We start from the raw sequence: 72,089 nt of genomic DNA, 5'->3' as shown, positions 1-72,089 counted from the left end.
ATAGTTTAACTCTCCCTCAGGATATAAACCTCAAGCAGCATGTCTTAATTTAACTTTCCCTCATGATTTAAACCTCAAGCAGACATGTCTTAGTTAAACTGTCCCTCATGATTTAAACCTCTAGCAGCATGTCTTAATTTCAACTCTCCCTCATGATTAAAACCTCAAGCAGCATGTCTTAATTTAACCCTCCCTCATGATTTAATTCTCAAGCAGACATGTCTTAATTTTACTCTCCCTCATGATTTAAACCTCAAGCAGCATGTCTTAATTTAACTCTCCCTCATGATTTAAACCTCAAGCAGCATGTCTTAATTTAACTCTCCCTCATGATTTAAACCTCAAGCAGCATGTGTTAGTTAAACTGTCCAACATGATTTAAACCTCAAGCTGACATGTCTTAGTTTAACTGTCCCTCATGATTTAAACCTCAAGCAGCATGTCTTAATTTAACTCTCCCTCATGATTTTAACCAGAATCAGCATGGCCTAGATCAACTCTCCCTCATGATTTGAACTAGAATCAGCGTGTCTTAATTTAACTCTCCCTCATGATTTAAACTTCAATTTAACTACATAATTTATTGCAAGTGTGAATTATTGTAAGAAATGAAGTATTGCATGTAATGAAGAAGAATATTGTAAGTGATGAGGCAATGCAAGTGTAGACTGTTATAAGGGGTGAGGCACTGTAGGAAGAGGATATTACAATGGATGAAGCAATACTTGTAAAGGATGAGGCAATGCAAGTGTAGGATACTGTAAGGGATGAGGCACTGCTTGTAATGGATGAGGCACTGCTTGTTAATGATAAAACACTGCTTGTAAGTGACGAGGCACTGCTTGTAAGTGACAAGGCTCTGTTTTTAAGTCATTAGGCACAGTTTGTAAGTCATGAGGCACTGCAAGTGTAGAATATTATAAGAGATGAGGCTCTGCTTGTAAGAGATGAGGCATTGTTTGTAAGTTATGAGGCAATGCAAGTGCAGGATATTGTAAGGGATGAGGAACTGCAAGTGTAGGATATTGCAAGGGTTGAGGCACTGCAAGTGTAGGATATTGTAAGGGTTGAGGCACTACAAGTGTAGGATATTGCAAGGGTTGAGGCACTGCAAGTGCAGGATATTGTAAGGGATGAGGAACTGCAAGTGTAGGATATTGCAAGGGTTGAGGCACTGCAAGTGTAGGATATTGTAAGGGATGAGGCACTGCAAGTGTAGGATATTGCAAGGGTTGAGGCACTACAAGTGTAGGATATTGTAAGAGTTGAGGAACTGCAAGTGTAGGATATTGCAAGGGTTGAGGCACTGCAAGTGTAGGATATTGTAAGGGTTGAGGCACTACAAGTGTAGGATATTGTAAGGGTTGAGGCACTACAAGTGTAGGATATTGTAAGGGTTGAGGCACTACAAGTGTAGGATATTGTAAGGATTGAGGCACTACAAGTGTAGGATATTGTAAGGGTTGAGGCACTACAAGTGTAGGATATTGTAAGGGTTGAGGCACTGCAAGTGTAGAATATTGTAAGGGATGAGGCACTGCAAGTGTAGGATATTGTAAGGGATTGGGAACTGCAAGTGTAGGATATTGTAAGGGTTGAGGCACTGCAAGTGTAGGATATTGTAAGGGTTGAGGCACTGCAAGTGTAGGATATTGTAAGGGTTGAGGCACTACAAGTGTAGAATATTGTAAGGGATGAGGCACTACAAGTGTAGGATATTGTAAGGGTTGAGGCACTACAAGTGTAGAATATTGTAAGGGATGAGGCACTGCAAGTGTAGGATATTGTAAGGGATTGGGAACTGCAAGTGTAGGATATTGTAAGGGTTGAGGCACTGCAAGTGTAGGATATTGTAAGGGTTGAGGCACTGCAAGTGTAGGATATTGTAAGGGTTGAGGCACTACAAGTGTAGAATATTGTAAGGGATGAGGCACTGCAAGTGTAGGATATCATAAGGGATTGGGAACTGCAAGTGTAGGATATTGTAAGGGTTGAGGCACTGCAAGTGTAGGATATTGTTAGGGTTGAGGCACTGCAAGTGTAGGATATTGTAAGGGATGAGGAACTGCAAGTGTAGGATATTGTAAGGGTTGAGGCACTGCAAGTGTAGGATATTGTAAGGGTTGAGGCACTGCAAGTGTAGGATATTGTAAGGGATGAGGCACTGCAAGTGTAGGATATTGTAAGGGATGTGGCACTGCAAGTGTAGAATATTGTAAGGGTTGAGGCACTGCAAGTGTAGGATATTGTAAGGGATGGGGCACTGCAAATGTAGGATATATGCGTGCAATATGCGCAAGGACTTGAGCTACAGATCAATCCTGTAAAGTTTCATTAAAATTGCATTAGTGGTATAAGAGAAGTAGTCCGGACAAACTTTAAAAATAAAAATTATTAAAGGGCCATTACTCTTACAACAAGATTGCATTTGAGAAAAATGCTATGCCACCGCATTAATACAACACTAAATAGTAGTGTAGGAACAGATTTCTTTTGTTTCTATACAATTTTGAAGATTGTCATAAAGCATAGATCCCTGACCTATCTTATTCTTATTATCAGATTAGTGGTTAAATCTGTTGTTAACCCAATAAAAGATCAGAGTAGGAATATATCAATGCACTCGAGTCTAGTGAATTTGGTGGTGAAGGTCATATTTCACACAGCCTAAATTTCATGACTACATCAAAAGGACAACACAGTAAGACACTTTGTCAAAATCTAGGTCAGCTGAAATCAAATTTCACTTTAAATCATAATCTGAGCACATGGTTCAAATTTCATAGCTGTACATCAAAGGACAAGAAAGTAGGTCACATCAACAAAATCTAGGTCACCTGATTATCAAAGTTCAATTTTACAACTAAAACTGTGCACATGGTCAAAATTTCATTGCTGTACATCAAAGGACAAGAAAGTAGGTCACTGTCCCCTTGGGCAAGGCAAAATTTTGGACCAAAGGCTTTAATTCAAAACAATCTTGATACAGGTCCACCAAACAACATTTCAAGTCAAATATCTAAGCTGTAGCTTTCTCCCATTCAGAAAACATTTGTTTTATTTTCTGTTTTTACTATGTGTACATAATGAGAATCACTGCCCCCGGGCAGGGCCAATTTTGACACCAGTGGAAAAATTTGAACAACTTTACATATCCCTTAAGTTCATAGCATTGCTGATACAGAAATTGTGTGTTTAAAGTTGGGTTTTTTTCCCTTCTTTTTGCTTACACATGTATATTGTTGTTTAAGGTGTCATATAGATGGATGCTTTAATGCTTATAGAAATAAGATTTCATATACTATTACCTAGAGTATGCTTACTTGATTGTTAAAACTGTAAATTAAAGTTATAGTTTTTCTACTATTTTTTTTTTCTTCAATGAAAACAATAATAGTATTATACTTTGACAAGAAATTATACAAACACTAATAATTTTTTAAATCACTTGTAGAACATTATGGCATTTGGAATTTATGTTATTTTTTTCTTAAACGGCAGCAAATCTTTTGAGGAAAAAATGTCATTTTTTTAAAATAAGAGTTATATGTGTATGAAATGGTACAAATTATAAATTATAGAATGGTTATTCTTTGTTGTTTGGCACAATTCTAAAATTAATTGAGAAAAATCCTAAAAAGATTTTGATAAAACAACAGAATTGCATTCATAAATAGCTGTACACAAAATAAGGTTTTTCTAAAATTAAAATACATTTATAGTTTAAAATTAAGTTGTTAAGCTGCATTACCATATGTAATTGTACAAATTGTTTGACAGTTATGTTGTTACTTATTGTTTATACAGTTTATTTTCTGTTCATATTTTTGTTCATTCTTTTCATGTATAGCTTTGTAAACTATACTTTTCTTTTTTATAATATATTTCTCAGATTGTTTATTATGTTATACAGGTTTTTTACTTTTTTCTCTATGTCTACACTTGTTTGTTTGCTACTGAACCTTTCAGGGTGCTTTATGTCGTCTAACTGGGTTTATAAATCTATTTTAATCAGCTGTAGTTATAAAGGAAACTGGATAAATAACGAAAAATGTATTTTGGTTCTTAATTTCAATGTCTTATCTTAAAATTTTTTCTTACAATTGTCGTGGTTTGAATGATAGCATAAAGAGGCGTGATGTTTTCAATTTATTCAATACAAAAAAAGCTGATATACTTTGTCTACAAGAAACGCATTTTGTAAAAGATGTTGAAAAAAAAGTCTACTCTGAATGGAATGGTTTATGTTTTTTTAGCCATGGAAAATCTAATGCTAAGGGTGTTGCAGTTTTATTCAGAAAAAATTTAAATATCAAAATCAAGTCAATTAACACTGACAATTTTGGAAGTTTCATTATTTTACAAATGCTTTTTGAAACTAGATACTTAACGTTAGTTAATATATATGCTCCAAATACAGATAGTCCAAGCTTTTTTAAAAGTATTTTTGATACTGTAGACTCACTTGATGACAATAATTCCCTTATAATTTGTGGAGATTATAACCTGGTTCAAGACCCAGATCTAGATTATCATAATTATAAATCCAAAACTAATAATATAAAAGCCAGAAATTTTTTATTGGATATTATTAAAGATAAAGATCTTATTGACCCTTTTAGAGAATTACATGGCGAAATTAAAAAATTTACATGGAGGCGTACAAATCCTATACAACAGGGGAGATTAGATTTTTTTCTTTTATCAAATGTTTTGTATCAGTATGTAAGAAAATGTGATATTGATGTGAGTTATAAATCAGATCATTCAATAATATTTTTAGATATTTGTTTTTCTCATATTTGTCATGGTAAAGGTTTGTGGAAATTTAACAATGCTTTATTACATGATATTGAATATTTAAAAATTATAAATGAAAAAATTGATGAAATAAAACTTCAATATTGTATACCAGTTTATAATATAGACTATATAATAGATACAAAAAATAAAGACATTAACTTTACAATCAATGATGAACTATTTTTAGAAACACTTTTGATGGAAATAAGAGGTAAAACTATTTCATATAGCTCCTATAAGGTTAAAGAGAAAAATAATTATGAAAAACAAATAATGGAGGAAATATCACTCATAGAACAAAATTTGACAATTGATAATAAAGACAGACTCTTACATTTACAAAATGAATTAAATCAGATAAGACATAATAAAATAAAAGGTTCTATGATTAGGTCAAGGTCACAATGGATTGAATCTGGGGAAAAACCTTCTAATTTTTTTTTGAAATTAGAAAAAAAAATACTGTGCTGAAAAAAATATTCCTTTTTTAGAAATGGATAACGGAACATTTATTTATGATCAAAAAGATATACTCACACATACTTGTTGTTTTTATGAAAATCTATATAAAAAAGTGAACTTGACTGATGAATCTGTTATTGATAGAGAATTAGGAAATTGTGATATTACTACTCTGACTCATGATGAAATGTTAAAACTAGAAGGTGTTCTTACATATGATGAAGTTTCTTTTACATTGAAAAATATGAAGAATGATAAAAGCCCAGGTTGCGATGGATTTACGGCTAACTTCTTTAAAACCTTTTGGAATAGAATTGGTCATTTTGTTGTTAGAGCTATAAATTTTGCTTACAGAAATAATACTTTTGGTAGAAATCAAAAACTTGGTATAATAACATGTATTCCAAAAGAAAACAAACAGAAACATTTTTTGAAAAATTGGAGACCAATAACTTTATTAAATGTAGTCTACAAATTAGCATCAGGTAGTATAGCAAATAGATTAAAAGGTGTTCTAGATATTTTAGTTTCAAAGGATCAGACAGGATTTATAAAGAATAGATATATAGGAGAAAATACTAGATTATTATATGACATAATGAAATTTACAGAAGATAATAATATACCAGGTTTAGCAATGATGATAGATTTTGAAAAAGCATTTGATACTTTATCTTTTACATTTATTGAGAAATGTCTTTCATCTTTTCATTTTGGTCCTATGCTTAAAAAATGGATATCTTTGTTTCTATATGAAACTGAAACTTGTGTTATTTTAAACGGGTTTTTATCTTTTTTTATAGTTGAGCGAGGTTGTAGACAAGGCGATCCAATTCACCTAATATCTTCTCTTTATGTGCAGAAATACTAGCTATAAAATTAGGCAATGTAAAGATGTTAAAGTTATTATAGAACATGCTGAGGAATATAAAATTTCACAATTTGTAGATGATACATCACTTTTATTAGATGGTTTAGAAAAATGGAGATATGCCTCTTTTAAAACAATTAAATACATGTTCAGAGATTTCCAGATTAAAAAATAAATTTTGACAAAACCAAGGTTATCTGGATAGACTCCTTGAAATAAAATACTAGATCAATTAAGACAAGATGGAAACTTACATGGGGTGATACACAATTTAGGTTTAATATTTGATGTTGATAAAGAAAGAAAATACTTAAACTTAAACTAAAGTTAAAGAAAAATAGTTTTTTTCCACTTGAAAAAGAGAATGTTAACTCCAATTGAAACAACTGTTGTTAAGTCAATATTGCTTCCATTTTTTACCCATTGTATTACAAGTTTACCAACATCTAGTACTGATTATTTGAAGACACTAAATGACTTATTTCATGATTTTATATGGATGGGCAAGGCAAAAATCAAACAATCAGTCATTACTAAAACATGCAAAGAAGGTGGTTTAAATATGACTTACATTAATAGTTATATGCATTGTTTCAAGATAAATGGTTCAGAAGATGTGTTAGTAATAGCAGCAGTAAATGTTATATGCTAGTGAATACATTGTTTGATATTGGTAAAGTTTTTAACACAGGTAAAATGTTTTGTAAAGTAATTATCAGTAAGATTAAAAATGCTTTCTGGATTGATGTTTTAAAGGCTTATATGATGTTTATTGAAAAACTTTCTATAGATAATATAGAGCAAGTATTACATATGCCACTCTTTTACAATCATAATTTTTTATCTGGGAACAGATATATTTTCATTCAGATATTGTATGATAAAGGCATCAGATTTGTGAAAGATATTATTAATGAACAGGGTAATTTTGTAGATTTGAATTATTTAGAACAGGTAACATGTAAACAAGTGAATTTTTTACAATATCATAGTTTAAAACAGGCAATTAAATTTTATATGCAAACGCTAAATATGATGATTTGTAATAACTTGTTTAATGTTCAATACCCTATTATAAGTTGTTATATAAAACCTATTTTGTTCATGAATAGTAATAAGAAATATGTATATGAAACTTTAGTTAAGAATTCAGATTTACCAAACAAGTCAAGAAAAGTGGAACACATGCTTTATAGGTGATCACATTAACTGGCATTTAATTTATAGTTATGTTTTCCATTGTACAAAAGATTCATACATTCAGTGGTTCCAAACAAGAATTATTCATAGAATTATTGCTACAAATTCACTTCTGTTTAAAATGAAAATTGTGAACAATAAAATGTGTACTTTTTGTAATTGTTATGAAGAAACACTTTTGCATTTGTTTTGGGAATGTCACAAGATTCAAGGCCTTTTTCAATATCTGAAAGATAACTTAAATAATTTTGAAGAATGTTTCAACTGTAAATCAGTTATTTTAGGTTCAGAATCTAAAGATTTTAAATATGACATTTTGTTTTTAGAACTAAAAAGATATATTTATTTGTCAAAGAGAAAAAAGGTGCTACCCACATGTATTGGTTTTAAAAATAGTCTTAAATTAGCATGGAATATTTATAAAGATACAAACTTGACAGAAGATGAAAATAATAGATGGCAATTAGTAAGATCTTTAATTGAATAAACTACACTGACATACTGAATTAGATAAATAAATTTAACCTGATAATACCATTCTTAATTAATGTTCTTACATTGTACATATGGTTTTATTATAATGTACTTACTCGAAGGGTATAAAGCTATGTGTGTTGAAATATCTTTATTAAAATGTATAAAATTATACCGATTTCCTCCCATACATACACATTTGTAGTATATTGACAAAAATTCATGGTAACTTATACCTCTTCATATATATATATATATTATATATATATATTTATTTTTTTTTTCAATAACAGGCAGCAAAAATATAGCTTTATACTCAAATTTAGTAATTATTTTAATATTCTGATGTAATGAGGTACTATTATATCTATAAATATGTACTATTATATGTATAAATGTAAAAGAATTTGAAATAAATGGGGTTACCCAGTTGGGGCCTGAAAAAAAAAAAAAAAAAAAAAAAAACTTTAGTAGAGGACCTATAGATGATATTATATAGCAAACATCAAAGCTCTAGAGATGCCTTGTACCTTCAGACAAAAATATTTGTTTTTTTTTTATTACTATATGTACATAATGAAAATCAATGACCCCCTGGGCGGAACCAATTTTGACCCCAGGGCTATAATTTGAGCAATCTTGGTAAAGGTTCACTTGGCAAAGTCTCATGCCATATATTTAACCTCTAGCCTTTGTCAATTCAGAGAAGAAGATTTTTCAATTCTTTCAAGATTTTACTTTATACATATAAGGAAAAATATCGCCTCTGGGGCAAGGCAATTTTAACACTAGGGGCATAATTAAAACAACTTTAGTAGAGGACCCATAGATGATATTATATACCAAATATCAAAGCTCTAAGCCTTGTACTGTCAAACAAGAGGATTTTTTAATTTTTTTACTATATGTTCATAGTGAAAATCAATGACCCCTGTGGTTGGGGCCAATTTTGACCCCAGGGCTATATTTTGAACAATCTGGGTAGAGGTCTACCAGACAATGCCTTATGCAAAATATCTAAGCTCTAGGCCTTTTGGGTCTTTACAAGAAGGTATTTTAAGTTTTTACTATATGTACATAAATTAGTGAAAATCAATGACCCCCGGGGCCGGGCTATAATTTGAACAATCTTGGTAGAGGTCTACCAGACAATGCCTTATGCAAAATATCTAAGCTCTAGGCCTTTTGGGTCTTTACAAGAAGGTATTTTAAGTTTTTACTATATGTACATATTGTGAAAATCAATGACCCCCGGGGCGAGCCGATTTTGACCCCAGGGCTACAATTTGAACAATCTTGGTAGAGGTCTACCAGACAATGCCTTATGCAAAATATCTAAGCTCTAGGCCTTTTGGGTCTTTACAAGAAGATTTTTTAAATTTATTCTTTTAATTCCGTTTGGTTGCCATGGCAACCAGATTTCTGCATGGAATGAAATTCTTTGAACAACTTTGGAACCCCTTCACCCAAGGATCAATCCTGCCAAGTTTGGTTGAAATTGGACTAGTGGTTTTTCACAAGAAGATTTTTTAAGTTCACTATATAATCTATATAACACATACACACACACACACAAACAAACAAATACACACACACACACACACAGGTGAATCGCTATATGCCACCGCATCGCAGATGCTGCGGTGGCATAAAAATCACTGAACCGGAAAATGCTGACAATATGCACAACTAGACTTGGTATTGATCATTCCTGTAAAGTTTGGATGAAATTGCACCAGTATTTTATGAGGAGTAGTCTGGACAAGCTTTTGTGTATCTGGCAACACACAGAAAAAAACACCTTTTTATCAAAGGGCCATAACTCGGCCAAAAATCATTGAACCGGAAAACCCGTGCAATATGCGCAAGGACTTGAGCGACAGATCAATCCTGTAAATCTTCATTGATATTGCATTAGTGGTATAAGAGAAGTAGTCCGGACAAACTTTAAAAATAAAATTATTCAAGGGCCATAACTCTTACAAAAATCATTGAACCTGAAAATGCTGACAATATGCACAACTAGACTTGGTACTGATCATTCCTGTAAAGTTTGGATAAAATTGCACCAGTAGTTTATGAGGAGTAGTCCGGACAAATTTTGTGACGGACAGACGGACAGACAGACAGACGATGTAGAAGTGATCCCTATATGTCCCCACTACTCCGTAGAGGCGACACACAAAGGGATAAGGCATTGCATGTGAACAATATCAAACTGGGGGGTGGGGAAGTGAGGCACTACAAGTGCACAAGAAATTTGTTGTGTTTTTAATGAAAAAGAAACAACTATTTCACAGAACAAATTTATTTTAATAAAATACCCCAAGAAATGCAGAATTATTAATGTGCATAGATTTTTCTTGGAAAGAAATACATCAATAATTACCTCAAAAATATGTTACAACATAATTATTAAATTGTGTATACAATTGTATATACAAAATAAAGTGTACAAAGAAAAATACATGAGGGCTTGGAGAAAAATATAATCTTTTTTTGGAAGAAATTATTCCTGAATGTGCTCAGTAAAAACATTATCAAATTACTATTTACTACACATTAGTCTCATACATTTTTAAAGCAATATTTACAATATTGCAAACACTACAAGATGGATAATTTGAGATTGTTAAAACATTTCATTTTTTTAAAGGTTCCTTTAATTTGATATGAAATTTCTGCAAATGAAAAATAGCAAATTTTGGGATAAAAATTAAATCATTCATGTGAAAAAACAGAAGCATAAATATCTTTAAAGCTTAAGGCACTTTTTAAAGCAAAAAGATTTTTAAAAAAATAGAAACGATTATACATATTTACTTATAAGCCTTTTTCTTTCGATTTAGATGGTTATACTTTACACTTCATCTCAAGAGTACATGTGTATTACAATGTCCAGAGCACAGCACAAACATAAAATATAGCCCCCGACTTATAAGTGACCTGTCCTGTAGGCAAGTAAATATGGTAAAAGCAGTTATTATCTAAACACCAATGTATCACATATTTAATATGGCAAGAGATGCATGTTCAAAAGCCTTCAGATGTTTATAATCTTAACCTGTTGAATTTTAATAATGGATTTTTAACTTTAAATTCTGGAACAATCCATTCAAAGTTTAAGAATTTAAATAACAAAATACAAAAATTGAACTGTAATAATAAGCAGTAAAAAATCTACCAGTAATGTCTGACTACAATGAAGCACAAGCTTGCCTGGGTCTATACTTGTGAAGTCTAAAAGGCTATCAACATTGTTTGATTAAACTGAATTCAAAAATACACACACACAAACATGAACAGTTTAATTTTCAAACCTAAAAATATTTAAAAAATTGGATTTTTTTCCCTGTTGTTAACATAAATCACCTGATTACAAAGTCATGGCTCTTAGCCATACTGATTGTCTTGAAAAAATCTTTATTATTAATTTTTTCTTATCATCACAGTCAAAGATGAGCTTAAATAATCTCACATATTATGCATGTATCTAAGAAGACATAAGTATTCAGATTACATTATTCTTTGATGTTACATTTTAAAGCGACATGCCTCCAGATGAGCCAAAAATGATTAAAGAAATTAAACTTGAGAAAAATGTACTAAGATTTTAAGAAAAGTAAAAATATTCACAATTTAAGTTATGATTTACATGTTACAAGTATATGCAATGAATGACTGACTTTCCAGTATTAATCACCTTATTTCTCCTGCATGACTAACTCAAGTAAGGGCTTTTTAAAACATATCTTGACCTTTATTTAGTAATTTACTTGGACTGAACATACTTTTAACAATGTGTTAATTACTAGTCCATGAAAATTAGCATGAGTCTGGAGGCATGCTGCTTTAACATAAAAATATATGCTATTATGAATTCGAAAACTTAGCAAATAAAATGATAATGAAATTAACAACAAAATAAAATGCTTGTGGGACATGCATTTATTATACATACTTCTAAGTACATTTTTAAAGTAAAAATTTGAGCTGATTTTCGATGTTTGTATATAGCAATATGAATAATTTACCAACAACATTTAACATGTAGGATAATATAAACAGTCAAAGAAAACTCCACTGAGGTTTTCTGGCATGACAGACTGAAAGCATTTTTTTACGAGATTTAAATACCATTTAAAAACTTTATTTTTTCCTGAATGACCAATGTGAAAAAGAATTTAATGGCACATTATGCTTAAGAAAACTTTTTTTTAAATTCTTTGGAAATATGTCAAACATGTGTTTAATAATGTTTAAATAATGGATTAAGAGCATGTTAGATGCTTTACAACTGTAAAATGTAGTGCTGAACATGCAGTAATGTGTTGTAAAGGTAGCAAAATGTAAACAAAGCTTACCAACTCTATTACAAGTAGAGAAACTGATAGCGAACAGCATGGATCCTGATCAGACTGCACGGATGCGCAGGCTGGTCTGGATCCATGCTGGTCGCAAACGCACTATGTTGGTTTTGTTGTGACGCTGCTCAAATGACATTGCATTCCATCAGTACTTTATGTACTTTGATTATTGACATAAACATGGAATAAATAAATTTTTATCACATCAATAAAATAATGCATAGCAATTAGAACAATTTACCTGGAACAAAAATTAAATTACAAATTGTACACATTCACTTTTGAAATGTAACTTTAATGGATTTAAATATGCATAAATATGGCAGCCAACAATAAAAAGTTTTGCGAGACTGCACACAAATACAGACTAGTTTCCTTTATACCATTTGGTTATCACATCAGAAATTTAATTATGTCCAAAAATAATATGGCATCAATATTCCTAGTAATAAAATATCCTTTTTAATTGGAGGGGGGGGGATTACGTCGCACCAACACAGTTTAGGTCATATGGCCACTTTCTAGGTGACTAATATGTATAATATCTATCACACTAAAAATATGGCAAAATTTCTGTTTAGTAAGGGCCAGTTTCTGTTTCCTGGAAGAATACGAGTAACATACAAGTAAAAATTATGGAAAAGGTCCCCTTTCAGCAATGGAGCAGAACATTTTTATAGTGCAAATTGAAAATGGATATTGATGAATATATATATTTTTTATTCATACACATTAACAGATTTGTTAATGGATAAAAAAAACAAGAGCTGTCAGAAGGACAGCGCGCTCGACTTTTTTAGTGCTTGCCTATAAAACAAAACTTTGACAGTTAAGGGCACACAAGACTTTAACTAGGAATTTCTAAGTACAAATCAAGAAACATTTTCACAGAGTTATCTTCTCTTGCTTACAGATAGGTCTCATGATGGCACATAAGAACTCCAACTTCCAAAGTAATATCTCAAATGGTTAAGTCAACAAGTGGACAAGAATGAAAATTTTAACTGAGTTTCTAAGTCAAAAAGGGCCATAATTCAAATAAAATCCTTAACAGAATTACCTTCTCCTGCCCATGTTTTGGGACCATGATGGTAAACAAGTATTCCAACTTTCAATTTAATATCTCAACCAGTTCAGTCAAAAAGTTGACTGGTACAAAAAAGTTAACCAAGATTCTAAGTCGATAAAAGGCCTTAATTTTTAAAACAAATCCCTGACAGAGTTACCTTCTCTTGCGTACAGATGGGGGTAATGATGTGAAATAGCATTAAAAGTTTCAAAGCAATATCTCAAAGGGTTAAGGCAATAAGTGGATTTTACCCATATTCAATGTATTTTCTAAGTCAAAAAGGGGCATAATTCTGTCAAAAACCTTGACAGAGTTATGTCCTCTTGTTTGTTGATGAAGGTCGTGATGGTAAACAAGTATGGTCAGTTTCAAAGCAATACCTCCAATGGTTTTGAAATAAAGTGAGGTGGTACAAAAAACTTAACCAAGCTCAATACACTTTCTAAGTCAAAAAAGGGCCATAATTCTGTCAAAAACCTTGACAGAGTTATGTACTCCTGTCTGTAGATGGAGGTTATGATGGTGAACAAGTATGGTAAGTTTCAAAGCCATACTTGTAATACTTCTGAAATAAAGTGGGGTGGTACGAAAAACTTAACCAAGGTGTGACGCCAACGCCGACGCCGACGCCAACGCCGACGCCGACGCCGACGCCGGGGCGAGTAGGATAGCTCCCCTTTTCATAGAAAAGTCGAGCTAACAACAGTTATTAGACATTTTACATTGAAATTTAGTTTCTACAAATTAAAGAGAAATAAAATATGCAGTTGGCACCTTAAATACCCTTTACATACACTTTAAGTACACTTTACCAAATGTTCTGACCAGCTTCAAAATATAAAACTTTGTAAAGCTTTTGATTACATAAGAAAAAAAAAAAGTAATGATAAATTAGGAGAATAATAAATAGCCTGTTTATTTTTTTTAGTATTTGGAATGTCATCGACAAGAATAACAAGAGCTGTCCGTAAGACAGCGCGCTCGACTTTTTTATTGCTTGCCAATAAAAAAAGTTTTTGCAGTAAAAGGCAATACAAGAATCTCTGTATTTTTAAAGTGAACAATGGCCATAATTCAAATAAAATCTTTGACAGAATTACCTTCTCCTGGACATGTTTGGGAATCATGATTGTAAACAAGTATTCCAACTTTCAAATTAATATCTCAAACAGTTCAGTCAAAAAGTGGACTGGTACTAAAAACTTAACCAAGATTCTAAGTCGATAAAAGGCCTTAATTTTTAAAACAAATCCTTGACAGAGTTACCTTCTCTTGCGTACAGATGGGGGTAATGATGTGAAATAGCATTAAAAGTTTCAAAGCAATATCTCAAAGGGTTAAGGCAATAAGTGGATTTTACCCATATTCAATGTATTTTCTAAGTCAAAAAGGGGCATAATTCTGTCAAAAACCTTGACAGAGTTATGTCCTCTTGTCTGTTGATGAAGGTCGTGATGGTAAACAAGTATGGTCAGTTTCAAAGCAATACCTCCAATGGTTTTGAAATAAAGTGAGGTGGTAAAAAAAACTTAACCAAGCTCAATACACTTTCTAAGTCAAAAAAGGGCCATAATTCTGTCAAAAACCTTGACAGAGTTATGTACTCTTGTCTGTAGATGGAGGTTATGATGGTGAACAAGTATGGTAAGTTTCAAAGCCATACTTGTAATACTTCTGAAATAAAGTGGGGTGGTACGAAAAACTTAACCAAGGTGTGACGCCAACGCCGACGCCGACGCCGACGCCGGGGCGAGTAGGATAGCTCCCCTTTTCATAGAAAAGTCGAGCTAAAAATTAAAGTTGCATCATTAATTATGTCAAGATGTATTGTACATATTCCTGTGTTGTGTAATTGCATGTGTGTACAAGAGCAACTTCTATGTATGTTGTGTAATTGTATATTTGTGTATGTGTGTATATTAGCACTTGCTATGTTGCGTGTAATTGCATGTGTGTATAAGAGTACCTGCTACGAAGGTTGAGTAATTGTAAACAATTTTGGGGCCGACATTTTTTATTCTTTATTTTATTCTTTTTTCTTTTATTTGAGACCTGAGCCAGCCCAATTATTGTTTGATATTGTTGTGTGGAATGGTTAATTTTTGCCAGCAGACAACTCATAGTGACAATTAACCCAGTATAATTTGTTTTGTAATTTAACCTGTGTATGTATATCTGCACCCATATAATTATGTGTTGAACATAGTTCATGTTTACTGCTCTGTCTTGATGTGTGTGAAACGTAAGTGCATATGTGTATATGAGCACCTGAATTGTATCTGTTTGCATATTGTTTATATATGCGTGCATATGGAAATAAGCCTGAGTAAAAAATAGATAAACGGTCTGTTTGCATATTGTTTATATATGCATGCATACGAAAATAAGCCTGAGTAAGAAATAGATAAACGAAGGTCTTTACAAAACATTTAGACTTGGTGAATAGGTGGGTAGTAGAATTTGTATTTCTTTGAGCAGCTCGACTGTGGTGGACCATGGTAATGATGATGACTGCGTCGACCAATCAAATCATTCTTCACTCCCTTCCCAATTGAGGCCATGGTAGAGTTGTCTCCCTTGGAATGGTAGTATCCGAGAGGATAGACGGTGTTGTCCGAACACGATCGTGGGGAGAAGTCTTTATTCAGGCAAATCTGAATCTGATCAATCAGATGGTATTTTTCCCCATTTTGCTGAAATCATATAGAAATAAAATATTTACTTAATTTTCACACTTAACTTTTATGCTATACTAGGCTAGCTTTTTCGCTCTGAATTTGAAAAACCTATTGTTAGTTACAGGGTTTATAATAGGAAAAAAAGGGGAAAAAAGACCTAATTCACACTGATACCACTTACTGTTTTGTCTACATACTGCAGGTGTTTTGTCTACATACTGCAGGACTGTGTGATGATTTGACAAAAGTTAATCTATATGTCACCATCTAAAAGGTAAATATGGGACTTTGAGTACTATTTTTATTATTTTTATTTATACTGCCGAACATTTTGATAAAAAAAAAAGAACCATTTGCCCCCCCCCCCCCATTATTCTAAGTAGTGTTTTAATCATTTAGCAAAAATTTCATGCACCATTCGCTTTTTAAGTTAATACATGTGTTTAAGATACAAAAAAAATACATTTGTTTCTTTCTTTTTTTCAGAATTCAAACAAAAATTTTGTAAACTGCAACCAGCAGTAATACTGTAAGGAAACTGTAAATATTTCATCATCATGATCACACCAAACAGGAAAATATATCAATTTCATTTTTCTATTCATAAAAAAAATTATACAAGTAACAAAGGAAGGGAAAAACCCCATTACATTGTACTAAAGAAAGCCTTCCTAATATACCTCCTCAACTTGACAGAAATTTTCATAAGTATCATATAAACCATTTAATATCACACCAAAAAATAACACTTTATCTTTCAAATTTATCGCAAATACCATTTTAAATATCACACCAAAACAAACGCAATACTTTGTCACATTTCAAATATCACCTTTTACTAACAGGATCTCACTTTTACACCTAGGGAATAGTGGGTGTAAAAATTGATCATAAGAAACACAAAAGCTTAACATTACCTAAAAACATGTTTTCAAATGTAATGGTATACAGTATCAATAGTCTAGTTGATTTAAACACGTCAGCAAGACACTGTTTACCCAGAACATTTACCAGTGCTTTGACCTTATTGCACCAAACTGTTGGGGATTATTTTAGCCTAACAGATGTAACACCCTAGCACAACTAGTTATTTAATTTACTCATTGTTTTGGTCAGTTGTACTATGTTACTTCATTTCTGGTATTCTGAGTAATTTAACTGGCCATCGGTGATTGAAAAGTTTAAACCTGTGTGTGGCCCATCGTTGATATCGGTTATAGACAGGTTGTCAATCGGTAATTTGTAAAACTATTTTCACCGCTCCAAAATTTAAACCTGTTTATAAATCCCAATCAGTAATTTTTTACAGACTAAACTTATCTTTTATAAGTTGATAGGTGAAAAACAGGTGACCAATAGATAATTTAGGTGTTAAATATTTTGTCATCAGTCCACTTCATAGTTTGGCTAAAAAAAACTATCCACCAATCACTGATGGCTCTGAGGAACTGGAGTGTAACTATATATCTTTAACTATGGTGGCTCATTTGGAACGCCTTTGTCGCCCATTCTCAATAAAATAAAGCATTTGAGGTTGAAAAATATTAAAAATTTGATGTTGTCATTGTGTCATTTTTTATCGATGAAGTAAAAGTTTAGGGTATTTTGCAAGTTTGCCAGAAATATTTTGAACAAGAAACTATGATATAACAGGATGACATTTATTTCGGTAAGGACACTGTATTTCTTCGGTAACGTAGATTTCAGATCTAATAATGTAACATATTGGCTGCATATTAACAACAAATGTCTTTAAAATATATCAAAATCTGTAAATTTTCTATCTAGAGGGACTTTCTAACATAGGAAAATTCAATGAAGTTGGGTACCTTGCTAATTTTCAGTTAATTTCTTCAAAGTTAAATATTCGTAGAAAGCAAAAATAGTCAATTTTGGAAATGATTATTTTATGTCTTCATTCAAAGGATATATATCATATATAATTTATGAGAGGTCGAATGCATACACAAATGTTGTATTAGCATTTTTTTTCAAAACATTCAACTTTTCACTTTCTTAATATTTGGAAAATTTATTGCTAAGCAGTTATATATTTATCCCCATATAGGATGTCACGTATGTTTCATTTTATTCAAATGCAAGTAAAGGTTGAGAAAACAATTTTATTTTTTGTAAAATAATGTATATTTATGGATATTATTTTAACATTATTATATATAGAATGAAATACGGTCAGTAAGCTCTTTGCAGAAACGAATTAGTTGTTGCTGAGAACATCAATATCTGATAAAATATTTTTAACATTTCTGCTGGTACATCAACATACATATGTATTATTAACATATCTTTCCCTTGTAAAAATAATTTTGTATCTTCTTACATCTAATACAAGGTAACCGTTACTAACAGGCATGATAATCCCAACTTTATCTTTAATTTTCAAAAATTGTTGAATTGTAAGTTGGAGTAACGTATGTTTCACACTCGCTTATTTATGAACTTAATCACGGAATTGAAACTTACATGTAAAATCGACTTTTTTTATTTAGGAATCAAATGTACATCATTCTATTGTCATAAAAATGCGATTTTATGTTTTTATATATGCATGTGTAAACAATATAAAGTCTGTTTGATAAAAGTAACGTTTGTTTCACTGTGGTTACTTAAACAAGTTAAAACTCGACCAAAGTTATCAAAATTAACTTACTTATGTCAAATAGAAGTTAATGTTGCTGTTATACGTGCTTTCTGACTTCAATTTCCCTTTTGATAAACTAACTTTAAAAAGTTGATAACGTATGTTTCTGTAACGTATGTTTCATTTTTACATTGAAAGTGGGTTAAAAATGACGCAAGACCGTTTAACCCGCCATAATTTGTGGTTAATATATCAGAGTTACACACATGTTAATTTTCTTACTTGTTTGGATTCTTCTTTGAATGGATTGGCTCTTAAATAATGGTAACGTATGTTTCTTTTTAAAATGCTGTTGAAAAGATTTGAATAAAAAATGAAAATTTCCGAAAATATAATGATTTTTGAGAGGCTGCAAGCTTATTTTTACTTATAATTATATATATGCTGTATTATTAAGCATGCATCGATTCAATTATGTAATTTCGGTTCCACTTATTATTGTTTTAGGTTTGGCAATATTTATTTATATGCATTTGGCGACATTTGATCATTCATTATATCAATGAGATTTTAAGAGTCAAATGTAATTTTTACCAATAATCAAAGTTCATATACACACAGCAATGACTAATTGCACATGTTTCGTTTATTCTGGAACTTAGTTTTCTGAGACACAATTTCAAAGTTGAAAATTCTAGGTGGCGACAGTAACGTATGTTACATTTTAGGGCATTAATGGTACTTGTAAAAGAAAAATAACAGATAGAAAGGTAAAACTGAGAGTGTCCCTATTAGACAAAGTGGCAGCCACCTTTCTAACGACATTTTGACCTCAAGAAAAACCTTCGTATAAGAGCTACCCAGTGGAACATCAAATGCTGTGTCTTATTGAGAATGAGCGTTGTGCGTTGTGTTGGCGCCAGCTTAACAGGACAAAGCGCCAAACGGCGTGTTGTCGGACTTTCGTCTTGTCGTCATGTTGCTAACAATGTACGCCCAACGGTGCATTGTGGTGCAGCCTGTTGTAGCCATGTCAAATTGTCGCTCAGTTCAAATAAAAGAATTGGCTTATCAGCCAAGCGACAGCGGGACAATACGCCGTTTGGCGTGCTTTACTAGAGACAGGATGACAAGATGACAGCGCGGCAACGCGCCATTTGCCACTTTGTCACAAGTGACAAGACAAAAAAGCGATAATGATAAGATGCTTTGTCGCTATTGACAAACGCCAATGTACCAAATCAGCCACCATATCAAACCCTCACCATAATAAATATCTTAAATGCACTTGTCCATCATCAAATAAGGAAAAAATTTCAAATTATGTACTAACTGGATTGCAAACAGAAAATATGTATACAATACAACCTTTGCAGAGCAAAACCCTTTGGGAGACAAATATGTTAGTTGTTGCCGAGAGGAATTGCTCTATACAGGTTAATTTATTATGAAATTTATTGTAAAGTCTTCCTTTAGGAAGTAAATCCTACTGACGATATATACAATGGTATTTGCTCTTCAGACGGCTGCTATGTACAGGTTGATCTGAAGAATATAGTTCAGGACTATTCGTGAAACGGAAGGGAAAGAAGCTGAATATATGTATGAAATTCAATAAATATAAATTACCTCTGTGATTGTACACTGTAGCACAGGTGGAAATCCAGTCGCCTTCTGCACAGCATTCAGAAAGTCATCAAACTGTAATGGAAAGGAAAATATATTAAGACATTTACAGTTTTTTTTTTTTTTTTTTGTTCTTAAAACCTTCCTTTGTTGGAACCAAAATCGTTAAGGCTTTGCCAATTTTATAAAACCAGCCAATTGTATAAAACCAGGTAAGCCTATTCATTTCTACAGTCTGCCCTGGCTCGACATTGTTGGCCGTCTGATTTTTTTATTTTCAACATATTTATATCCCAAAAACTGAAAATGGACAGTCCCAAAAATGGAATCTCAAGGCAAGTCTATTTACAAATGATGCAGGTTTAAGGTTAATATATTTATAGAATCTATACTTATGTCATAATAAAATTTACTTAAATTGAAACCACAATTATTGCTATTGCATTGCATGAGATCAAGATAATCTTTAACTAGAAAATCTGCATTGAAAGACAACTGTAACTTTACTAGTCGTACTGCAAAAATATCAGGGGTATCAACATTTAAACTTCAAATAAAAGATTCTGATAAAGTTCTGCCGGCTTAGCTCAAAGTGAGAGAAATGGATTTGTAATCCAGGGGTCACCCAGATTTGATAATCAAGCAAGCTGAAATATTTCTGTGACAATAAATCTAGGTCATTGAACCTAAGGGTCACTTGTCTCCCACTACTGATTTAAAAGTCCTGTGAAATTAGTAGTCATTCACTTGCCAAGAAATTGGTGATTTAACTGGTTATAGTTATCAAGAAAAGCCAGCTTGGTTGACCCAACTCTGAGAAATGACAAAAAATGTGTTAAAATCAGCGTTATAAACAAAACAAAAAAACAATAATGTTTTTTGACACAGGAAATATTGGTGCCGAACAACGATTCATTTCAAACTTCAGACACTAAAGTAAAATATTAAGAACTTGTACTTACACTATACATGGTTGTCTTACTAGGTACCACATTGCTATCACTCAATATTCTGTAATAAAACAATAGGATACACTTCATTATAATGTTGTCATATTATCGAAATGTATGGCACACATGATTATAATTTAAATACAAAATAAGAGCTTTTAAAAGTACAGCGTGCTCGACCATTCTTAGTGCTTGATAGTAAAACAAGAGCCTGGATAATGTACAACTTTTCTAAGTTTAAAATGAGCCAAATTGCTTTTAAAATCCATGTTAGAGTTATAGGCCTTAGACAGTGACCTCCTATTGTGCTCTCAAATAAGTGAGTGAAGTTTCAACCAATTCTCTCCAATACTTTTTGAGATGACAAATTGCTGCAAAAAAAATCACCAAAGTGTCTATGTCGACGTGATTATATTTTTATAGCTCTCCCTATTCTTCGAATAATCAAACTAAAAATTAACTTAATACACAAAAGAAGACACACTTGATTAAACAAAGAATAACTTTGATATATTATTCATAATAATAATAATAATAGTAAAACAAACTTGATTATATACTGAATCAACTTGATTTATTACTTAACAAACTATTTTTAAATTTACAAGGTTAAAAACATTTCATCAAATGATAGGTATAATAAAAATTTCATGTTTTACAGAAGAACATCAAGACCAAATAGTATAGGTTTAATTAAATGAACATCTATACTACATGTATTAGATGTACTTAAATTACATGAACAGAGACAAAAGAAGAGATCAAAAAGGCTCATATACCAGCTGAAATAGAGCATTCAACCATTTTGTACATAGTTTTTTCATAGAAGAACAAAAATGCTATATTTTAACAAAGCTTTTAGACACTTAATGCTCATGTTCACTAAGCCATAAGAAAAAGATGAAGTTGTGAATAACAGAGGCATAGCTTGTAAGTTTATGTGGAAACTTCTATGGGGATTTGTGAGGTTTGACCGCCACTCCCCTCCCCCAACCCCAAAAAAAAATTTTTTCTCCATATTGTAATTCGCACCTCGCTTTTTGACTCTATTTACACTGAACATGTTTAGGGGATTATTTAAAATTATTTAAAGACAAATAAATCATTTCTTTCTTTCTTTTTTTTTTACTTTGGAGAAAGTGTAGGCCAGAGGGAAAGTCCAAATATTTAGACATTTGCTGCGGATTTGAACCTATTTTTTACATTGGTCAAATTCCACATTTTCCGATAAACAAAACTGTAAAACAAAGAAAATGCGATGTCTTTCAATGAAGGACTAGGCCAGGGCCTTTAAAGCCTAAAGAAAGCTATGCTTCTATAAATAAAGTAAGAAGAAGAGGACACTTTAAGATTAATGTATAAGTGGTGAAGTAAGCAATGCGGAAATAATTTGGCAAATTTCGTAAATTGAGGAAAATCACTAAAATTTCCTATAGCTCATATATCAAACAACCTGTCATTAACTTCTACCCTTGCATGATTCGCTAATATTTCTTCACACGAAATTTCTGGAATTTTAAATTTGCTAACTTTACGACACGCGAAAATATCCATTTATACAGTAAAATACATGACACAAATACATGTAAATTCTGTTTCATTCTGTGAGTTTGACACAATTTCATATACATGTATTCAAATGATCGTGGACCCTTATCATGATGAACCTTTTTTACTCCTTATCTGGACCAGTTCATTATCAATTCAAGGAGTGCAAAGATGATACTTAAAGTACTAGTAAGCTACCGGAAGTAAAGAACGTGGTCAGACTGCATGGTCGGCAGACTAGTCTGGCTCTATACCGGTGACAAAGGCTATGCATTGGTTGGGCATCATAATAAGAGTAGCGTACACGCTTTTCATTCATTATTCGTTAAAGTAACGACATTTGTAACGACATTTAGCCAAGAGCAGAGAATATTTAGTTTACAATAATGTGCAGCAAGAAAATGAGGACTCCAAGAGATGGAGACATAAAACATACATGATAACAAGAGAACCGCATGCAGTGTTAAAGCTCGTCTGTTAAAATAACCACTTTTGACAAAAAATTCCAAGTTAAACAGGGATATAACTCCAAAAATATTGCTTTCAAAATTATGCCCCTTGTCTTATAACTGCGCCTTGTCAAGATAAGCAAGTATTCAAAGTTTCATGTTGATAACTTTCTAAGTATTGTATAATAATGTGTTAAATTAAAGTTTCTGCAAGACAACAACGATGATGACATTGACACAGCCAGGGATCATAATGGTTTGCCATTATCTCCAAAACAGACAAGATAATAAGCTATTTTGCCTTCAAAGCATTATCAAAGAATTGGCACACATTATAATCAACCCATGAATTTGGGATTATCCATTCTTTGATATCAAAATCAACCCTAAATCTGGTGCTGAATTCTTGACTTTGCCCCACCTACAAATTCAAAACGGTCCATTCAAAGTTAAAGTTCAATATCAAAATACAAAAATATCGCTGCTCACAGTATGGAGAGCCTGGTCAGACTCCACGGAGAAACCGGCGGATCAGGCTCAATACTGGTGGCAAACATTATTCACATTCCGTTAAAGCAGATTAAGTGTTCAGCAGTAGATCACACTTAAAGCAGTCAATCACATAGAGCCTGGAGAAGTCTGACAAATCATTAATCTCAATGTCCAGAGAGTTTTAAGCATTATATAAAAAGCATTTTACATTTTTTGCGCATTTAACTATATTTCAAACTTACGCCCCCATGTCATATTTTCGAATCAGATCTAGCGACTTTTTGAAATATTTGTACTCATTAGATATGTCGGGTAAATTTGTGCCACATGTTCCGTGCTTTATCCATTCATACGCCCTACAGCATATCCAAACAAGTTTAAAATTCTAATTACAAATACAAAAAAACTTAAGAATTTCTTTGCTACTGGCCAAGTTCGATTCCATTTCCTTGACAATTTTTGTTATTCATGAGAATTGCTGAAAAAAACAAAGTTTAATTGAAGGAGAAAGGGGCAATGCTATGATTGTCATTTCAAAATAACTTCATTATCAGAGAATATTTTTATATCACACATTATAAAATGTAACAAATTATCTTCGCCAATAGAAATCATTATTGGATTCAATCTTTTCAATTTAAACTCAGGTTTTCCTTTCCAGAGTCCAGAAAATCTGTATCAAATGCATATTGTACTCCAGCTAGTCTTGTTTTCAATTTCCGAGTAAATATCAATATCAAATGCATATTGTACTCTCAACAAGCTTTGTTTTCATTCTTCGAGTCCAAAAGTTCCAAATCAAATCCATATTGTGAAGGTAGTAACTCTATCTTTAAGTACATATATAAATGATAGTACAAAATACTGTTGATTCTGATTTTAAAATGAAAATGAAAATTAATAAAAAGAACCAAATTGTTACAAAAAACATACAATTTACTTTTAAATAAACTCTGATAACATGTTTAGGAATGTCAAATAAAACTATTGCCCCTTTCTACTTTCCATTATTAAAATCAAGAACAGGAAATTCTGATATTGTGGAACATCTAAATAAAAGAAAGCATACAATATGGGAAGTTTCCAAACATACACGTATATACTCATGAACACTCAACCAGGACGAAAAATGTGCATTTCTATTACACTACATGTACAACACTGTATAATTGCAAAAAATCTGGAGAAAGAGTGATTCCTTGGAAGCATTTATCACAACAAAATTACAAGTAAATTGCAGACTCAGTTTGATTGAGTCTGTACATGAGGGATAATAAATGAAACAAAATGCACACTGAGGCTGTAACAAAATGCACACTTTTCTTGTATATTTCTGCACTACAAATAGGTTAATTGGCTATATCACTACTCTCAACTTACTGTTGAATATTATACTTTTGGTTAAGTGTAAGACCACTGGCGAAGTAATTATGTTCGCCTGACGTAGCAGCCAGGTCCGTGCAGCAGGTTCCATGCTTGGTCCACTCATGCTCCCTTAATTAAATACATGTAAGATTTATACACCAGTCAACCATAACCCAAACCTACCACCCCTGAACAGGGCAGGGAGTTAGTCTGGGTCCAACCATTCCTTAACAGGGCAGGGTTATAGTGTGGGTCCAAATCATCCCTAAACAGGGCAAGGAGTTAGCATGGTACCAACCACCTTGGAACAGTTGGAACAGGGCAGAGTGTTAGCGTGGTACAGAGTTTAAGTCTGTGACCACCCATCCCTGGACAGGGCAGAGAGTTAGCAAGGGTCCAATCACCTCTGAACAGGGCAACGAGTAAGTGTGGGTCTAGTCACACCTGAACAGGGCAGGGAGTAAGTGTGGGTCAAATACCCCGGGACAGGACAGGGAGTAAGCATGGGTCAAACAACCCCTGGATAGGACAGGGAGTTAGTCTGGGTCCAACCACCCCTGGAAAGGGCAGTGGGATAGAGTGGGTTCTATCACCCCTGGACAGGGCATTGAGTTTGTGTGTGCAACCACCTCTGGACAGGGCAGGGAGTTAGCATTTGTCCAAACACTCCTGGACCAGGCAGAGAAAAAAGTGTGGGTCCAACCACCCCTTAACAGAATACAAAATTAGCATGGGTCCAACGTTTGACACTTTGACAGTGCAGGTATTTACTTTTGGACCAACCACCCCTGGACAGGGCAGGGAGTTAGCATGGGTCTAACCACCCCTAGACAAGGCAAGGTATAAGAGAGGGTCCAACCACCCCTGGACAGAGTAGGAGTTAGTGTGGCACCAACCAACCCTGAAAAGGGCAGGGCGTTATTTTGGAGCCGACCAACCACCCTTGGACAGGACAGGGAGCTAGTATGGGACCGTTAAACCACTCCTGGACAGAGCAGGGAGTAAGTGTTGGGCCAACCACCCTTGGACAGGGCAGGGAGTTAGTGTGGGAACAACCAACCCTGGAGAGGGCAGGGAGATAGTGTGGGGATGACCAACCATCCTTATGCAGGGGGTTAATATGTGACCGACAAACAAATTCGGGACAGAGCAAGGAGTAAGTGTTGGACCATCCACCTTTGGACAGGGCAGGGATATTGTATGGGACCGGCCAAACACTACTTGACAGGGCAAGCAGTTAGTGTGGGTCCAACCACCTACACCAAGAAACTTTACATTCATTGCTTAGTACTGGTTGGTTCAAGAGACTCAACTATTCTTAAAGGAAGAGGGTTTGGGTTACAACTGACTGGTGCAAAAGTTATATTCATCATGACCTTTCAGGGTTATAAATAGATTCATTGATCTTTCACTTACTGACCTACTAACCTCAGTGTTCATTTGTCATTTCAGCCAAAAAAGCATTATTGCACTACAGATGAAAATAAAATGTATCTAACTTTTGATATTTTATAACAAATTGAATTTTGCTTTGAAAATTATAGAAAAGTGTCAAGGTCACAAACTTTTTGGAAAGGTCATACTGAATCTGAAGGTCATAAGCCTTAAGGAACAAAATTTCGTCATCAAAAAGGTCATGGTTAACCAATTTATAATCATCATCGTCACTTAAATGTTTATAAATGGTAATTTTAAATTTTAAAACATTTAATGTTTCAAAATGCTGATGACAAACATATCCTTTTACACAATATTATGTGTTGGGGATGGGGAAATAATTAACATTTCTCCTTGACATAATTATTATACATATATCCTGTGGTCCCTGTTGTTCTGGCATATCCATCGGCACCATGATTATCAGTAACAATTACAAATTTGATACTTGTGTCATCGTCAGATACCCACGGTTGATTAACAAGTAACATAACATGTAATCAATAATTATGAATCTGCCATGGGAATCCAACAATGTACATGTACCCATGTGTAATTCAATTAAAAGTAAAGATGCCACAATTAATACTAGCAAAATACATTAATGAAAGTAAATTTTTTCTACATATTACAATATACATGTATGTATACTATAAATTAGGTACCGCAGTACCAAGGGGACCTATTTGCATGACTGTTCTGACATATGTAAGGCTCCTGAGGAAAAAAATATATACATGTAAAAAGCAAATCTAATATGTCCAAGACAAATTGTCATTTTTATCTCCCACTTTTTTTTTCTTTCTTTTTTTATCACATAAATATATCATAGTCTGAGGATATATCATTACAATGTATACTATGTGACACAGGAAGCATGACTCAGCCAATCTTAGTTGACCTTTGACCTTTATGTACTAGGCTTGTCATGTGACACTTATTTTTTATTTTTTTTATCAACTAAGTTAGTGATCTTAGAGGTACAGCCCTTTTCATAACATTGTGAATTGCAATATACCTCTGTCAGAAATTCAAATATGATCATTGTTTAACAATCAATCTGTAAAGTTTACATGATACCAGATCTATTTTTTATATATATCCGACCAATCAAACATCAACAACCTTTTGATGTAAGACTGACATCTGACTTGTCTACAAGTGTTATCATAAAGATGTTATTACTTTAACAAGAGTTTATATCTGAAATAGAATAAAAAGTTTATTGTCATGGGTAACACCCTTTCCAAAATAGTTCTCAACAGCATTGTTTTTTTTTTGTGTTTTTTTTTTTTTTTTTTCAGAGTAACTGTGAAGATGGAAAACTGGCATTCCACCTTACAATATAAACAAAAAGCAATGATAAAAATTATGTTTTACATCTGAAGGTACCGAACCGAATAATTATCTATATCAATAAGATATAATTCATATTATACAATGTATAATTCATATTTGATATTTCACTGCTGGTAAAACCTTAAGCCATAAACAGGTGAAATAAAGATCTCAAATTACAGTCGAATCTGTGAACAAATCTAAGCAAAGGAATATAGGCAAGTGGTCATTATTTAATTGGAGGCTACTATGTTCATTTTAATCAAAAAAGGTTTTTCAAAGACTTGCCTTTATAAACAAGGATTTACATGACGGTCTTTATATGGAGGTGGTCTTAAACAAAGGTTTTCAGTGTCTATTCTAGGATTTAAAAAACAGGGGGGATTTTTATTTACAAGTGAGAATTTATTACATCTGGGTTTTTCTTCCCTTCTTTCTCTCTGTAAAATTTTCTCTGTCTGAAAAAATAGTGAGGAATTCTCAAAAATATGAGTGAATCCCCCCATCCCCCCTCCTAGAATAGACACTGAGGTTTTACTCAAAATTAACAATAAAGACTACCCGTTCTTAACAGTTAAATGATAGTGATAGTGTATTGATAAAATTATCCAGCTATACAAAACACTTTACTTGGAGACATTTCATACAATTTTTTTTTCACTGGCGAAATATATGTAATAAATTATTATATCTTTTGAATTCTACATATTTTTTTCCCCTCATAATTACTTAACATGGTGGATATAAAAAGTGGAGATAAAAAGTATACATACCAAAAGCTATCTTGGGTTGTGTCGTTGTACAAATTAGGCCAATAAGTCTTCAACTGTGACGCTAAACTCTGGCAAAATACATTAAAAAATACATGTAAACATATACATAACATAACAAGTTCTTTTATTGGTTGAGTTTTAGGTCACAACGAAACGGCATAGGTCATTTTAGCGACTTTCCAGCTGTTCTGGTGGAGGAAGACATCAGGTGCCCTTCAATGCAATTATTTCAGACACAAAAGGGCACCGGAGTAGAACCACTGATGTTAAGTAAGCTAACTGGATACTGCTTCTTCACATGAAAGAATCCAAAGTCCCTATCGGGACTCGAACCCACAGAGGTGACGGGCAAGTGGTTTAATGTCCGCAAAGTACAGACACAAGTCTGCTAAAATGTACCGCCATGCGCAAAAAATGAAAATGAAAACAAATGAAACATTTCTACACAAGTGTCAAAATTGGGTTCTGAGGCTATTTTTTTCATAATTTTTAAATATTTTTTTTTAAAGAATTATGTCATGATGTAATGAGACAACAATGTGCTCCATGATTTATTCATCTGCGCTTCTTTAAATGTTTATTGTATTTTGTTCCATTTGCATTATTTAATTAAAATTCTCAGAAATACATGTAGTCTGTACTAGATACACATGGCAACTGGTAATAAACAAACTCATAATAACACACTGGTAAATTTTTGTAGAGTTTTATTCCCATGAGCAGTTGTTTTTTTCTGCAGTCTCAAAAACTTAAATGACAACCTTTGTATATAAAATTATGTAAACCAAACTATTTTCTTTTTCTACTTTTTTTTTTAATTTACTTTCTTAAAACTCAATAAATCTTATCACAACTAACAATCTGCCACTAATTAATCTGTAACTAATAAAGTTACTAATAAAGATACAGATGCACTCATTTCTTCAATATCATAAAATGAATATACCTCACTATGCCTCGGAAATGATTTTTTCTCTTTCTAAGAAAGGGCAAACATGTGTTTAACAATGTTTGAGTAAATGAATATAAAGCATTTTAGATGCTTAATTACCATTACAAAATGAGAAGTATTGAATGTGGAATAATTTGTCATAAAGGTAGCAACATTTAAGGGAAGTTGCACTTTGACATACAAAAGACTAAATCGCTAAAAACTCTACTTATTGTGTAAATGTGCTATATGGCCAATGAGTACATTGAGAATATTATAATACTGGCAATAAAAATAACTAGTTTTTGAGAAATGAAAATAAAAGCGTTTTGGGTTTTTATCAACCTTTAAAGGAGCTCCATTGAGGTCAAATAGCCGAAAAAATATAAAATTTGAAAATCTGGAAAGGATAAATAAGAAATATACTAGAAATTAAATTGAATATTGATTTTATTGTGTGATTTTTAGCCCTATTTTTTGGGTCATTTTGCACAATAAAAACTAGAACTGCCACTATCATGGCGTGAAATTACCCCCGCATACCACTTTGTCAGAATCAACAGTGGCCATTTAGAGCTCAAGGACAACCTCCCTGCCAAATCTGAGGTTACTAAGCCAGTGCATTGCTAAGTTTTGTATTCTACATGCTTCAAATGTGAAAATGTCAAAATCAATACATTGATCCAGTGACCTCAAAATCAAAAGGGGTCATCTACTAATCATGATCAACATCCATGCCAAATATGAAGACTGTGGGTCAAAGGAATCTAAAGTTATTGGGCAGACAAACTTTTTGAAGTCAAAGTCCCTGTGACCTTGACCTTAGACCTGGTGACCTCAAAATCAATAGGGGTCATCTACTAATCATGACTAACCTCCATTCCAAATATGAAGACTGTGGGTCAAAGGAATCTTAAGTTATTGGGCGGACAAGCTTTTTGAAGTCAAGGCCCCTGTGACCTTGACCTTTGACCTGGTGACCTCAAAATCAATAGGGGTCATCTACTAATCATGACTTACCTCCATGCCAAATATGAAGACTGTGGGTCAAAGGAATCTTAAGTTATTGGGCGGACAAGCTTTTTGAAGTCAAGGCCCCTGTGACCTTGACCTTTGACCTAGTGACCTCAAAATCAATAGGGGTCATCTACTAATCATGACTAACCTTCATGCCAAATATGACGACTGTAGTCAAAGGAATCTTAAGTTATTTGGCGGACAAGCTTTTTGAAGTCAAGGCCCCTGTGACCTTGACCTTTGACCTAGTGACCTCAAAATCAATAGGGGTCATCTACTAATCATGACATACCTCCATGCCAAATATGAAGACTAAGGGTCAAAGGAATCTTAAGTTATTGGGCGGACAAGAAAAAACCGACGGACAGCTGGACGGATGGACGGACAAGCTGATTCCAGTACACCCCCCTTACAACTTTGTTGTGCAGGGGTAAAATGATTATTCTGGAGTACAATGTATAGGGTTTAATAAATGATCTAAACATTTGCCTACAAGTTATTTGTCCAGACTTAAAACAAGTGGTAGACAAAACGTGGGAAAATATTTCCAGTCCCATCCTGTTAAAAACAAGAGGGCCATGATGGCCCTGAAATCGCTCACCTGTATATAGGCCCCCGTGGCGGGGCTAATTTTAACCCAGGGGCTTTTATTTGAACAAACTTGGTAGATCCCCATTTGAAGATGTTTCATGATAAGTATCTAAGCTCTAGCTCTAAGAAAATCTTTAAGTTTTTACTAAACACATATAGTGAAAAACAATGACCCACACCCTCTGTGCGGGCCAATTTTGTCCCCAGGGCTTTTATTTGAACAAACTTGGTAAACACTCACTAGAAGATAATTCATGCTTAATATTTAAACTCTATCTCTTGGTCTTTTTAACAGAACATTTTTTCAGTTTTTACTATATACATAAAAGGAAAATCAATGATCCCGGGGCAGGGCCAATTTTTTAACCCCAGGGCCCTTAATTTAACAAAAATGGTAGACACCCATTAGAATTGTTTCATGCTAAATATCTTAGCTCTAGCTTTAAAGATTTTTTAAAAGAAGATTTTTTATGTTTTAACTATATACATAAAAGGAAAAACAATGACCCCCTGGGGCGGGGCCAATTTTGACCCCAGGGCTTTTATTTGAACAAACTTGTTAGACACCCACTAGAAGAGGTTTCATGCTTAATAGCTAAGCTCTACCTCTTTGGGTTTTTTAAAAGAAGATTTTTTTAAGTTTTTACTATATGCATATAGGGTAAATCAATGACCCCCTGGGGCATGGCCAAATTTGACCCCAGGGCTTTTATTTGAACAAACTTGGTAGACACCCATTAGAGGATGTTTCATGCTAAATATCTGAGCTCTAGCTCGTTGGGTTTTTTAAAAGAAGATTTTTTAAGTTTTTTTCTTTACACATATATTTAAAAACAATGACACCCCTGGGTCAGGGCCAGTTTTTACCCCAGGGCTTTTATTTGAACAATCTTTGTAGACACTTACTTTCATGCTTAATATCTAAACTCTAGCTATTCAGGTTTTTTTGAAGAAGATTTTTAAGTTTTTACTATACACATTTAAGGAAAATCATTGACCCCAGGGCTTTTATTTGAACAAACCTGGTAGACACCCATTAGAACATGTTTCATGCTAAATATCTTAGCTCTAGCTCTTTGGGTTCTTTAAAAGAAGATTTTTTAAGGTTTTACTATATGCATATAGGGTAAATCAATGACCCCCTGGGGTGGGGCCAATTTTGACCCCAGGGCTTTTATTTGAACAAACTTGGTAGACACCCATTAGAGGATGTTTCATGCTAAATATCTCAGCTCTAGCTCTTTTGGTTTTTTAAAAGAAGATTTTTTAAGGTTTTACTATATGCATATTGGGAAAATCAATGACCCCCTGGGGCGGGGCCAATTTTGACCCCAGGGCTTTTATTTGAACAAACTTGGTAGACACCCACTAGAAGAGGTTTCATGCCAAATATCTAAGCTCTACCTCTTTGGGTTTTTTAAAAGAAGATTTTTTAAGGTTTTACTATATGCCTATAGGGTAAATCAATGACCCCCTGGGGCGGGGCCAATTTTGACCCCAGGGCTTTTATTTGAACAAACTTGGTAGACATCCATTAGAGGATGTTTCATGCTAAATATCTTAGCTCTAGCTCATTGGGTTCTTTAAAAGAAGATTTTTTAAGGTTTTACTATATGCATATAGGGAAAATCAATGACCCCCTGGGGCGGGGCCAATTTTGACCCCAGGGCTTTTATTTGAACAAACTTGGTAGACACCCATTAGAGGATGTTTCATGCTAAATATCTTAGCTCTAGCTCTTTATTTGAACAAACTTGGTAGACACTGACTAGATGATGTTTTATGCCAAATATCTAAGCTCTAGCTCTTTGTGTTTTTTAAAAGAAGATATTTTAAGTTTTTTCTTTCGGTTGCCATGGCAACCAGAGTTCTGCATGGAATTAAATTCTTTGAACAATTTTTAAAGGTGACCACCAAAGGAACATTCCTGTGAAGTTTGGATGAAATTGGCCAAGTGGTTTATGAGGAGATGTCATTTAAAGTAAAAGTTTACGGACGACGGAAGGACGGACGGACGCCGGAGGAAAAGCGATCACAAAAGCTCACCCTGTCACTTTGTGACAGGTGAGCTAAAAACTCAGTGGAGTCCCTTTAACCATATTGAACAAAAGCATCAACATTGGAAAACTTTAAACTATTAAGTTTCTGATTCTCGGCTGGTGCAGAAAGGTCAACTGAGTACAATACGAATACCAACTAACATGTTGTCAGGCTACAGGATAACAATTTCATGTTCATCGTATTTGTCTTTATGATTTTCCCTCTTTTTTCCCTCTTTTTATTCTTTACTTAACCAGTTAACCTTAAGTATGCCAGTGGCCACTGAATCTACCTATATCATCGTTGCAGACCAAGATCAGCCGGAATATCAGTGACATCTGATCACGATGACTATTCAGTAATTACATATTTCAAAATTTTCACTCAAAGTGATTGAACAGTCTTATCAAGATTTAAATGTCCATTGAAGATATTTTTAGAAGGGTAAGTGTTAATCAACAACATCAACAGATACTTTTCCTTTTACAATATTATGACTGAAAACGGCACCACATTAAATGCCATATTCCGGTATATACCGTTCTAAGCGCTTGAATGATTAAATGCTAAAATCTTGACTTTTCACCCAACGAAATCAAATTTAAAACGTCTTATTCATCTCTTCACACCGATTTATATATCATAATGAATGAAAAATGTAACAATCAGCGGAAAAAAAGATATTTGTCTATTTCATGATCGTGATTTCTGCAAGCGTCTAGAGGGACTGCTCGGGGCAACACTGTAGTGAGTTAAATCCAAATATTATATAGATACAAGACAGATAAATAAATCAATATCTGCCGATCTCTCAAAAATGGAGACACACAAACAATCTAAATGGATATCATTTCAATATCACATGGTCTTATTATTGAAACCTTATATTATTCCAATTATAAAAGAGACAGTGCATGAGTGCAAAAAGGTCAACAATCCTTACAATAATGTGCGATCATAAAAATTAATATTACACATGTTTCACCTATCATGAACTTTCATATTAAGTCAAGGACACACATTACCTTGAAATATTAAAAATACTGCCACCTTAAAGCAGTAACGGGTTAACTCCTAATATAAATTAATAGGAGATAAGCCATTACTGCACTTAAGTGACAATATCTTTAGCAGATTCTAAAATACCTTCGGGTCAAAATCTTGTATAGGTAGGGGACATTGCCTTTACAAAAAACCAAAACAGGTCAATATCTCCTCTTCGAAAACAATTAGCTATGCCATACCTTTCTACTAAACAATGTAGAAGTTATTAAAGATTCATTCAATATCTACTGGTTATTGACACAATCGTCTTTGTTCTCGATTTGCAAAGTTAATAATTCAATACATCAACAATTACTGATACTGATACCTAAAGGCTTAAAAATGATTTTCCTAGAAGTCAAACAACATTCAGTTATTGTTAATTAAACATTATGGCCATTATTCCACTGTAATATTTCAAGATGATTTTCACGAAATGAAATATTTTCATTCCATAAATAATTTCATTTATTTCATGCTTTCCAGTGTTTTATTGTAATTTATCACACACCCGTGCCGATTTTGCGACTCCGTAAAAATGGTATTGCACGACCGTGCATATATTTTGACGTGACGTCATTAGCGTTATACAAACGTAGTGTAAAGACGCGCTGAATGTTAGCGATAAACTATAGACGCGTCAATGAAAATGACTCTTATTTCACTTTAAATGGTCTTTATTTTGGGTATGTGATAAATAGAATATTTAATTCGTGTAAGTTCATTACTGAATTTATTGCACTCGTTGAATAAAATAATATTATGCTCGCCAGAGGCTCGCATAATATAATTTTATTCAACTCGTGCAATAAATTCAGTATTGAACTTACACTCATTCAATATCCTCTATATATCATATTCTTATGATTATATTCTGATAAACCACTAGTGAAATTTATAAAATATAATTTTCACTGTAGCCGGACTATATCTGAATGCAAATGAAAAGAAAATCATTAAATGGAATAACAGGCAGAAATAAATGCCGTCATACGTAAATTTTGCTTCTTTAGGGAAAGAAAGTCGATGTCACCATACATCATGTAAAAAATGTAACAAAATTAGAGATATTAAACAGAACTATATTTCAAAATTAATGATGTGACGTCATGATGTGATGATGTCACAAAGGTGAATGCGCGACGTTACGCGGCAAAATCAGTAAAAATGCTTAAAATCACTTAAAAAGCATGAAATAAAAAGAAAATTTATTTGTTTTACATATAAGATTGAAATATATTTCATTCGTGAACACCAGCTATTATATTTTCACTTGTGGCTACGCCACTCGTGAAAATATTGCATCTGGTGTTCACTCAGTGAAATTATATTTCAATCTTACATGCAAAACAAACAAATATCCTCTATCAAATTATGATGATCAAATTTTTATTTTTGTTTGTCATGTTTAAAGGGACCGGAGAACTTCAAGTACATTTAAGTATTAAATGTTGAAAAAAAAGGTTGCAGATTTTACTATTTGTTTCCTGATAAATGTATTGTAAAGTGGACTGATCTATAATGGAAGGTCCATAATTAAAAGAGTTATTATGTTGAAAGTATTAAATATAAGACATAACAACAAACCACGAAAGAACTATATAAAGAAGTTGTTGGCAGGTGTCAGAAATCTACTGGTATTAATATTACATATATCATTATAGCATAAAATGTTCTAGAACAAAATATTAGTATCCGTCATATAAATGTTCAATCTAAGTCAATTAGAACTATATCAACAATTTTTTAAACAATTTTTATAAGAATATCCAAATGATACATTTCTATTGTTCTTTTATCTATATTTGAAAGTTTTATGGAAAATGTCCCCATTGTAGACCAATCCACTTTAATGTATGCTTACTGCTATCTCTTTACAAATTACCATGAATTTAAATTATAATGATATTGTAAAAAATTTTCAGTAAGAAACTGTTCACTCACAGCTATTTTACTGAAGTCAAAAGTCCATGAAGTGTTACAACTGGTTGGTCCCTTAGTCTCTCCAAGTGTCGGCCTGAAAATAAATTTAAACATTTAAGCATCACAACAAAACCAACGTAATGCGTTTGTGACCAGCAGCATGGATCCAGATCAGACTGCGCGGATGCACAGGCTGGTCTGGATCCATGCTGCTCGCAAACGCATTACGTTGTTACGTTGGTTTTGTAGTGACGCGGCTCATTTATTTTATAAGAAAAAAAAATCAAATTGTGTAACTTTACATGTTAATCAAATTAACAAAAAGCTTACCTTTTAAGCAATATTTTGTTTATATTCTGTTTCTGTATTTTTTTTAAGTATTTTTTTCCCAATCTTTTTATTTTTACCTTATTTGGAAATCATTAAAGTCATAAAGTTTACACTCTAATATAACCTAATAATAATAACCTTCCCCTGGAAGCATTAAATTCACAACAAAATAACATGAAAATTGCAAACTTGGTTTGATTGAGTCTGTACATGGGAGATAATGAAAAAGTGAAACATACTTAATTTTAAACACTTATAAGTGCTGAAATCAATGATCCCGAAGAACCAGAAAATATATAACAACACTTAAGTCATTTTAAAGACAGTAGTCTGGCAAACAACATATGAAACAGACAAAAAAGTTATAATTATCAAAGTCTATAATATGGCTCTCTGGATTTTATTAACATTAAAGCCGCATGCCTCCAGATATGCCAAAATACTTAAAGAAAATCAAACTTGGAAAAAAATTACACCACTTAGATTTTAAGAAAAGCAAGAATCAACAGATAATTTGCATGTTATGTGCATTAAATGACTGATTTTGCAGTATTTATCACAATGTTTCTACTGTGCTGATAACATTGTTACCAGGATTTTGGGAACATGTCCCATACCCATGGAATAGGGAATTTCAGTGGTGTTTTGTTAGAAATTGGGAACAAATGCATGACTGAAATTTTGCAGTATTAAATGAATTCAAACACGACAAGGAAAAAGTTAGGAAGTTCAATTTTTTGATAAAATTAACATTACTTACTGTTCCCAAATTATATTCACAATAAAAAGGGCCGAAAAGCTGCTATGAGATTTTTAATTAAAATGAGCAAAGGTGTTACATCCATATTCCAATTAATAATTAAAGTTGGATCACAACAGTAGCCACTAGAGTGTTAACAAGATTTTTCTATTTTTAGCTCTGGTGACCTACTTTTTCATCCGAGATGACCCATGTTCAATTTATTCCCAGCAATGACCTAGACAAGTTTCCTGACCAAGTTTGATGACAATTGAGTCAAAATTGTGACCACTAGAGTGTTAACAAGGTTTATCTATTTTTAGCTCCTGTGACCTAGTTTTTCATCCGAGATGACCAATGTTCGAACTCATCCGAGCTATCACCAAGACAAGCATCTTGATCAAGTTTGATGATGATTGATGCAAAAATGTGACCGCTAGAGTGTTAACAAGGTTTTTCTATTTTTAGCTCCGGTGACCTAGTTTTTCATCCGAGATGACCCATGTTCGAACTCATCCGAGCTATCACCTAGACAAGCCTCCTGACCAAGTTTGATGATGATTGAGGCAAAATTGTGACCTCTAGAGTGTTAACATGGTTTTTCTATTTTTAGCTCCTGTGACCTAGTTTTTCATCCGAGATGACCCATGTTCGAACTCATCCGAGCTTTCACCTAGACAAGCATCTTGACCAAGTTTGATGATGACTGATGCAAAAATGTGACCGCTAGAGTGTTAACAAGGTTTTTCTATTTTTAGCTCCGGTGACCTACTTTTTCATCCGAGATGACCCATGTTCGAACTCATCCGAGCTATCACCTAGACAAGCATCTTGACCAAGTTTGATGATGATAGATGCAAAAATGTGACCGCTAGAGTGTTAACAAGGTTTTTCTATTTTTAGCTCCGGTGACCTACTTTTTCATCCGAGATGACCCATGTTCGAACTCATTCGAGCTATCAACTAGAGAAGCATCCTGACCAAGTTTGATGATGATTGGGTCAAAAATGTGACCACTAGAGTGTTCACAAGGTTTTTCTATTTTTAGCTCCTGTGACCTAGTTTTTCATCAGAGATGACCCATGTTCGAACTGATCCAAGCAATTGACTAGACAAGCATTCTGACCAAGTTTGATGATGATTGGTTCAAAAATGTGACCGCTAGAGTGTTCACAAGGTTTTTCTATTTATAGCTCCTGTGACCTAGATTTTCATCGGAGATGACCCATGTTCGAACTCATCCAAGCAATTGACTAAACAAGCATCCTGACAAAGTTTGATGATGATTGGTTCAAAAATGTGACTGCTAGAGTGTTCACAAGCAATTGTGGACGTACGACGGACGACGGACATTCACCGATCCTAAAAGCTCACCCTGAGCAAGCTCAAGTGAGCTAAAAACTAAGCAGGTTAAAATTTATTAGTACGTATTTTCAAAAATTAATTGGTCAAGCGCCAGCACAGCCGTGCTACCAATTTATTTTTGTAAATACATACTAATAAACTTTAACCTATACTTGAATGATTTCAGTTGAAAACATGTTCTGTTCAGTGTCTTCTTTATAAAAGCCCATTGCATGATTTTTATCCAGACCATTTTTTTTGTCATGATTGCTGTGAAATATTTCCATTATGTAAAAAGACAGATAATGTTAGACATGGACACCTGCTTCTGTATATGTTTTGTGTAAATTTTCCTAATTTCTAGACATTTAATTAAAAAGATAAAATTATCGATTTTTTTTTTTTAATGTGTATCAATTATTGTTTGACAAAAAAATATCAACGATATATCCATATTGTTTCTATTGATGACTGCTCTAAATATTTGAAATACTGTAGACCAATCCACTTTAAGGTTAAATAGACTGTTAGTGGATCTTTAAGCTTATCTAGTATTTAGAATGGTAATAATACTCACCAAAGACCATGAATTGTCCAACTTTTCACCTGTGATCCTATATGGCATGTGTGATGCTGAAAAAAAAAAATCTTTACTATACTTCTAATTCATATATAATTGCCATTTAAGTTTTAGAATTTCATAGTCTGCATTTAAAAACATTTGCTTAATATGTAAATGTTTCCCTTCCAATATGATATTGCATTTCATGATTTCTATATCAAGTGGATTTTATAGGGGGCAAAACTTTCACGGTATAAGTGACATTATGCTCATTTTTTCACTATCAAGTTAAATGGAATAGACTATAAATTTAAAACAAGAGCCAGTTGAACCGGGTGATGCTCCAAGAATAGGTTTTTGATACAAAAAAGTATACCTCTAGTAGTATCAAAGTTATGCCCCAGACAAAGTTCAATGTGCAATAGTTCCATAATTAAAGCAAGACAAAGTTACTGTTCTTTGCACTGCTCATCTACCTAATGAGATCTATCTACCTACAAAGTTTCTTGTTCATATCTCTCATAGTGTCAGGGTTATGACCCGGACAAAGTTCAAAGTGTAAATATTAACAAAGGGCAATAACTCCAAAATTAGGCAAGTGTTACGGTTCTTGTGCACTGCACATCTACCTAATAAGATCTATCTACCTACAAAGTATCTTGTTCGTATCTCTTATAGCGTCAGAGTTATGTCCCGGACAAAGTTCAAAGTGTAAAAATGACTAAAGGGCAATAACTCTATAATTAGGCAAGGCAGAGTTACGGTTCTTTTGCACTGCACATCTACCTAATGAGATCTATCTACCTACAAAGTTTCATGTTGATATCTCTTATAATTTCAAAGCTGTGTCTCGAACAAAGTTCAAAGAGTAAAAATAAACAAAGGGCAATAACTCAAAAATTAGGTAAGGCAAAGTTACAGTTCTTGTGCACTGCGAATCTACCACATACAATTTATCTACCTACAAAGTTTCATGTTGATACCTGTTGTTTCAGAGTTATGTTACAGACAGGAAAAAAGCAGACGGACAGATGTACAAAGCAGCGACTATATGCTCACCCTTCGGGCAGCAGGGGAGCATAAAAATAAAATTACAAGTTCCAAATCACAAGCTTCAGTGATTTTTTTTCAGACAGAATAAGGGCAACATGTCTACCATTATTTTTTTCTTCAAAAAAATTTTAAAAATGGTAACAATGACATTGACAGTTAACAAACAATTTGTTTATTTGTTCTTTGATACTAGCTTCCATATTTTTGTTTAACTTTTCAAAACAAAGATTGAATGAAAATATAGTATAAAGACAATGGACAGATGTTTATCTACAAAACTATTGACCGACTAAACTTAGGGTCATATCAGTTCTGAATTCATCCCAACATTCCAAAGTCACATTTCCTTGACACGATTATACATAAACAGTCAAAAATCCAGTACAAGATATGAAATATGACCGGCTCTAATTCTGCTCTCTGATAGCACTCAACTTAATAGAAAGATGATCTTTATATTTCTTAAAATTTTATAAAAATTGGCACATATTTTGAAAGCTTGGAATTAAATAAAATGCATCAAGTAAATTTGGGCAGGTGGGGGGGGGGGGGGGGGTGTAGTGTTAGTTTTTCCTCCTTCACTAGTCACTGACCCAGTTTACAAGACACAATACCAATAACAGAAAATGATTATTTTTACCAAAATAGAGTCCATTCACTTTCTATAAACAAGAAGGCCATTATGGCCCTTATATCACTTACCTGATTATGTAGGCTCAATCCCAATTTCCATGATATTTGGACTGGAACAGAATCCCCTTGAGTGATAACAAGGTTTTTCCATATCTGGGTTTGTTACCTAGTTTTTGACCCCAATTGACCCACATATGCGAACTTTAGCTAGAAATCTTCCAAATAACCTTTCTGACCATTTTTAAGGATATTTGGACAGAAACAGAAGCCCATAGAGTGTTAACAAGGTTAACAGTGGTTTTCCATATTTGGGCTGTGTGACATAGTTTAAAAAACAAACCATACTCTAACTTGACATAGAAATCAATAAAACAACTTTTCTGACCAATTTCCAGGATATTTGGACTGAAACAGTAGCCAGCCCCAAGAGTGTTTACAAGGTTTTTCGATATTCCAACTGTGTTACATAGTTTTTGACCCAAGGTGACCCATATTAAAACTTGACCCAGAGGTCATGAAAACCATTTTCCAGACCAATTCCAAGGATATCTGGATAAAAATAGTAGCCTCCAGAGAGTTCACAAGGTTTTTTCAAAGATGGGCGGTGTGACCTAGTTTTTAACCCAAGGTGACCCATATTCAAACAGTTGAACTTGACCCAGAAGTTATCAAAACAATTTTCCTGACCAATTTACAGAATATCTGGATCAAAACAATAGCCTCTAGAGCAAGATATTAGGATCAAAACAGTAGCCTCGAGAGTATTCACAAGTTTTTTCCATATTTGGGCAGTGTGACCTAGTTTTAGACCCAAGGAGACCCATATTCTACCTTGAAAGTTTCAGACCAATTTCAAGGATATTTGGATCAAGACAGTAGCTACTAGAGTGTTCACAAGATTTTTCTATTTTTAGCTCCTGTGCCCAAGATAATATTTATTCCAACTCATGCAAGCAATTACCTAGACAAGCATCCTGACAAAGTTTGATGATGATTGAGGCAAAAATGTGACTGCTAGAATGTACACAATCAAATGTGGACTGAAGACGGATGACAGACGTTCAATGATCCTAAAAGCTCACCCTAAGCTAGCTCAGGAGAGCTAAAAACCTGATGTTTCAGATGCAGACACCACCAAAACTAATACTTGCCGGGAAAAACTTTCTTAACTTATGAGAAATATCCTGGACTTTATTTGGAATTTTTAACACTATCGCCATTGGTGAAAGTAACTTCATTTGGTCTCTAAAATTATCAAGAAAACCAATGGAATATAATAGTTACGGAGTTGATTTTATAAATCTCATAGAGTATAATGAGTACATACCTCTTTGCCAGCATCAGCACAGGTACCTGGGGGCCACGCCTGGGCAAACATGAAGTGATCCCATTTCTGGCTATTGCTGAAATAAACATAAAAATCAAAGAACCATCTACATACTTAAAGATATGCTATGCTAAAATTTGATATTAGAAAATATTAATAATTGGTACATAAAATAAACATGATTTGACTTCACACTAAGTACATTATGTTTAAAATTCTTTACATTATTTAAAAAAAAAAAAACTGTCATTTCTTTTTAAAGCCCAATTTGACTTGACTTTTATAGGGAACGCAGCTTCCCATACACTGTTTATTCTTTTTTTAGTTCAAATTTGACATATTCAGTAAGAACTTCATAGATTTCAATAGATTTAGAAATGTGATTAAAATATTTTACTCAAGGATGAGCAAAGTATTTCTTTAAAGCTACAATGACTTGTCTAAACCAACATGATAGAGCCAGCCCAGTCTGAATAAAATGTCTTTAAAATTCAAACCCCTGGACTATTGACTGCTGTTACTTGTAATTTGATGCTGTAATATCTTCAATCAACAGTGACACAGTTTAAAATTCAAAGCCGGGCAGAATTCGAATTACACATTATCAACAAAACATGTATCAACAACTTACATATATAATAAATACATGTTACAATATCAAGTAAAGTAGAAAAGAATCATTAAACTAATCTCTTTATAGTAATTGAGATTTACAACTGAAAGAAGACAATAAAAATATTGTAGACAGTTTCTCTTCTTACATACATTGTAAGAGCTAGCTAATTACATGTGGATAATAACTAGTGGGTGAGGGATGTTATATGGAACTCAGCAAAAGGTCAGAAAAATGTGCAGCCTAACCGGGACTCGAACTGGGACACTCAGAATACAGTACTGCTGCTCTACCGGCTGAGCTATCCGGCCGCTTACACATCTTCTCCCCTAGAAAGTGAACAGTTCTGAACCATGACATACTCTCCTGCTATATTGAAATTCATCCTAGAATTTCAGAGTTACACAGCAATGTGAATTAAACTCTGAGCTATATTCAGTCATGGTCCCCCGTTGGGCGCCAAATGTCACTGATGAGAAAAATGTGCATCCTGACCTGGACTTGAACCCGGGACCTTTGGAATACCGTTCTGCAGCTCTACCGACTGAGCTATCCGGCCGCTTACACATCTTCTCAACTAATTAGTGAACAAACATTCCCATCTTATCCCGGGGTAAAAACAAACTTTTATCCATTATGGCTCCACAAGAATGACTAATGCATTTACACTTATAGATTTTATTTAAAAAGTTTTAACTGTGAAAGTTTGTCTGCACATGTACCTGGGGTTAAGGTGGGAGAAACCCACATTTGCCAAAGTTCCGGAGTAGTAACTGTCAAAGTTTATCTGTACATGAATCATCAGTTTAGATGGGGAAAAAAAACACATTAACCAAAGTTCCAGAGTACCTTGATAAACTCAGACTTAGATTTTCAATCATTTTTTCTTCATAGCTATGGATCAAAGGGGGGAGATTGACCCAATGCTACATTTTCAAAATGGGAGTATCTTGTAACAAATCAGAAGAGTTTATACCTTCTGCAACTACTAAAATTTAGTTCAAAGTGTGTATAACAAACTGTAAAATTGACAAACTGTAAGGATGACAAATAATCTAAAAATAAAATTTAGTTTGATGAGATGACAGACCTGTTGACAATACTTTCAGCTTCCCATGGGAATGTGTAACCTATTGCGACATCACAGTCATGAATAAAATGGCGCTTCAGTCTTCTTCCACCAGTTTGAAAGTTGGAAGTGGCTAGCCGTACGGGCCCGTACGGCTAGCCAAAAGTTCTAGCCGTACGTGAGTCACGTACGACTAGCCAGGACGCACTGTATTGTCTAGCCGTACGGCACTTTTCAAAATTATATGGAAGTCGAAAATGCATATGTTATTTTGTGTCTTTAAACGAGGATTTTAATCAAGTCTCCGCATTTGTCCTAGTGTGTTGACTTTAATAAAGATGCTCCGCCATTTTGTGAAAAAAAAAAGAATACTAACAAGCGTTGTATAATCTATCTTGATATGTGTCAAAATTGCATGTTATAAGTTATAACGTCCTTGATTTTCATGCTTATGATTTGTTGTTTTATTTGTATAAAAATTTGTATTTTAGATGAATTATTAAATCTTTTTTGTTAATTAAGAACAAATGGATCGAATAAATAATGATCGGAGTGGAATAAATAAATAAATAAAAAGAATATTGAAAAAAAACGGGGAAAAGCAAAAAAAAAAATAAATAATTTTCAAATACAGTTGATAAATATCGAACATAAAAGCACAATCAATTAATTAGCCTTAATCAAAGCCTACCCAAGGACTGACAATAGAATTTTAGAATGCGTTTCACAGAACATGCAAACTTTCCTTAATGATGGACAAACTTCTTTACCGTCGGTAATTGACACAATTATCACAGCCCAACAACAATTATTTTCGGTGGGTTTTTTTTTTTTTTTTTTTTTTTTTTTTTTTCAATCTAAAAATTAAAGTTAATGAAACAAAAGAGGATTATTATTAAAATTGTGTAAACTATTTCAATTGATGTTCTTTAACTGCGATTAATCTCTAAAAAGTAAACATACGAAGGCAATTGCTGTTTCTTGGTTGAAATCCTCGCTTAAAGTCATAGAATAACATATGCATTTTCAACTTCCATAAAATATAGAAAAGTGCCGTACAGCTAGCCAATACAGTGGGTCCTCTCTAGCCGTACGGGCCCGTACGGCTAGCCACTTCCTTGAAAGTTGCCGTAAGATGTTACTAACAATGATGGTTGGATTAAGAACAATTAAAACTAATAATCTAACATGCTTACCAGACACTGATGTGAACAAGCAGAAACAATTCAAACAATATCAACACACTTCTAATTGAGTTGGGAGTCTGTCCGAACATCATAATTATTGAATCAAAAGGTAACTGAAAAATTAAAAATTAAATTACTTTTATGTAGATAAATATGAAACTATAAACCATGATTAAAACATGCTTTTTAACCTTTTCCCTTAAATAACGTGTTTCGACGGCTTTTTGTCCCCCCCCCCTTTTTGAGGCCTCAGACAGTGAAAAAATGCCCTACTTAGGCCCCAAACACTGTTTATTGTTTGAGAAATGTTGTTCAAAAAAGTGACCACTTTTTCGGCGCCGTCCCCCATCCAAATATTACAACAGGGGGTTGCCAGAAGGGGGATGTGCCCCCTTCTGTTTGAGGGGGGGTTGAAGGGGGGCGGAGTCCCCCTCATCTCCAAGAAAATTTTGGACATGTGACAGGCTAAAAATGGCCTCAGGTCGAACCTAGGGTAGCTAGTAACCGACGCTGAAAAGCCTTTTACTCTATCTCAATTCATTGAGAAGTTGCAGCACTTTGAAATCAGTTTTGATGGGAAAAAACAATGCAAAATAGTGATTTTTGGCAATTTTGAGACGTCCCCCTGTTGCCATGGTAACAGGAAATTTACCATTGAGCATGCTGTTACAGAGGCTATGGTGTGGTCAACATTTGTGCCAAGTTTCATTAGTATTGAAGCATTTTTCATACTTTCATAGCAGTTTGAACTTGTTACAGGAGGCTTTTCAGTGAAAATGGCCATTTTTCGCAATATGCTCATGGGGGAAAAGGTTAACACAGTTACAAGTCAGATAAAGTTTCAAAATGAACATTTATTTAAGTACACAGACACAGTTTATTGTAATCTCATAAATTAATATCTCTGCATCTTGTAACTGATTGCAGTTGTTGTTTAAATTAATTATTAAGCAGTATTTGACAGTTTACAGGTTTAGGGTACTGTAAATATAATACATAAAATATGCGTGTCTACTTTTAATAATTGCTTAACAATTTTAATACTATTGTGATCGAATTAACTTTAAATATTACCAAACGAACTTCCTTTGTCATCTACGATTTAAATGGCGTTTTTGATATAAAGGGCAGTAACTCATGTATAGACCTAATAGGTATCATGTATCATGGCCTAGCTCTAATATTATTTCTGTAGATCTAAAAGTATTTTAATACATAGAGGATATTGAATAAGTGTAGGTATAATAGATCTACTAAATTTATTGAACGAGTTGAATAAAATATGGCTACTGTATGCAAGCCTCTGACGAAAAGCTAAGAGGAGCACAGCACTCTAGATCTATTGTTTATTCAACGAGTTGAATAAACAGTTTTGAATCTACATGTAGACGAATATAACATTATATTTATCACAAATTCAAGAAAGTATATGAGTTTATTCAACTCGTTATTAAACTAGATCTAACACTCATTCAATATCCTCTATTTATTACACTCCTGCGTCGTAGTACACTAAGTCTTGTATGTGATAAAAATATTTGCAAGCCCAGCTTTTCAAATGTAAAATGTATAAGTGCACCGACCACATACATGTAGCACTACTATAGCTACACTGTATGAATGTACTATATTCAAGCTAAGGTCAGGGATATATACATGTATACAGCCACGGACTTTAATTTACATATATCAATTTAAGTCCGTGATACAACTCTTCCTACACTTGTACCTCTAGCCTAATTTCTATGGCGAGATCGAAAAAAAAACAACATTTAGTACTTCACAACACACGAGCATGCTTATAATTAAGTACATGTATTTGATTTCAAAATGCAAGTTGCCCCCGTTTTCACTATTCAAATCTTTACAGTTTTTACATCTTACGTTTTTTTCCAATAACTTCCTCGTCTGACCACCTGCCTATTAATGACATTTATTTCTTTCCCATTTAATTCCCCAACATTGTTAATATTTAATTATTTATCACACATTCTCGTGTTTTTTTTTGCTTTTTGTTTTCAATAAAAAGGAAAGAAAGAAAGAAAGAAAGAAAGAGAAAGAAAGAAAGAAAGAAAAAGAAAGAAAGAAAGAAAAGAAAGAAAGAAAGAAAGAAAAAAGAAAAACAAAATTTATGTATTATAATACTGAACTCCCTTATACTTATAATGAACTGTTCCAAGTCAAAAGCATGACGAATCCATTACACAAATTAAAAAGATTAAAGTGCCGAAATATATTACATTATTACGGTTTTACCACAAATTTTAAGAATTAAAAAAAGACGCAAGTCGCTAAAAAAACAACACCACCCCCCCCCCCCCACCAATAAACTAGCGAAGAACTGATTGAAAAAATATCAATCGATAATCGATATCTATAAAAGTTATAGACTTTAAAATATAATGAATGAATGAAATATAAAAGACAGAAGAAAAATGAAATAAGTGTATGACATGAACTTACCAATGTAAAACAACTAACCAAGCAATGAATTTAAATCCTTACCCAGGCCTTCTTTAAACGAAAATTATTTAAAAGATTGCTCAAATCAAGTTAGCTCAATAAGTATTAACACTCCTCAAACAGGAAGAAGGATGTTTAAGAGATCATGCATTATTTCATTGTTTGATAAATCAAGATATTTCTTCCGGTTTCACAAAGTTTTATCTATATAGTTTAAATTAAATAAAAAAGTTTTATAAACCTATATTATGTGAACTCGTATGTATTTAAAACAGCACACAGTCGCCCGAGAAACGTTCGTCCAAGACTGAACAGGGGCAGACAACTCGTCCAGAAAGACACAACAATAAATGAATCAAAGTTCATGTTCAGACTGTAAACTAGAATTTCAAGTTTATTCTGGTATAATTATGCCATGTTCAACCTAAAACTCTTATCTTTCCTTTTATAGAAATTAACTGCAACAATAACAGCCGTGGCATGAATCTGGGGCACTGTACGTCTCAGCCACGACCTTTGCAAAATGGTGAACATAAGCTATAGAGCAGATCGTGATAAATTAAGCTAAATTTGAGATTTAAATTCATGTTTGTTAAAGAGGCACGGCCTACGGATCAGTACGTAGAATAAATCTTCAAATAAATCAAACTTAGGGAAAATATACTAATACATGTAAAGAAAAAATGTAAAGATATTTATAATTCAAGTGCATCTTTGAATCTATTATGCAAATTTGGTCAGACGTATTTATATAATTATGTATACCCACATTTCTGTCCTGATTCTTATAGAGCAATAAAAATGTCTGCATTTTCTGACAAGTTGAAGGTACATTATTTACGGAAAGTCTGTGCCTTAAGAGATATTAAAGTACAAAATAAGTACATTGACTACACATTAAAACATTTTCTTGGTGCACGACATTTCGTCAAAACGCAGTTTGTTGAATATGACAATTGGCCGAAAACGTCAGTTCGCCGATACCATGAAGCAAATTCAACCAATTGTCACATTCTAAAAGTTGTCAAATATTATCACATGTCGAATTTGACAAAATGTCGTATACGACGAAATGTCTTCCGACGAAATGTCACTGAAGCATAATTTTTCAGTTTTCATAAAAAGTACACAAATATTGGGACGAACTGCTTTAAAGTACAGACACGAATTGTCCTGTATTTGTTATCTTTTTGTTTCAAGAGTTTTTATTTCAGAACTGAAAATCCGTCTACTATTGCATCAGCGAAAATTCAAGTACACTTGTTCTCATTTTAATAAGCATACTGATAGTCACCTTTATTTCCAGTAATAACTGTAAATCTTTTATAGATAAAAGTTCACCGATTTTATTTCATTTTAACTGCATATCTTCAGATTCATATTATCTTTTCAAAGATGTAAAAAGGAGATGTCTATAAATAGTAATTTATGGCTGAAGATACACCGTAAACGTATTTGCCCTATGTGTTGTGGAATTGGTGATGAATTCCATTACATCTTCATTTAAACATATTTGGAAATGATGAAGATATTAAGATAACTTTTACAACAACTCGAAGAATAACTTTTTTTCTGGATTTCTTTATTTAAATGTTTTATTTTTTACAAATGAATAATCAAAAACGTAGACCCAATACTGACTTTTCAGAGCTTGTCCATTTACACAAAGTATTCGAGACTTAAAAAATAGAAATAGATGACTTCATAAACAAACCTAACAATAATTGCAAACCTCTGAAAAACTGCATTAGAAATGTCCAGGAATTATTAAATCATTAAATCAGATTGTTAAAGGGAGGTAATAAGAAAAAAAAGGATATACATCTTGTTAATCAATTATTGCCAGCCAGACGTTTGATTGATCACATGGTTCTATGGTAAACATTGAGTGACAGTTTGATTGAATAAGTAAATTTAGTGTTTCAACAATTGTAAGATAAAATGGCAGTCATAATTTATCTTAAGTCATATAATGTACAATTAATTGTCACACCAAGTCTAGGTCGCAAAATCTTTAATAACAGAAGTTCGTTTTCTTATCAAGGTATTACCTGTTTGGTCTGGTTTAGACTTAGCTTAATTGGAATAATAGTGCAATGTACTATTGTAATATGAAACGTAACACATTTGAATGAAATTGGCGATTATTATGTTTTTGTTGACACTAGGAAAATTTAATATGGACACCTGATATTGTCTGAGGTATCAACATTACCCTGCACTACATCTCATTTGTCATCTCGTAGTAACCTAGTTTTCTTGAAAATTTCCACGCGGCTCAACTTTCTATATTTTTATCAGGCGAAGACTGAGACGCATTTCAAAACGAGGCAATTTTCCACCAACCTATTTACTGTTCATATCCGGCGAATCACAGGCGTAGGAAAATTGAAATGATTTCAAATTTAAAGACCGTTATTGTATATTAATTATGAAGGTTATAAATGTGAGTAACGTGTGCTGCAATAGAATATATATGTATGTAAAAAAATTCAATGTAATTGCAGTGTCTACAATAAGTAAATGTTATTTTCTGTGAAGAGAGAATACGAGATTATATGACATCTTATAAAACACGGACGCTGGGTCAGGGCTGTTTGCTAATGTTGTTATAACTTGTGGCCCGACCCATTTGCACTATATATCTCTTTGTGAATATTTGTTTTCGCATAATTCTTGTAACCTTATATGCATTTGTGTTGCAATAAAATATTATTTAACTAAACTTGGCGTTTTTCAATTTGAATGCTATCGGAATACCTTGACTTTTATACACATGTCGAAACGTTGCGATTTAATTTGACTCGCAAAACTATTATATGACAAAGGAATTCACTATGCAGGTGCAAATGCCACTTATCTTATGTTATACTTTTGACAAAAAAATCCAGAGATCAAATCAAATGAACTAAATTATCAGCATAATCAATGACAAATGAAATGTGCAACATGTTAGACGCAATTATATTTTTACACTGTTTCTGCGTGCCATACTATGCTGTTACCTGTCTTTGTTGTACATGTATTTCATTGCATGTCTTCTGCGTTTTCTGTGTCTTTATTTTGTGTTTATGTTTTTGTATCTTCCTGTATTTATTTGACACCTCGATTTGGTTTGCAATTTCTTTATCTCTGTTTTCTGTCATTATTTGTATATCCCTTTTAGTGCGTGTACAGTGCAGTATTTGAGTATCTGAATCAGGACTTCGTGTACCCAGAAGAGCTACTTTAAGTTCTACAAGAAATACACATACAAGTTGAAACAATATCAACAATGGGGAACACGTGACAATGAAAGATTCGACTGTAGACTTGTTGTACATTTGTATTTAATTAACTTCCGGTATATTCACGAGATATTTGTCATCCATTTCCTGTATAAGCCGGACAAATATATGTGCAGGCTTTTCGCCTTCATTCTCATGGTATTTGCACATACACTAGGTTTTTTGGTATGTATGATAAGACTGACAAATATACATTTTATTTGGATTTTAAGGATTTTGAAACTCCACACCCCAAATGTCTGTAGGTATTTGGTGTGTATTCACAGATGTTTGGCCATCTTTGAGTCTGATAACACGCCAGGCACCAAAGATTGAATCCGCTCGTCCAATCAGATAGGGTGTTACATCGCATGTATCAGACTCCAAGATGGCTGCGAAAGTCAAAAATACCATGAGAAAAAAAGAAAAAAACAGAGAAAAAAAAGGATAGAATTTTGATATTCGTTCGACTTGAATAAGGTAAACTGTAGAATTCTTGTTCTTTTTATTGCTGTTAATGAATGATGCAGCGATATGCCTCCGGAATGAGCCTGAGTCGCCGAAACGATGATATCCCGTGTTCCACATTGTTGGCAAATGAACATATATTAGACTTTCCACCTTTCTATAACCGTAGTTTTGATAGTGGAAATTCTTTTGTAACGGAGGTTTTGTATTTGTTATCTTATTGTAAGCCTTAGGGTGGTTGATATTTTTCAGGGTTGCAGCAGGTGTCCAAACACTGATACTGCCATCAAATGATTTTTTTATTTTTGTTTTGCTGTACATACATGCAAATAGACAAACAGAGATATCGCTAGAATTAAATAAATGCTTAAATGGAAGTTCGCGTACAACATGTATCATAAATAATATCATATATTATTATCCATATATAATATATATATATATATATATATATATATATATATATATATATATATATATATATATATATATATATATATATATATATATATATATATATATATATATATTATATATATATATATATATATATATATATATATAATGATTCCAGAGTATGTATGATACATACGTTTCTGATGATACTTTAGTGAATTTGCTAGTAAAGAGAAAAAAAATCCAACAAAGTTCATATGGCGAGAAAGACCTAAGCTGCCTCCCCGTACATTATTTCAAGAACGAACGAGCGACGTTCCGTAAGCTAGCTGAATAGCTTCCTCACATGAAAGACTCCAGAATCCCAAATATTTTATATTAGCCGATAGAATAATATTATTATACATTGTATATGATAATTTTTTCCGAGTTTTTTTTTCTCAACATTTCCCCATTGTAACCAATAACTTTGTCTAGAATCGCAGCATAACGGGAAATAGTGAGAAATGTAACTCGAGGCTGCGATTCTTTGTCGAGATTTTCCAAGAATTACGATATATAATTAATATTTTCGTATGTAGTAAAATAAGTACAAATCGGTCAGTTCCCGGTGCTTATAGGTATTTCCGAGTTATGTATAAATACTTACGATTCGAACAACAGTACATCACAATATTTGAGCTTTTGGCACGTGAAAGAGCATTCAGTTGCCGCAAATAAATATATAAATTATTGATAGATATTTCACGTGTTGTTTTTTTAAAGAAGTTTCCAAAAAGATTATGCAGTTCAAACAGTTTTTTACGGTTTCAAAGTAAGTACATTTTTTAAAAGTTGAAGAATGAAAAATAAATATATAAATGAATATTATTTAAATAAATAAAATAATGAATTAATAAATTAATTAATTAATAAAAACTTTTAACATAATTATATGGATGTATGTTTATTATTTTTTCTTTGTAAAGATTCTTAAGAACTTAGGACTTTGCAGTGTGAATTTATTATATATTAATGTTTTACGTGCTACTAGTATTTTTAGATCAATGCCGTGTTTAAGTATAGCTGTACATATTATAACTTAAATGAATATATACATGTTCAAGAATTCAAAAACGGCGGGAGAAAAAATATTAGATATTAGTTTTCACATAAAAACATGACTTACATAATTATGTAATGAATTCGTTGCAGGAATGTCGGAAACAGGTACAGCAATGTTCGGATACAAGTCACTTCCGCTGTTTTCGCGCTGAGTTTGATAATGTCTCCGACGGGAGCTCACCGCTGTAGGAAACGTTTCACCACACAAGTCATCACCTACGAGAACTGTCTTCCAAGACGAATTTTCACACGTTTTTGCCAAGGATCATGCACCACACAATCACATTTGTCCGAAACCAATCCTTTGAAAATAACGCGCACCTGCTTCCAATGCAAGGAGGTGGTAACTAAGCAACGGAAAGTGAAAGTCCTTTGTCCGAGCAATGATGGCTCAAAGCCCATTCAAGAAAAAGTAATAACAGTACATGTGCCCCATAAATGCCAGTGTGAATACTGCTCCGTCAAAGACATGGACAGTGTTGTAGAAAAGACTAATTATGTATAAGCAAAGAAGGAATCCGAAATGGTTGGGAATACAATGCCATGTTCCGATGTTCATGGAAAGAGATTCGGCGGCCGAAACGAATGTTGGCAAGAGGTGCATATCGTCAAGAGGTGTTACACTTTGTTCCAACAGTGCAATACAATAACATTCTGGAGTGTATTGGCCGTTACGCTGTACAAAATGCTAAAGCCATGATACATATGTTTTGTGAGTGGTGACTTTGCCATACAGTTATGCATGCTATTTTCCGGAAACATCAAAGTAACGTTAAAACAAGACGTTGTTGTGCTGGCAACGAACACTAGAAAGTCTCAAAATTTGCAGTTGTTTTGACAGCTTTGGTGCGTTTGATATACAATATATATGAGATGTAACTTTTGTTAAATTGAAAACATTATATTGCTGCTGTAATTAATTTTTGAAACTGCATTTTTTATTATTTATTTTTTTGCAATAACTTTGCAAAAGTCCAAGGATGAATTTAGAGTCCGGTCCCGGAGGGTGAAGGATTTAAAATGACAAAGGGCTTCAGAAAATGTTAATGTATGAAAAAAGGTGCGTCAGTGCTACTTTTATATAAAAGTATACGTCTGATTCGGGTATTTCCGCGTTCCATTCTATGTGTTTTGTTCAAAAACGCATTTATTGTGCACTGAGTCACGCATATTTACAAGACATGCACCAACGACGTTTGCTTGCATTATTTTATTCTGTTCCTCGTTATGTATACATAATACGCAGTTTTATGCATGACTACATTCCTATTTCATGGTGCATGATTTGGAACGCTTTTGTGCATCGTGTTGTCGCTTGCGACAGTATGTCAAAGTGCCAAAAAGCGCGTTGTCGGACTTTAGTTCGTTTTGTCCACCTTTCGCTAACAACGAATGCACGCCAAATTGTGCGTTGTCGTGCGGTGTGTTGTCGCGATTTCAAATTGTCGATCTGCTCAAATCAACGGATTGGCTTATAAGCCTAGGGACAGAGCGACAACGCACCGCACGACAACGCGCCGTTTGGCGTTCTTTGCTAGAGACAGGGCGACAAGACGATAGTGCGACAACGCGCCGTTTGGCGTTCTTCGCTAGCGACAAGACGACACGACGAAAAGGCGATAACAATATAGGTTGTGTTGTCGCTAGCGATATATCTAAAATAACATATTTAATTAACTTTTCAGAAAGCTGATTGCCGCATTAAAACACATACTGTATAAATTCTGCATCATTGATATCAAAATAAATTGATAATAATTGTTTCTGATTTCCCAACATGTGAATGGGTCATATTGAAATAACTTGATAAATGTATTTATTTGTAGAGCTATTAAGTTACGCTATAATATAAAGTAGTTGTGTAAAGATTGAGTCTATATAAAGTATCGAAAGGTGTTTTCAAATCACACGAGGTAATTGAATTGCTTTATTCGCATGTCTATTTTCCCATCCCTCCCACCCCTACAATTTGATTGAGTACATTGGTATCATATCAGTTTATTGTTGTAAAGAAAAAGAAGCTCAATTCGATGGTTACACATTTTCTGTTATATTTAACAGGTGATGCTTTCATTCAAGTATTGAGTGGGAAGAGGCAAAGTTCATTTCATGATTATTATTTGAATTTATTTCTGTATTTCTGATATAATAAAAGCAATGCAATTGGCCAATCCTAATTATGTCTATTTGTTTATTATGCTTAATAGCTTTGTCTACATTATTCCCTTAAATCCAATTTTGATATATATTGTATAAAAAAATCTTGGATCATGGATATTGAAATAAATTGATAATTATCTTGTAAGGAGTTGTTTTCTGTCAAGCCTGCTTGGTTTCCCATAATATAAAATGTTATACGAAGACTTTCCCTTTTGATTTAATAAAGAATATTAAAGTAGTCCGTCAAAAAAAGCCGCGAAAATACGGAAAATGAAAAAAAAACGCATTTTATTTCATCAATATTTCATGAAAAAGTATATAATAAAGGTAATTCTTTGACAAGTTTATGTCTGGTTCGCTTATATATTAAAACTATATACATTTTTGTTGTCTTGATAATTATTTAGTAAAGTTTTGTTTCCTGAAAAGTCTGTTTTATTTCCCATCGTGTTAATGTAAACTATTGCGTCACTCATATTGAAATAAATGGATAATTGCTTAGTCAACATTTTATGTCTGCATTATTCCCTTAAATGCAATTTTGATATATATTGCATATAAAATTAATCTTGCATCGAGGGTATTGAAATAAATTGATAATTTTCTATTCAGGAATCGTTTTTCTGTCAAGTCTGATTGGTTTCCCATAATATAAAATGTTATACGAATCTTGCATAATATGTGATACACTTCTCAAATTTAACAGCGTTAATAACATCAAATATCACGGGAGAGGAACATGAAGTTCTTATGATAACTGTCATGGAGTTCCTGTAAAACGTTACAGATTTCGTCGGTACCGAAGAAACACTCGTCAAAAATGGTAATTTTCATCTTTAAGAAGAGAGTTTGAGATGCTAAATTAAGGTTGGATGATTAAGCTTGCCTTACATATTGTATAATGTATCAAATAAATTACAGTCCATTTTTTTATCGCCTCTTGTTTAATTAATTTCCGATAGTTTTGGGTAAAATTTTCATTTTTTTTTTGCTCATCATAGGACTTTTCATCTATTTTCGTGCCTATTCGACGCAATAAGACACTTCGACCCCCTAACTTTGAAAATATCTATTCACATTTCAACATGCATGATCTCTTGTTAAACAATTTAAAGCTGCATGCCTCAAAACAGGATCCATGCTGTTCGCTTACCAACTCTATTACAAGTAGAGAAACTGATAGCGAACAGCATGGATCCTGATCAGACTGCGCGGATGCGCAGGCTGGTCTGGATCCATGCTGGTCGCAAATGCATTACGTTGGTTTTGTCGTGACGCGGCTCATATGTTATATGCGATTAATGACTGATTTTGCAATATTTATCACCGTTGTTCTACTGAGTAATGATTATTTTTGCATATTTTGACCTCTTTTAATAATTTACATGTCATTTGCAATGTGTGAAGTACTTTTTTGTTCACTTCACAATATTTTACTTTGAAATACTTCATCAAAATTAGCATGCATCTGGAGGCACGGTGCTTTAAAATTGTATAAGTTTATCATATTTAGTTATGAAATGGATGTTGTATCATGTATGTAAACGCCAACATGTGAGACATGCGCGGGACAATACTTGTGTTTGGAAAAAAAATTTTTAAAAAGGAATTTTTTTTAAAAAATTTAAATTTAAAAAAACCTTTTAAAATTTTTTTTTTTTTTTTTTTAAAAAAAAAAAATTTTTTTTTTAAAAAATTTTTTTTTTTAAAAAATTTTTAAAATTTTTTTTTTTTTTTTAAAAAAAAATTTTTTTTTTTTCCAAATTTCCCAAAAATTTCCCCCCTTTTTTTTTAAAAATTTTTTAAAAAATTTTTTTTCCCTTTTAAAAAAAAAAAAAAACCCCCCCGTTTAAAACCAAAAAAAGGGGGAAAAAAAACCCAACCCCTTTTTTTTTTGGTTTTTTAAAAAATTTTTTTTTTTTTTTGGGGAAATTTTTTTTTTTTTTTAAAAAAAAATTTTTCCCTTTTTTTTTAAAAAAGGGTTTTTTTTTTTTTTTTTTAAAAAAAAACCTTTTTTTTTTAAAAAAAAATTTTTTCCCTCCCCTTTTTCTTTTTTTTTCCCCCAAAAAATTTTTTTTAATTTTTAAAAATTTTTTTTTAAAAAAAAAATTTTTTTTTTTTAAAAAAAAATTTTTTAAATTTTATATTTTTTTTAAAAATTTAAAATTAAAAATTTTAAAAAAAAAAAGGGAAAAATTTAAAAATTTTTAAAAAAAAAAAAAAAAATTTTTTTTAAAATTTTTAAGTTTTTTTAATTTTTTTTTTTAAAAAATTTTTAAAAATTCTTTTTAAAAAAAAAAAAAAAAATTTTTAAACTTTTAATTTTTTTAAAATTTTAATTTTTGGAAAAAAGGTTTTAAAAAAAAAAAAATTTTTTAAAAAAAGGAAAAAAATTTAAATTTTTTTTTTAAAAAATTTTAAATTTTTTTTCCAAAAAAAAAAACCTTTTTGGTTAAAAAAATTTTAAATTTTTTAAAAAAAAAAAATTTTTTTAAAATTTTTTCCTTTTTCCCCCAAAAAAAAAAAATTTTGGGGGTTTTTTTTTTAAAATTTTTTTTTTTAAAATTTTTTTAACCCCATTTTTTTTTTTAAAAAAAAAAAACCCCCCCTTTTTTTTTAAAAAAAAAACCCCCCAAAGATTCCCGTACACAAAAAAGGTTTTCCCGTAACAATTGCAAAGGCATAATAGCCGAGGAGATCCCGATTGTATTTTGACATCTGTAATATAAAAGAAAAAAAATTCAAAATTATAAATAAACAAATCCTAACTTAAAGTTTTAACCATTTTTTCCCCCATTTTTTTGATGATTGACATTCATGCAAGGTGTTTTTGAAAGTTCTTTATGTTTAGTTTTTACTTCTCATAAGATAACAACTTATAAAAATACCTTATAAAGATAAATATATTAATTTATGAAATACAAAGTATATCTTTTAACAGTCCAATTAATTTTTTTAAAATTTTTTAAAATTTTTTTTTAAGTAGATTATAAAGTTAAACTCTAAGGGGTTTAAATTTTTAAACGGAAGCGAAGCGGTAAATAAAATGAGAATGAATAATTTGAGGAAAAATATTCAAGCAAAAAAAAAATAACGGAGAGACGTGAACAAACTGAACGGGTTTTAAAGACGCATTAAAGCTTCAGAAATGCAAATCTGTTAAATTGTAACCTTTTTTTTATATTTTTGTTGTCCTTTAAATAGTTTCCTAAAAAAAGGTTAATTCATTGACTGTAAAGCTAAGCCATCTTTTGAAATTCTTTTCATGTATTACAGTAAGTATTTGTATTGGGAAGTAAAAAAAAAACTACTTTTTTTGGGGGTTTTTTTTTAACCCGGTTTGTTTTATTTTTTTTTTTACACAAATTATTTTCACATTTCAAACACATATATTATTCAGGTGATAAGCATCTCTTATGTTCTAAATTTCTTATAAAAACATTATAAAGCATATTTTTGCCCTTTATTCAGAAGGAAAAAAAGTCATTTCTGAGGCAAAATGTGCCTTTAACATTGATTGATATAGGCCCACTCTGTGTGAAACAAAAGATGGATTTTATTCAATTTAAATTTTTCTGACTTTAAATATTTAACAATTCGTTTTAAAGTATTAAAGTTTAAAATAAAATGGTTTTAGTTTATTTTGGGTTTTCACAAGACCTTCTTAAAGGTTTAAAAATTGGGGCCTCCCCGTTTAATGGAGGAAGACCTTTAAAGGGGCCCCCCTTTGCATAATTAAGAAACTTGAAAGAACCCCCTGAAAGTTTCCCCTAAAGCTAAAACTTCATCACATGGAAAAAAGTCAAATTTTCCCCCCCCAGGAAAATTCCAAAACCAAAAACCGGTAAAGGGGGGGGTTTACAAAAACAAAGTTTCTAAACTTTTGGGGCCCTTGGGCCTTGGAAAGGGGTTTTCCTCCAAAAAAAAAACCCGGAGGTTAAAGAAATTAATCAAGGGGGCGGGGGAAATATTTGGAACCCTGGGAAAAAGGGGTTTTTTAAATTTTTTAAAAAAAAATTAAAATTTAAAAAAAAGGAAAAAAAGGCAAAAAAAACCCCCGGCCAAATCACAGGGAGATAATTTCGTACATCGGTCATCTGGAGCACAATCAAGAAGTTTGCTGGCCTTTTTTAAAATTTTAAAACCATTTGTATTCCGCATTTGAATAGCAAACGTATTGCTGAAGAAAAAAAAACAGTAAAACTATCTGAAAAGAAAAGTTCAAAAGCAATGACATTTATCTTTCTTAATTCGCCAGCTAGACGTGTTTTAAACGGCAGTCAAGTGTTATCAATCACTTAAACAAAAAAAAGTTAACATTTAAATGAGAATTTTAACATTTTAATCTCTTCTTAGTAATTACTCACGTGAAAATTAAAGGTATTTTTTCACAATTTTATTTATTAATTAAGCTGGTTTGGATAATAAACCATGTCTGTTTTCATGTTTATAATCTTTATACCGTATAACCTATGCTGAGCAAACCCCTTTACGAGACAAAAGTTTTGTTGTTATGTAGAGGTGTTGCGCTACAGAGGAAAAAAATAGTGGAAAAAATTTTTTTGGGGAAGAATTTTGTTGTTATAAAGAGGTAATTGCTGTACTGAGGTAAATATAGTAGAAATCTTTACTTTGGGTAAGAAATAATATGTTGTTATAAAGAGGTAATTGCTGTACAGAGGGTCGTTCAGCAGAGGCTATACCGTACACTCACATTTCTATATCGTCCGCTGTAAAGTTTTCAAACAAGGTCGAGGTCTTTCACAATCATCTCGTCCTCCTTTATTTTCATCGTATTCAATCACTGTCCATCGTATTTTCTTCAGGTTAGATTTTTTGTTTCCCAGACACGTTTGCAACTACCATTCAGGGGGTATATTCGACTATCGAAGTCTAAATATAATTTTTTGATTTTAATCTGTCGTTTCTTTGTGTTTTGTGTGTTAAATAACTTTGCATAAATATCTACCACATCATGATGACGGGTCGCATCCAGGACCCATGCCCCTACCTCCAATGTCAATGTGGTAAGTTTATGTTTGGTCGTGGTTAATAATTTAAAACAACACTTGCAAGTATCCCCTTAAATCCCCCTTAAACTTTGATTGATAACAGAATTTTTGATCTGTATGCTGATCACGATAGCATATTTGTTAATATTACTTGCGTAATTTATGTAATCATTTAGTGCCACCATGGATGTAGCGCACATAAACGCCGTTTCCTTCGCGCTCAAAAATTAAATGCACGAGTTCTGCAATTCACAGCAATTTTGATTGCGTTTAATCTAACGTTGTTCGCTGAAACAATAAACACTTGGTTTCCGTCATCCCGGCAAAACTCTTTCAATTGTAGGATTGTGTAGAATTGCTCTAGTTTCAATTTTCCGAATACCAAATAGTCCTTGTGTATTCATAAGCATTTTTCCTGCGGAATTTACATTTTTTCATTTGTGTACATGGAAGTTGTTTTTATTATTTCTATTTTAACATTAATTTGAGCACATACAACACAGAAACGTCGGTCAGTTGCAAAACTGTCCAACCATTCTATCACCAATAACAAAAGTGTCATTTACAAAGTCCGTAAACTTTTCAATGCAATCAAGAAACCCTTTATGATACGGCAGATTGATTTTGTAAACATCTTTGAGCAAATTAGCATTATAGTTGGCAGTGTCACGCACGTGCGACCTGTGGTTATTCGTATCTAAACTCTGGTGTAACGCTGGAATAGTTCTGGAAGAATTTATAGTAAAATGTTCTTTTCACGTGCATTAGCTACCAACCAGTTTGTCATAGGCAACGGAGCCAACAACAACGTCCTGAATTTCCTGCCATGGATATATTCCCATTTTCGGTTGATAAAATAATCCTTCAGCCGATGTTACAAACACTGCTCCTCTCTTTGCAATGAGTGTCTTTATTTTTTCTCTCGGTGAAAATTTCATCTCCAAGAACATTGATTACATTCCAGTCGTAAACCCGTTAGAAATACGGGCGTTGAGTCTAACGTTTCAGCGCCTAACGCGTATTCCAGATTCACTAAAGTCTTTACCAAGCCGTCTTCAAATAATATGTCAGAATTAGCGTAACAATAAAACGTGGAACTGAAGGCATTTATTGCGGCAATATACATATATTTTAATATCGGCAGTCCATTATCAGCCACCTTTATCAATGGTAATACTTTCCAACCATATTTCTGCGCATGCTTTGCTAAAGTCGTATCGTTTGTAAATAAAACAGGGTTAAAGATCGGTTTAAAACTTGCCCAATTTCTCAATGTGTTATTATAGATATGTAATCTGTCTTCACTTTCTGTCCATGTTGAAAATATGGTTAGAAGATATTTTGATTTTAATGTCACATTTTTGGATTTCTCAACGCTGACATCTTTATTCGTCGTGTCCAGTTTCTTATCGTAATGCTTCAGCTTTTCTTTTATGTCTTCAATTTCCTTTGTGATGTTGAATATATCGTGCAAAACATGTTTCAGATCTAGTCCTGATTCATCTGAATTTCTACGAACACCTTTCTTTCCGTTGTTATTGGATTTAAATCGTCTCTTCAGGAATAATTTTTTTGGAAAGGAAACTAGGCAAACGTTGCTTTCCGTTGAGGACATGTTGCGGAGTTATGACATAGAAGTTGTACAGAATGATACAAAGTATTCCAGCTGATGTTGCAATGATAAACAATGGCTTCATGGGTGCCGAAGTCTTCGTATGGAAAACTGAAATGTACATAAATCATTTTTTATAATTAGCTATGCATTAGAAAGAACGTACAAATATAGAACATGGTCGATTACAATATCTAATTATTTGTTCGTTATGCGTTAAAAGTGCAAAACGATTAATAATTTATCATAAAGGAAACAAAGGTAAATGTGAAAATAAAAACCGTTTAGACAACGACAGTATAGTTCAAACTGAGTGGAGATCCCTCCAGAGCAGTGACTACCAATTATATGCTTATATTAAACGCATATACATTGAAAATAACTGTGAACCCCCATGATGATTACAGTAATTTTCCTTTTTTTAACCCGAGTGATCTTCGCGAATTAATGATTTTCGGCAGTCACCTCCGCGAATTCAAAGTAGCGCGAATATTTGTATAGACCCCCAAAGTGGACCTTTCCGCGAAAATTTGCTTCCGCGAATTTAAATACACATACAGTATATAAGTATTAAAATTACTCATTTTAAGATTAACGATTCATTCTTCGACTAAAATGTGCGTTTCCCTTAACTGTTTATCGAGTATGGAAAAAAGATTCACAAAAAATTTAACCACTGCACTTCTTAAATTCATTATTCCAACCAATTTCGCATCGTTTTCATTTCTGAAGTCCAAAACTATCCGTATTAAATGCATATTGTATTTTATTTAACCTCGTTTTTGCTCCAAAGACTCTATATAAACTATAGTGTATTCTATCTAGCTAATATAAATTTTATAATATAAATATACATTTAAAAAGCTTATTGAACCCGAATATTTGATGTGTTTTCTCCTGAAGAATTGGTGATTTGAAATAAAGAGTGCATTATTTAATTGCTGAGTACTATTCTGTGGACCTATATACGACTCGGCTAGCACCTTGACCAGTAAAGGTTTAGTCGTCCAGTAGAATCAATAATAATAGTCTTATAAAGGATTATGGATTGTAGAAATTATGCAATCTCGTCAAAGACGATTCTGAGTAGGAATTTTACAAATTTATTAAAGCGGCCTTCCGTTTTATTAAAGTTTACGTTATTTTTAGATAAATCCTTTCATATTATTATCAAATCAAAAGAATTAAGGTGGACAATTAAATTTCCCGCCTATAAAATACATAATCAATAAAAACACCTCTGATCTACCGGTCCGGTCTCTATATTTCAATTAGTAAAGCGGACGATTTGTTTCTATTCTTAGAAACGAAGGTCACTGGTGTCCTATAAAAAAACTCTCGGTACGCTGTTTTAAAGAAGGCCTAACAGTGATATGATGCACTTTTCCAAGATAAAATTACTGAAATACTAAGTTTGAAACATCACAGAATTGATTTTCCAACAAAAATTAAAAACTGAAGGCCGCTTTAAGATAACTATACTCTTATAGCATAAAAAGCAGACATGACATTCGGAAAAGGGACATTCCTTATGAAAACAATAGCCTTTAATGAAAACGCATTTATTTGTCGTTAAGAAGAGATTTGATTAAGATATTTACGCAAGAAGATTACAGCTGCGGTTGCCACGGATCGATGTGTTTCATTAAATGTAAAGGAGCTAAACCTTTGTTTTGCATGCATTTATCATGCATTTATCAAAAACTTGAAGTTATGTATCTCATACGTTCTGTTCAAGGATGCACAGAAAAACTTTTTGTCGCTGAAGTGTGGCACTATTGACCTATAGGTTAAGTTTATTGTTAAGTCTTACTGTTGGAAGAAAAAAGTGACATTGTTGTTGTGAAAAGAATGTACATGTATACTAGTATATATAATTGCTTACAGCGGACAACAGTTATCGGCGTGGGAACCAAGCCCTACCCCCTCAGATCAACTTCCGGGACCATCATTACTATCCATCAACCTATTCATAGATAGTGTATTTTTTGTAGAAATTGTTTAATTTTGTATAAACAAGTATTTTGAGAATGATATCTTTGTGTTTTACGAGTTAAAGGATACTTATTTGGATAGCAAAGATGGTCACGGGGTCCCAGGGAGAAGCGCTTGATTCCACGGCGATAACCTGTGCAGTTGGCAGCCACAGAGGCTTTACTTAGGAGATGTAAGGGGAGGTAATAAGTCATATTTATGAACTTTGCGTAGATGCACGCAATAGATCAATTACTCAATTTTGCCTTTTGAAAAATGTTGTTTTAATACTTAGTACGCATATTAATTCCGTATTTATCACATACAATATCAACACATGCTTATCTTTAAAAGATTAAAAGAAAGCGAACGTTATAAGTTCTCATCGTTGAATGCATACATTTAAAATTTGCAATAAAAATCGGTCTTAATATTATCGTCTGCTAACAAACCTGATGTTTTGATTTTCTCCATCTTTTATCAAAAAGGCACACACAACGTTCGTCTGACTGAATTTTAAAAGTAGGATAATCGCCAGATTTATTTTCCATTCACACTACGATTACCTAAAAAACAGATAAAATAAAGAAAAAAATGAAGAAAAAATAAAGAGAAAAGAACGAATGAAGGAAAAAAAGCTTCTAAAAAGTGTGAAAAATATAAGATCTTACCTTTGGATAATATCCGTGATTTCCACATTTTTATTATTAACATGTATATGCATTTATCTCGTCTGCTCTAGTCAAAGTAATGATAATTAATCGATGCATGAGAAAAAAATAAAGTATAAATGTCTTCTCATGAAACAACGTACGTAATTAATTACTTCATTGTAAAAAATAAACGGTGAATTTATAAAGTTGTCGACTAAAATGCTGACAGAAAATAAACTACAAAATTTTCCCCACAAGGAATGATAAATCGTTTAATTTAACAATCTAAATCTACACATTTTATAAACGAATCCAAATTTTACAGTCAGCAACATTTAAACGTCCATTTATATTGAAAGTAAGTTTACTATTGGTTATTTTGAAGTACATGTGTGTATTATAAATTAGATGTGGTATACAAATGGCAACACGCTCTGTTAATACCTCGGGGTACAAATGTCTCTCACTATAATCTTAATTTGGACAGATATATCTACAGATCACGTACCATAGATGGGTGTTTTCATTTTGCATCTGCAAAAATCTTAATTTTTGAAATATTTTAGGAACACATTTTTGACAGTGGCGGTCACGACGACAACGACAACGACGACGAGGACGACGACGATGATGATGATGATGATTATGATGATGATGATGATAATGATGATGATGATGATGATGATGATGATGATGATGATGATGATGATGATGATGGTGATGCTGATGATGATGGTGTTGATAATGTTGATGATAATGTTGATGATGATGATGAACAAAATGATGATTATGAATACAACAGTAGCTGTATTTTTTTTCTGATTATTTTTTGTTGTTGTTCGTATATATCATTTCGTTTAAATCTGAGAAATCTTAAAGCTGCATATGCCTCGAGATGAGCCGTTATATTTCCAGAAAATCAACCGACATTTTAAGAATAGTAAAAAGACTCAAGATTAAAAAAATAATAAACATGCTATGTGTGATTACTGATTTTCAGTATTTATTAATCTGGAGGCATTTTTGTTGCTTTAAATCAGCTATTTGATGAAACGAGTTACCGGCATGAACAATTGGTCGGTAAAAATTATACCCAATTTACGAATGATATCGATTTGAACCCAAAGAGAGGAAATTTCTAGCAAGAAAATATTTCTCTAGCCATTACCCTAGAAATAACATAAAATTATACATGTCACTGTCATCGATTAGCTTTTCAAAAACTGAACGTGATCGTTGAAAAACAACAACAACAAACATATCCATTCGCTTAATTATATGAATATCATATACCATAGAATATTGATCAGTACTCACATGCTAAAATGATTTTTTTCATTAATAATTGACAAAGAAAAAAACAGAATATTAATACCTATAAATGAATGAGGATAAAAGAAGTCAAACTCACCCATGGAAACCGGCGATGAATTGAACCAGATCTGCACTCGACGTCAATGAGGAAAAAATGTCGTCTGCAAATAAAATCAGTGTATAATAACACCACATAAACTTTCGGTTTTATACATGTATACTACTTCCGATTTTATTTAATATATATCAATATAAGATGGCAAAGTATTGGATAAAATCTGGCATCTGTTGCCTTAAGTCAGTGGTCAATCGATCGTAACGCATGCTTATTCACCATCACACGTGTTACGTAAGATTTTCATATATTCACACCGAAACAGATTGTCGGTAATTATGGTGACTTTCAGCTTTTAAAAATATTTGATTGTTCATTCATTTTAATTGATTATTTCAATGGATATTTTGAATAGCTAGGCATTGAACATAGTTGAAAAGATCATACTGTTTCCTGGCAGGCAATGGAGTTCAGATGTGATGTTTAAGCGAATATGTTAATAACATTGTAACGTCAACATTTAAAAGTAGATACGGTACGAATCGTTTTCTGTCGACGGGTTATACAGCACATTGTTATATTGAACTTATAGGCGAATTAAAAGCCTTAAGACCCAAGCTAATTTTGATATAAATTGTGTCCAGCCACTTTGTATAGACATTGTACAATTTTTTATTGATTTTAAAATGTGTTTATATTTCGTACAATTAATTGCACGCAACTCAATCATAACAGGAAAAAATGGAAATTGAAAACAACGTTTTGTGTCTGAAATAATGTAGGAGAAGAACCCTAGGTTTTTCCTATGGTGGCTGATTTGGAACACTGCGCGTTGCGTTGTCGCTAGCGACAACAAAACCTATATCGATATTGCCTTTTAGTCTTGTCGCTATCGATAACACGAGCAAGCGCCAAACGGCGCGTTGTCGCACTGTCGTCCTGTCGCTAACGATGCACGCCAAACGGCGCGTTGTCGTGCAGTGCGATGTCGTCCTGTCGCTTGGCTTATAAGCCAGTCCAGCGACAATGTGAAATCGCGATAACACGCCGCACGACAACGCGCCGTTTGGCGTGCAACACAAGCGACAGGACTACAAGACATAGGTCCGATAACACGCCGTTTGGCGCCAACACGACGCCAACACGACGCAAAAAAGCGTTCCAAATCAGCAACGATACTTTTCCCACCTAAGCTGGAAAGTCGCCAAATAGAAAAAAACGTCAAGAAGCAATATTGCAAAAGGTTACCAGTAATTGAAACATTGTAAACTAAAAAATGTCTCCGCGTCAAATTATGAATAGGTCCCCTATTGACTGCAGGAACTGATCAATCGCAGATCAGAAAATACAATGCTGACGTTCAATCTCTGAAACAGAATTTTCACGACAAACCTAACAACAAGTTGTTCTCAAAACAGCTTAAAAATAGCGATGTTAAAGAAAGAAATATTTTTATTTTGTTACACGTATCAAACAAATTACAACGCATTCAAAGTTTAAAAGTAGCGTTGGCTTATAGAATTGTCAATTTACCAATTACGCGAATGAATATGAAAATGCTATTTTAGCGATGTCGATTACCGAATACCTCAGAGCGTATTACACTGTCGAGTAGTTGAATATATACATGTCGGACTGTTTTTGTGAGAAGATTTTCGCTAAATTATTTACATCGATTTTAGACAACAGGCATATCGTGAAGAAAATACCTCGAAATTAATAAGGATTCACGAATTCGAAAACCTAGCTAAACGCCGTTTTCCGGTACTTTCTGTACATAGCTCTGGGGAATTCACCTAATGGAGTGTAATAGCGAACTCGACGTTTTTGGCCTTTTTTAAAATAGAATTGAAATAAAACAGTTATTTCTTTGTAAGAAAATAATTGAATATCATTGTATGAATAATTCCATACAAAAAATAAACTAAATACACAAGTTTACGCAGAAAATAACCTTATTTATTATGGAAGATTCCACTACGTCTGTTTAAATTTTATTGATTTTCATTACAAACAATTTATTTTTTTTCAAAAATTTGCAATAGATATTAAAGGAATATTGATAATTTTCAAAAATATTAATTTTTTCAACCTTAAACGGTATAATGATGATAGAAAAATAGAAATATCATGTAACTGTGTTATGTACTTCATTTGGTGTAATTCTCCAGAGCTAAATCCGCAACGTACCGGAAAACGGTGTTTAGCTAGGTTTTCGTATGGAGCTAAATATAAGATTTATATATCTGTGGGAATGGATATTCTAAAATTAGAATTATTTGGTTTTATTCAGGCCGTTTTCGTTAAACATTTTCGTGGTGCAAGGGTTACGCGCTCACATTGATGGACAAAAGATTACTTCACATCGATGGACAAAAGATAACCCCACATCGATGGACAAAAGATTACTTCACATCGATGGACAAAAGATAACCCCACATCGATGGACAAAAGATAACCCCACATCGATGGACAAAAGATTACTTCACATCGATGGACAAAAGATAAACCCACATCGATGGACAAAAGATAAACCCACATCGATGGACAAAAGATAACCCCACATCGATGGACAAAAGATTAACTCACATCGATGGACAAAAGATAACCCCACATCGATGGACAAAAGATAACCCCACATTGATGGACAAAAGATTACTTCACATTGATGGACAAAAGATTACTTCACAATGATAGACAAAAGATAACCCCACATTGATGGACAAAAGATTACTTCACATTGATGGACAAAAGATAACCCCACATTGATGGACAAAAGATTACTTCACATCGATGGACAAAAGATTACTTCACATTGATGGACAAAAGATTACTTCACAATGATAGACAAAAGATAACCCCACATCGATGGACAAAAGATTACTTCACATCGATGGACAAAAGATTACTTCACATCGATGGACAAAAGATAACCTCACATCGATGGACAAAAGATTACTTCACATTGATGGACAAAAGATTACTTCACAATGATAGACAAAAGATAACCCCACATCGATGGACAAAAGATTACTTCACATCGATGGACAAAAGATAACCCCACATCGATGGACAAAAGATTACTTCACATCGATGGACAAAAGATAACCCCACATCGATGGACAAAAGATAACCCCACATCGATGGACAAAAGATTACTTCACATCGATGGACAAAAGATTACCTCACATCGATGGACAAAAGATTACTTCACATCGATGGACAAAAGATAACCCCACATCGATGGACAAAAGATTACTTCACATTGATGGACAAAAGATAACCCCACATCGATGGACAAAAGATAACCCCACATCGATGGACAAAAGATTACTTCACATCGATGGACAAAAGATAACCCCACATCGATGGACAAAAGATTACTTCACATCGATGGACAAAAGATAACTTCACAATGATAGACAAAAGATAACCCCACATCGATGGACAAAAGATTACACATCAAAAGATAACCCCACATAGATGGACATAAGATTACTTCACATCGATGGACAAAAGATTACTTCACATCGATGGACAAAAGATTACCTCAAATTGATGGAAAAAAGACAACCTCACATTGATTGACAAAAGATAACCTCACATTGATGGACAAAAGATTACAGATAGTAGTTTAAAGTATAGAATTTATTTTAACGACATTTACTGTAGTAGACTCTCTGGCCTAGAGGATGTTGTTGTTGATTGTCAACCAAGAAATCGGAGTTCAAAACCTAGCTTGAGACATGTATTATTTTGTTTTCTTTTTTTTTTTTGACTTTTTAATCATGCATAATGTACTGGTAATAAAATCAAAACTAAAACAAACTGAGATCAACATATTTTTTATTTGAATGAAACTGTAGATATTCTGTGTCTGTGTACAGTGAATTTTAAGCTACAATAACTGCTTATTGTCCTTTGTCAGCATCAATTCTTAACATAGAATATGTTTTAAAAAGGATAGTACTTTCTTGAATTATAATTATTTTCCGTTGAAAATACCCTTCATATGTCTTCACTTTCAAATCAAAGTATTTTATAGAAGCTAGTAAAAAAGCATTTTCTTTCTTTAGAGATCACATTTTGCCTATTTTTTGCAATGCAACAGAATAATAATTGTTCGTGTATTGCTGAAGCAGCGTTTGATTTATAGCGATGAAGCATGAACATTTTTTTTAAAATTACATGTTTTTGTATCATGGTTCCCAGTAAAGGTTTTACATAGAAGAAAGACTAGTTTGATGTTTACTATTGTTTGTAGAATATTCCATGGCAGATAATATGATTATACAAGCACATGTGCATCCTTTATGAAAATATTTTTGATATTCACGTGACTTACCAAAATATATTCTGAAAAAAAATATGTTTATCTCTTACATAGAAATACATTTCCGAATAATAATTGTGGCTTTTTATGATCTAAAATTGCTTTTATATTTATAAGCTATAAATGTTAAGTCTGTAATACAATTATCTAATAGTATCCGTCTGCTTTCGGCAATTCTGGGAATCTATTTCTATGCAATATATTCTATCTTGATTATTTAATAGTTTCCTGAACTAACTCCCGCGTATTAATAGATATCTTAATTCATAAAGTGCTATAAATAAAAGCTTTGACATTTTAGAATGCCTGGCAGAAAGACTTAAGAAGTTTGATTAAAATGTATACACGTTGTAAAATTATTGATATTGATCACGAGCTGTTTTGACTTTGCAACACATTTTAAACACGATATATTTATTTTGTTTTATGGTTTGTTCTTGCTAAAACAGGCATTTGCTATCATCATTCATATAACATCATCTTATATTACCACATTATTATTGTATCAGGTGGCAATAACATATTATATACGAATGCTAACCAAGATTACATATTTTCATACATAAGTTATTGTGGCGAGAGGTGTTTAGAATTTCTCTATTTATACAAAACTTTTTTTTAAAAAGAAATGTTCATGCAATAAATGAGCCGAGCCATGACAAAACCAACATAATGGGTTTGCGACCAGCATGGATCCAGACCAGCCTGCACATCCGCACAGTCTGATCAGGATCCATGCTGTTCGCTATTAGTTTCTTCATTTGTTATAGAGTTTGTAAGTCCTGGTCAGACTGTGCGGATGCGCAAGCTGATCTGGATCCATGCTGGTCGCAAACGCTTTATGTCGGTTTTATCATGGCGCGGCTCAAATAACATAAGCTTGAACATTTTATAAAATACAAACTTTAAAAGAGATATTTTAAAATAATTGTTATAGGCGCTCCAAAACAAACAACGTTTTAACAACGTTTTAAGACATACAATTATTGTCGATATTAATAAAATACGTATATACATGTAAATGTCTTACTCCTGTATACCTTTTTCAATACATCTATTTATTTATTTATTTGTTTATTTACGAGGGACAGACCAGAAAATATCCGGACTTTTCATGCTCCTCTCTTTCCCGTGCAGCTATATACACACATTATATATTGGTGAAAACTACATTCATTCGCCAATAATTTTCAATGATAGTTGTGTATACACAGTATGTTGCCCTCTGATATATGATAGGTGTTGCGTCTATCATGGACTCTTTGTTAGAGGAACAACGCTCTGTAATAAAGTTTCTGGTTGCAGAAGGTGAAAAGCCCTGCCACATCTTTCAGAGGCTTAAAAAAAGATTTTCTGATAAATGTGTATCACGTTCAACCTTCTACAACTGGGTTACTCAGTTCCGTGAAGGCAGAACATGTGTTTGTGACAGGCCTAGGACTGGGCGGCAAGCTGAGGCGGTGACCTCAAAAATGGTAGCAAATGTTAAAGCTTTTGTCAACAAAAATCGTCGAGTAACTTTGGAGGAGGTAGCCAACAAGTTTAGCATCGGTAAGGCATCGGCACACAAGTTTTACACGAACACCTAGGCATGAGCAAGGTAAGTGCCAGGTGGGTGCCTAGACAGCTGTCCGCAGATCAAAAGGCAACCAGAGTAACCAATGCAAAAGAACATTTAAGTCGTTTCAATCGTGAAGGAGATTAGTTTTTGAACCGGATTATCACTGAAGATGAGATGTGGGTTCCTTATTCCGAACCTGAGACAAAAGCTCTGTCAAAGCAGTGGAAACGAGCTGGTTCCCAACCTCCTAAAAAGGTTTAAGCTGTCTCCTTCGGCTGGCAAAGTCATGCTTGTTGCCTTTTGGGATTCACGAGGAATGATACTTACTCATTTCATGCCAAAAGGTCAAACTGTCATCGCCAAGTACTATTCTGAAGTAATTCTGAAAAATCTCAAAGAAAAGCTGAAGCTAATGCGTCCCAGGTTAGCACAGAAAAATGTCCTCCTTCTTCACGACAACGCCCCCCTCCCATATCGCCGCAGCTACAGTGGAGGTTATCAACTCTTACAAATGGCAATTGTTGTCTCACCCTCCCTATAGCCCAGACCTTACCCCCTGTGACTTTTATTTGTTTCCAGAACTGAAAAAATATCTTGCTGGAAAGAAATATAAGACCAGGGCGGCTTTGAAATCTGCTGTTACACAGTACCTAAAACATAAGTCTACGTCATGGTTCACAGCGGGAATACCAAAGCTCCCACGAAGATGGCAAAAGTGCGTAGACGTAGGTGGAGAATATTTTGAAAAAGAGTTGAAAGATTTTTTTTTAAATGTTGAATGGTTTTCGAGAACGAGTCAAAAGTCCGGTAT

General features: G+C 33.0%; 2 protein-coding genes and 1 long non-coding RNA gene across 5 annotated transcripts; all 3 read right to left on the bottom strand.

Moving 5' to 3' along the window:
• Nucleotides 1-15,040: 15,040 nt before the first annotated feature.
• Nucleotides 15,041-47,521, bottom strand: LOC132717697 (ribonuclease Oy-like). Of its 3 annotated transcripts, none has more exons than XM_060701237.1 (10): nucleotides 47,371-47,521; nucleotides 44,917-45,020; nucleotides 42,039-42,114; nucleotides 39,041-39,096; nucleotides 36,072-36,144; nucleotides 28,505-28,572; nucleotides 23,834-23,947; nucleotides 21,115-21,163; nucleotides 20,156-20,227; nucleotides 15,041-15,939 (listed from the first exon to the last, which is right to left on the bottom strand). In XM_060701237.1, the coding sequence occupies exons 2-10, from the start codon at nucleotides 44,997-44,999 to the stop codon at nucleotides 15,676-15,678; spliced, it is 855 nt and encodes a 284-aa protein (XP_060557220.1). In that variant the 5' UTR covers nucleotides 45,000-45,020; nucleotides 47,371-47,521; the 3' UTR covers nucleotides 15,041-15,675. The 3 variants fall into 3 exon arrangements, with proteins under 3 accessions (XP_060557220.1, XP_060557219.1, XP_060557218.1); XM_060701236.1 differs by lacking the exons at nucleotides 23,834-23,947; nucleotides 47,371-47,521 and adding exons at nucleotides 24,972-25,085; nucleotides 45,982-46,040; XM_060701235.1 differs by lacking the exon at nucleotides 47,371-47,521 and adding an exon at nucleotides 45,982-46,040.
• A 13,125-nt stretch (nucleotides 47,522-60,646) lies between these two features.
• Nucleotides 60,647-61,340, bottom strand: LOC132717695 (uncharacterized; the record flags this gene model as incomplete). Its single annotated transcript, XM_060701234.1, has 1 exon — nucleotides 60,647-61,340. A coding segment is annotated over one exon (630 nt), but the record flags the coding sequence as incomplete, so codon positions are not given.
• A 42-nt stretch (nucleotides 61,341-61,382) lies between these two features.
• LOC132717696 (uncharacterized) lies at nucleotides 61,383-65,689 on the bottom strand. The gene is made up of 3 exons (XR_009623981.1): nucleotides 65,427-65,689; nucleotides 63,815-63,928; nucleotides 61,383-61,499 (listed from the first exon to the last, which is right to left on the bottom strand). It is a non-coding gene; the product is annotated as an uncharacterized LOC132717696 (long non-coding RNA).
• Nucleotides 65,690-72,089: the final 6,400 nt, after the last annotated feature.

The sequence above is a fragment of the Ruditapes philippinarum genome, unplaced genomic scaffold (genome assembly GCF_026571515.1).
Source record: "Ruditapes philippinarum isolate M1 unplaced genomic scaffold, ASM2657151v2 ctg3714_1_1_1_1, whole genome shotgun sequence".
NCBI classification, from domain to species: domain Eukaryota; kingdom Metazoa; phylum Mollusca; class Bivalvia; order Venerida; family Veneridae; genus Ruditapes; species Ruditapes philippinarum.
This window is presented reverse-complemented; position numbering and strand designations above follow the sequence as displayed.

Excerpts from the sequence above, each read along its gene's own strand:
- LOC132717697 (XM_060701236.1), bottom strand. The coding sequence starts at position 46,002 with ATGACAAAGGAAGTTCGTTTG. Across the intron at positions 36,145-39,040 it reads TGGACAATTCATGGTCTTTG|GCCGACACTTGGAGAGACTA; the intron begins GTGAGTATTATT and ends ATTTATTTTCAG. Across the intron at positions 15,940-20,155 it reads TACAGTGTACAATCACAGAG|CAAAATGGGGAAAAATACCA; the intron begins GTAATTTATATT and ends ATATGATTTCAG.